This window comes from Myodes glareolus, chromosome 4 (assembly GCF_982192425.1).
Source record: "Myodes glareolus chromosome 4, mMyoGla1.1, whole genome shotgun sequence".
Taxonomy (NCBI): domain Eukaryota; kingdom Metazoa; phylum Chordata; class Mammalia; order Rodentia; family Cricetidae; genus Myodes; species Myodes glareolus.
In genome coordinates this window covers 80536079-80608167 of record NC_142029.1, presented here as the reverse complement: position 1 = coordinate 80608167, position 72089 = coordinate 80536079, and the positions used below count along the sequence as shown (strand labels likewise).

The 72089-nt window shown below is 42.2% G+C and overlaps 1 pseudogene; it reads left to right on the top strand.

Moving 5' to 3' along the window:
- Positions 1-62945: 62945 nt before the first annotated feature.
- LOC125389107 (large ribosomal subunit protein uL18-like) lies at positions 62946-64613 on the top strand (annotated as a pseudogene).
- Positions 64614-72089: the final 7476 nt, after the last annotated feature.

The following is a 72089-nucleotide window of genomic DNA, read 5'->3' as shown; positions in this document are numbered from 1 at the left end:
AAACTACACAAGGAGATATGGGTAAGGATGTCTAAATGAGCCTCTTCCTTGTTAAGTTACCTTTGGAACTTATGCAGTCGCAATGCAGATCAGGATACCCAGGACCCCAGGAAGTCCTTCAGTAAAGTGACAACCTACTTAATTATACAAAGCCAGAAGTTTCCAAACCCAGTTGAAAGCAGTACATTTTTTGTACCAGGCATCCATTAACATGCTGTCTGCTCCTCAGCCACAGCCAGGCTGTCTTCCTCAACACTAGTTCCTCCATACTCTTCACTTAATTTCCAAATGCTTTGTAAAGATTACAAACATAAAACTATCTTATTCCGTTCCTCCACCCTGATGCCAAGCCATTCCGGATCCATTCAAGCCAGTAATTCATTAATCTGCCATTCTAACAGGTTCATCTCTCTCCCTCCTACACATTTGGAGACTAAGTAAGGCAGAGATTAATCAAAGCTCGACCTGTTTATTCAAATTCCCAGAGAGGCAAACATCATATTTTCATATGAAAACTCCTACTTGGTCCAGCATAACCCTGTGCTTGAATAAATAATATTTTCATGAGATCCCACATAGTAACAAAGCCAAATGAATTGGTCACTTCCTCCAGAAAACATTTGACATCACATACATGTACTAGGCTTCTAAAATGTTGTAATCCCTGGGCAGAAGCCCCAAAGGAAAAAGAATTAACCATTCCAGGGATTGTGACTGAGAATATTTCCCTGAAAGGCTATTGTTCAACTGAATACTGAGCACCTAAAAAATGAAAACAATCTTGCTTACACTCTAAGTATTTGACAATTTCTTTTTTTTTTTTCAGAAGGACAGATGTGAGACAACTTCTTTCTTTTTTTTGTGAGACATTTTTTTTTTAAACTCTAACAGAAGCACTCAGTCTTCTTCCAGATGCTTAGGCTGCGGGGCTACAGCCAGGGCACTGCTGGTCAATTCCTTCATTTCAATCCAGTTCATTCCGTTTGACTTATATGAATCTGGGTGTTTTGCATTGCACAACACCTTTCTACAGCCTTTCTTAGTTGGCTCCAGATTAGGTATGTTTTAGTTATATTTGCTACCTTTTGAATGCCAAATGAAATGGCAACCACACACACACACACACACACACACACACAAACACACACACACACATACACACACACACACACACACACATACACATACACACGCACACGCACATGCACACACGCACACGCACACGCACACACACAGAGCTAAACTGCTACAAGAACTTCCTAGTTAAAATTCACTAAACAATGTAAACTTACGTTTCAATCTTTTCCACTGTTCACTACTAAAATTATACATAATTTCTCTTCCAAGGGATCCTAAAACAAGATTTGAAGTGAAAATTGAGGAACTGAGGTTTTACAATTCAGCGCTTAGGAAATTAGTGAAACCTGTAAACTCCTCCTGGCAATTTAAAACCAGGAAGGAAGAAATGAGCTGGCAAAGTAGGATATCAACAACTGGCCCGGAGTCCCAAGAGCAAATGTCAAAAAAACGTGCATCTAAGATCAGACAAAGGAATCAGAGACAAGGCTGTCCTTGTGGACTGGATTTCATCCAAGTCAACACCAAGTCAGTAAGAAAAGTCAGACTCTCAGAGGACCTGACTCTCTGGGTACTGTTTTTGCCAATAGCCCTGGCCCAGCCATCCCTTTGGGGTGTGGCTACTGATGCGACGAACTGAAGCCAAGAATAGCTATATCTGTTGTTTCTGGTCACTCTGACTTTCCCACTTCAGAGTGGGCAAATGTGATTTAATTTTATGTTTTCTTAAGAAGCTCAGTTGGGCCAGAGTGTTTATAAAGAACCAAACGCTCAGAGAGGCCCGAATAGAAGTAATGTTATGAGTTCAAAGTCAGTGTGGGTTACACAGTGAATTCGAGGTTAGCCTGGACTACTGACTCAAAGACACAATGCAATGCAACAAAAACGGTAACGAAAAGGTACCAAATGGTGTAGAACAACGGGAACAAAATTAACTATTGTCTATCAGCTGAACTAGGAAAGAAGTGCTGGAAGCCACACAGTATATGGAAGTTACTACTACATATTATGTAAACACCATGGTCATCTCACCAACAGGGTTGTAATGAGTCCAGAATAATGATAAGGCTGTGTCACGCTGCTGTCTGCTTTTGGCTGAGAAGGCAGACCATCCTTATAATTAAGGGCATTGTAGAGTTTGCTGTCATTGAACAAACCTGTACTTGCTTTCTCTCTGGAGAGAGCAGCATCTGTGAATACATCTATTTTTTTTTATTTTCGTGGGTGTTGTTTGGATGACTTTTTGATGCACAGCTTACTGAAGCCTGCTATCATAGCATCCCAGAGCCAAAAAGATTCCTGAGGGCTAGAGAGGCCGCATGTCCGTGCTGTACACAAACGGGGTCATGACAGTCACATCTGGCCACTGCAGCTCATTTATACAGCTGCGATACAGAAACACCAGCTTCCCCACGCTTGCTGTGTTAGACATTCCACAGAGCCCTGGCTTGAGAGAGATGTGAGAACCCCTGTGCACAACCCTGGGTCCTACACACCCAGGTCATTCACGGGTGACCAGATGACACCAAGCATTGTGATTGTGGAGGAACCACAATTTGACCCTAGAATAATCCCATCGGATGGCACCATGCCTGGGTTTCCAACCAGTGGAGCCACTCTTCTGGGTACAAGGCGTGGTTTCTCAATCTTCTTTTAGCACAAAGACGACTTTTATACATCAAAACATTTTGCAGATCTCCCACATAACAGTTATATTTTTAGTTCCTAATGACTGTAAGAAGAAGCAAAACAAAAAAATCTATCAGAAAGCTTAGTGGTGCTTTTAGATGGATCCATATCTGATAAATTATATTTCCTCTCTATATTGAAGAAAAGTCGCCTGTGTATTTAAAGGCTGTGCCAAGTCTAGTGACAAATATGGATTTAACGATACCTAAATTCATATTCTTATTCCCTATTGTTGTACCTCACACACTTTTTATCAAGATTTATGACCCACTGACTGTGCCCACTATGTTTAGATTTGTCAACATTTTATAATGTTGACAATATAATGGAACGGTATTTCAAAGGTGCAAAATAAGTGTGCAAAGAAAAGAAAGTTTGGGGGAAATTGCCTTAAGGCCAAGACTGTTTTCCTAGTAAACACAGACATAAAAATCTTCAATAAAATTGCAAAGCATATTCAGCACCATGTCATAATGATCATGTATCATGACTGAGTTGGTTTAATGCCAAGAATACAAGACTAATTTTACATATACAAATTAAGAAACATCATATAGCCCTTGGATATAAATGACACAATCATCTCCATAGATAACAGCAAAGACCTTTGACAAAATTTGAATTCTGTTAGAAAGAAAACCTTGATTAATTAGAAACTGAAGGAACGTATCTCAAGCGGATAAAGACTATACTTTTGCTATCATGATAGCAAATGGGGAAAGAATGGAAAACATTTCTTCTAAAATCAGAAAGAGACAATGGTGTTCAATTTCTCAAGGTGCTGGATGTGACTTCAAGAATAGACTTGAGTGGGGTTGTCAGAGGAAAGACAAGCACACACATACACACAGAAAAGTTGGCATAGGGTGAACTTGGCTCTCTGGTGAAGAAACCTCAGCCACTCAGAAGCTTGGCATATTTATTATATAGAAACCCAAAATGCTTATGAATGTACAAAATAACATGAATAGCCAAAGAAACCCTAGAGAGAAAGAACAATGCTAGAGTCATCACAATACCTGATTTCATACTATATTATAAAGTCAAAGGAACCAGAAACAGTATGGGGCTGACACAAAAGAGACCCGTCAGTCAAAGGAATATATAATAGATGACCCAGAACCAAAGCAACACAGCTATACCCACCTGAGTTTTGACACAGATACCAAAAGGCACTGGAGAAAAGGACAATCACTTTAACACACTGTTCTCGGAAAACTGAATTTCCAAATATAAAAGGATGAAATTAAATCCATCTCTTTCTCCCTGCAAAAAAATTCCATTTAAAATGGATCACAGATCTCAAGATAAAACTGCTTAGGTAACCAAGAACCACAGGCTGGATAGCCTCAAGACCCAGCGTAAAATCAAACACTACTGATGTAAACAGAAAGGTATCACTAGAGCGACTCCTAATGATATTCTTCAGTACTCATGAATCAGAGCCTTATCCAGGCATCATCAGAAGGCTTCCTCCAGCAGTAGATGGGAAGAGATGCAAAGACCCTTAGCCAGACACTTGGTGGAAAGAGAGTCTAAATGGGAGATCTCCAACAAATACCCCCTCCCTCAGGGCTCAAGAAATCCCACAGAGGATGAGGGAGGGGGGGATGATTGTAAGAGCCAGAGGGAATGGAGGACACCAGGAGAACAAGACCCTGTGAATCAGCTAAGCAAGGAACATATGAAATTACGGAGACTGGAGCAACAAGCACAGGGCCTTGTTGCTGTGTCAGGTATCTGTATCAGGTACTCTGTGTGTGTATCAGTGCTAGTAGCTTACTATTTTTATATTATAGATATTAGCTTACAGTTATGGGACTTCTGAGTGTGAGAACAAGTGAGTCTCTGATTCTTGTCTACTCTCAGGACTCTCTTCTTCCTGTTGGGTTGCTGTGTCCAACTTCGAGATGATAGTTTTTGCTTCATCTTATTTCACTTTGTCATGTTTAGTTGTTATGTCTTAGAAGCCTGCTATTTCCTAAATGAGAGACAGACAGCGAGTGGATCTGGAGGGGTCCTGAGAGGTGGGGAGGAACTGGAGAAGTAGAGGGAGGGGAGACTATAGGCAGGACATATTGTATAAGAAAAAAAAGAAAAAAGCCAACCAACTAACAAACTAAAAGACCCAAAAACTCTGACCTGCTAGAGAAAAATGTAAGGGTACACCAGAAATTATAGGTATAGGCAAGAACCTTCTGGAAAAGATGCCTAGAGTTCAGAAAATTACAGTGAGCACTGACCAATAGAATTGTATGGAATAAAAATGTTCTGCACGGCAAAAGGAGCCATGAACAGAGTAAAGAGAAACCCAGAGAACAGGGCAAATCATTGACAACCGTACTTATGACAAGATAAAAATCTAGGATCCATAAAGACTTGAAAATATTAAATACCCAAATCTCAAATAAATAATGAATTATATATTAATCTCAAACAAATAAATAAATCTCAAATAAATAATGAATGAGCTAATGAAGTGAACAGACAGTTCGCAAAGACAAAACATAAATGGTCATAAACATAAGAAAAATTATTCAACACGTCTAGTCATCTAGAAAGCGCAATTTAAACTACAGTGAGAGGCCTTTTCATCTCAGTTGAAATGACTGTATCAGGGAAACAAATAACAAACTGAAAAGAGAAATCCCTATGCAATGCTGGGGGCAGTGTAAACCATTTTTAGACGCTATCGAAATCAGTGCGGAGGTGCCTCAACTAAAGATAGGGTTTTCATATGATCCAGCTGTACCACTCCTGGGTACAGACATGAAATATGATAAACCACTCCACCACAAACATACTTGTACAACCTTGTCTACTCGGTACTCTTCACAACACCCAAGATCCGGAACGAGCCTTCTGTCTACCAACGGATGAACAAATGAATGAAACTGGCACACATGCACAGTGAAATTTAAGATTGGTTCCATCTGTATTGGTGTGTCTCTATGTGGGTATGAGTATGTGAGTCCACGCGCCTGCTGAGGATGCCCTGGAACTGGAGTTACACATAGTTGTAGGGTGACTGCCATTGACGTGGGGCTTGCTATGGCCCTCTGAAGAGCCAGCCGCAAGTGCCGAGGCCTCTCTCCAGCCCTATAATAGAGCTTTAGTAAATATCAAAGAAGAATATTGCGTAATTTGCACGAAAATGGGTGGAACTTGGGTTGTCATATCAAGGAAAATAAGCCAGAGACTAAAACCACGAAAAGACGTGTGTGTGTGTGTGTGTGTGTGTGTGTGTGTGTGTGTGTGTATGATATAAAAGCAGATAGAAATGTTTGATTTATGCTCTTTAGATGTTATGTAAGATCTCTGTATACAGAATGTCTGCTGCCTGCTGGATGCAGGGTTGGCCTGGCTATCTGTACCACACTCTCCATACACTACAGGGACAAGGCATGGGTTTGCCTGGTGCTTGCTCCCTCATAGCAAGAGTATCGCGGCAGACCCGTGTTGTTTGAAGACCACCTTTTGATGACCTTACTAAGCCAGAAAGTCCCCAAGCCGGAAATCACTCTTGTAGTCTACATTCTTTGAACCCAGATACTTAACAGGGCTTCATATTCCTTAAACGTGAAAGTTAGATTTCTGGGGGAAATTCTGATATTCTCAGAACAAGGAAAAATCTAACTCTGGTGGATATATGTCAACTTCAATGTGATACCCAAACAAGCTGTTATAGGAATGTGTAGCGAAGCAAAGAGCATTTGAGATTCAGGGACAGTCCACTGGAGACAGAATCCCCAAGAGAGCCTGTTCTGTCCCAGTTAAGAGGCAAGCTTACACAGCCAGATTGGTTCCAATGAATCAAAGGGGGGGCCATCTGTGTTTGCAGACACAACCAAACTAATGTGAGAGAGAAAACAGGAGCAACGAGTTAGACATTTCAAAGCCGCAGGCGATTCTTCTCAGTCAAGTGAAGGGATGGGTTAGTGAGGTTTGGGGATATGAAGTTACTCACAGAATCATTTCAGTTTGTCATTCTTGTTCATGTGTAGACAAGGCTAATAAGCACATCTTCATAGTCACTTGTCTCGGTAGAAGCAGCGTTTGCTTTATTGCTGTTTCATACAGCATTGTGTTGATCAGTTAATAATTCATCAAGAACTTCTAGCCGAATGATCACACAAATGTGTGCCGGAACACATCACTCCATCTTCTCTCCCAACCCTTCAGAGGGCCCTGCAGAAAGTCAAACTGCGAAACATCTGTGCTTCTTTGTGGTCTCATTATAATGTTTGTAAGAATTTTCCCCACGATTAGAATGAAAACCGTCCCAATTAGCAAGGCCTAAACTACTGGCGCACTCCTATCAAGATGCTATAAAACATTCGTTCTGTCAAATATGGGGGTTGGGGAGGACTTCCCCTCTGAGGCTTCCTCCATTAAACTAGTTTCCTAATTACTACATGCTATTTAAATAGCACTGACTGTGCTTTTTATCTCAACTGATATAGTTTAATTAGCCTGTAAAAAAATTGTGGGTCCCTACTGACAAAGAAATCTCACAACAAAACCAATCTCTATGAGAGGACACATTTATTAAAATATTCTTATTACCTCCTTCTTTTCTTTCCATCTCATTGCCCCAGACACAGCTCCATTTATTTTTTGGAGCACTGAAGCAATACAATTAAGGTTGAAAACCAGTGTCATCTATAATTTATTAAAGCATCTGCTAGGTACCAGGCAGATTAAAAACATTCTTTCACTTAATTATTTCAATAGCATTTTAATGTTATGAATATTGTTAGTATTTTACTAGTTAGGAAATTTGGAGGAGGAAGTAGTTAGAAAGCTTTCCCACTGTTGGGCATATGAAGTGAGTTTAGCTCAGGGATCCATCACCTAAATTCATGCTTCTTAGTACAGTCTATGTCTTGACTCTTCAAATACATTTCTTCAATTTTCTACCCCTTAGCTCATTAAACAGCTAAGATAGGGTCATAGTATAACTGTTTTCATTATGTGATCCCCCCCCAAAAATATACATAAAACTATAAAGAATAGTACAATGGATTCCTAAAAGTATCTGCTAAGTCCAGCCATCACACCACGTCATCTATTTCAGTGGGTAGCTCTATCTGGAGACATTTGGTTTTGTTGTTTCATTTTGAGACAGGATCTGTCTTTGTAGAGCAGACTGGACTTGAACCTACTATGTAGCCCAGATTGGTCTCAGGGTCCAAAGTTATCTGGAGATAATTTCAACAGAGCCAGCAAGTCCCTGCCATAGCCAACCATCTTTGAATACTAGTCTGTATAAGCAGGGTCCTGGTAGGAAATGGTTCAGGGATTTAATAGGGGCAGTCAAGGAGATTGTAATAAACCAGCTAATTCTAAAGGGGCAACCTTTTGGTAGAGTATGTGGTAATGGACACCATTGAGGGAGCAATGAGCCGAGTGGGAACATGGAAAGGGCCTTCCTACGTCTCAGAGAGAATCCCTTGACGAGAGGAACGACAGACACTAAATTCCACGCAGACCCTTCTTTCATCTACTGCCGTTATCATACTATTTTGCCTATTTACTTCCTCAGCACTTTCGCATGCTAGGCAAGCACCCTGCCATCGACTATAAGCTTACCCTTAATGAAACTTTTTTTATTTTCAGACTCTGTCTACATTACTACATTCCTAAGGGTAGCCTCAAAGTTGTGATTCTCCTGCCTTGGCTTCCCAGGCAGCTGAGACTACAAGTCTGTGTCCCCAGTCTCTGCCTTCTCTTCCATTCAGGCAAGCACTGCTGATTGGCTAGAGAAACAAGTTCTTTAGTTGACAGGACCTGGTTCGTTGCTTCCCCATGTGATCCTTCACCATGTAACTGACAGATCATGGGGTCTAACTTTAGAGTCTCGCCTTGCAGACATGATAATTGAAAGGCGGCCCTGTGAACTTCCAACTGGACTCACCTAAGGGATCACATGGAGTCACTTCCTGTCTCCATTATTAAATTCCCATTTATTTTATATCCACTGTGTCATAACATCGATTGATAACCGGTTCTAATATCCATTATTTCATGCAGTTTATAAATTAGAAACATTTTAATTTCATGATTCAGCCTGCATTTACTAGTCAAATTTTTAAGTAAGGATTTCTTCCTTTCATTGACTAGTTGGTTATCCAGACTTACAGTTTATACCAGAAGGACAGGACGAATGCTTGATTCTTTTCCCCTCCCACTTTAACATGAATGCTTTAGTGGTCAAAGACAGGATCATTGTTTGTGAACATAATTTATATTAAATATATTTTATATAAAAATCCACAAATAGAAGTATTAAAGTATATGTACATATATTACATCATTAGATCACACTATTAATCTCCACCCCTATTATAATTCCATCACAGTCAAGGGTACCTTTCATTCTGTGTTAGAACACCTCTCTCTCTCTCTCTCTCTCTCTGTGTGTGTGTGTGTGTGTGTGTGTGTATGTGTGTGTGTCTTCAATAGAAATATATTCTCTCACAGTTCCTGGGTCAATACACCAGCACTCACACACTGCCTCTAGGGCCGGGAGAAGATTGCTTGCCTTCTCTAGCTCCAGGTGGCTGGCAGCACACGTGGGCTGACGTGCAAGTCACAGAAGCACTGCCTTCATCTTCACATCGTTTTCTCAGCTTCCTTAGTTCCTCATCCCATGGACACTCGCCATTTGTTTCAGGATCCACAATGCAATGCGGTGTCATACATCTCAAGATGTAAATTTATTACATCTTCAAAGACCCCCTTTTAGAAATAACGTCACATCCATATCAACTGTCCATTAGAGTACAGGCTTGTGTTTTGGGAAACCACTGTTCAAAGAACTGCACACGTGTGCTTGTGATTTGTTTTGTGGCGATGGGTCTGTTGACAGAATATTTGTTTTTGATGATCATTAAAATGGGTCACAAAATAAAGTGATTCAAGTTGGGGTCATTGGCTGGCATTTTCTGTTCCGTCAATGTCATACCCAGCGAGACTATACTGGTCACCTAGAGGTGTCACCCAGGAGGCCATAAATAGAGAAAAGCTAAGGAAAACTGTGTTGTCAGCCCTACCCTTTGATTCTAATGTATATTTGCATATTTGGGATGGAGAAAAGCATTTTTGTCAGAAGATAAAAACATTAAAAAAATGTATTGAGAGGCTATAATTGCACTTGGTTGTAGATACCTGAATTGGCTTGTCACAGCTGCAAGGAAGGACTTGCTTTTACTCTCTGCCGCAGCCGTTCTCCTACAATGCAGCCCATCTCTTTTATCCAATAGTAGGTCAGTGTATCCATTCTGCAGCAGCACAAAGAGTGGGAGAACACAGAGGCACCAGACGCATTTCCCCGTATTTCTTTTTTCTTGGAATTCACACAATTCAGCTTCAAAGAATCATTATGTTTAGGAGGCGACCCCCTGAGTGTGCTACAAGCCTGCAGACAGAGGCACTGTGTGTTGTCTAAAGCTACACAGTAGCCATCACAACCAATACAGTGACAGCAGTTGTGGGCTGTGTGACCTCCTGACAGATCTTTTTATTTTCCTAGCAGGTCTAGATATTATGAGCTCATTTTAGGCATTTCCTGCCCTACATCTGAAATCTGCTATTTCTCACGTCACATTTTGTCTTTGAGTAGGAATATTTAGAAACCCGACTGTAAGCGCTATGGATACTCGTTCTAATTGGTAGTCGTTATTTTGTAAACTTAGTTTCTTTAACAGTGCGATATCAGTTCTTTTTCTTGTAATTGGGTGATCTTATGTCTCAATTGGCCATGAAGAGCCTATGTGGGTTCCACAGCACTATTATTAAAGGTACCTCTTAAAAATATACCAATTTGGATGATAAATCTGATGTGTTTTTATTGGCACTAAAAGTCTTTTTTTTTTTGTCTTTGAGTCTTCTAGCATCGGAAGCATACGTCTTAGGGTCAGAGCCATGGACTAATTTCTCAAATACAAGCTGCATATTTTCAGTATGTAACTTTAAGCCATCTTTCATTTCAGGAAAGCCAATTTTAGGTTACTCCTTGCAGTTCATAGAAATCCTCCTATGCCATTGCTTTAAATATTTATTTAAGAATTCTAATGACATTATATTGAATTTTTCCTGTCCATATTTCACATATTTCCTGCATATTCTCATTTTTTTGCTTAAGTCCTTACTATCTCCATTTTAATTCATCTTATTGTCTGTTCTGTTGTCTATTTGCCCACTTTCCTTCCATTTTCATCTTTGCTCTGCAGGGTCTGAATTTCTGTTTTCCCCCCGAGTTCTGAAAGAACTCACTCGCATCCCATTGGTCTTCACTGATGTCATTCCAGAGCTCTTCTGCTTGAAAGTCATGCTACATTTTAAGAGCCTCAGTGCGGATACTTAGTTTAGCTTTTTTTTTTTTTTTTAAATACTAAGATTCAGCTTCAATCAGCTTCAGGTCTCAACTTTTCTGTCTTCAGGCACTGCCTTCACTTTGCTCTGTCCTTACAGAGTTTGATTGCTCTCTCTCTTCTTCTCTTGACTCTTAGAGACACTCTCAGGCAGGGATACTTTTCCTAGAGAAATCATCCTGAGACTTTGTTTTTGTTACTTTGAAATATTAAATAACTCAGTCTTTCAGTTTGACAGGTTTGTTTTTCTGTATTCTCCCTGGTTCTGGAAACTCCTCTTTCTTTTCAACCACTGTTTCTGCACGGTCCAGTATCCACCTGCCCCATCTCAGGATTTTCAGGTTCACAGTACTCGCACCATTCCAGAGATCTCTGGGCTAGTAGCTGCTGGTCCTGATGCTGCAGACCATCTAAGATCTAGTTTCCGCAGAGTCTTACCATGGCACTCCTCTGTATGGTGGCATTTGCCTTCAGTATTACCGACTGATGGTTTACATGTTTACCTGGTTAGAATTCTACTTGGAATTAGGTCACCTCATTTGGGAAATGAGCCTTTGGTGGGTCTCAGGATCACCAGAAATGTATTGCCATCCCTACCAGTTCTTTACAATGGTTAAAGTCTCATAAGCTCTACTGCTTGGTGGGTTGGCTTTAACTCTTTCTTTTACTCTTTAGGACTCCAGAAGAATTCTTTGTCATGTCATTTTGTGGAAGGTATTCTCTTTTGTTCACTTTTTCAATCTTATACTTGTTTTTGGTGTGCTTTTGTATAATGATCTTTTCATAACATATTCAAATAATATGGTGCCACAATGATTTGGCTCTGGCTGGAGTTTAAGATCACTTTTTAAAAGTTTGCCTGCACGGTGCCTACAAGCATGCCAAACAAGGCAAAACTTCCTAGAATTCAATCCCGAAGAACATGGGACAAAACACGACCTAAAGGGAGAATTGGTTTGCCATACCAGACACATGAGTGCCTGCAGCAGTAACTTCACTACTTCAGCCAGCCTGTCTCTGGCTTCGGCCCCTCCTCCACTCCATCCCATTGCACTTGGGCCAGTGGGCATAGTTTGGGTTTTCTGAGTCTTGCTGCCATTTATCACTATTAGACAAACCTAATAGGATAGAAACCATGTATTCAAAGTCAGGCAGAAATGAGAAGTTTGCCAAAGGCCAAGAAGGATACATCTCCATGCCTAGGGGTTGGTGAAGGCATCCAGGGGCAGGATCAGCAGTGACTTTTGAAAGCCAATTACCCAGAGTCAAAGTAAGACAAGTTGCCGTTCCTGTCACTTATGTCCTTCCTTTTCTCTGCTCTGGCTTCTCTGATACATAACACTTAAAATCCTCACTCTATCTTTCTTGTTCAGAAGAGGTGTGTTCTTAGTCTATACTGAGAAATAAATGGAGTATCTTTTCTATGTGGAGCTCCACGTTTTGTCCCTAAAGATGGACCTGGTTTTTGCTTTGTCTTTTATCTCAATGATGATGACCTTGTGCATAGAACTGTCATGATATAGAAACCCTCAGGCTTAATACCTGAAGGTCCAGTGAAGACCATTCCAGTCGGGCGCCATCAACTTCCTCTTTTACTCAAAGGGCTCGGGCTCTGCTTTCTTTTCCTATTTGATGGCTTAGGGAAAATGGTGAACTTCCTTCTCAGCAAAGCTACCTAGAAAACACATTCAGATATTAAAGGAGAAAAGAGCCCCAAACACCGTGGTTTTCTAAGTGCTTCTGACTCGCCGGGCTCTAGGACATGAATGTCACTCACAGTATCTAATTTCATTTTCACAACAGTTGTACAGTGGGTGTTCAGTTTAGCTTTATTTCCAAGTAACAGAAACGTCTTTAAGTGAGAATAAATTTAATACAGGGAATGAAATGCTTCTGAAGTAATGGGAAGTGTGAACAGAAGCAGGCTCCAGATTAAACCTCCCAGGAAAACACTCCACAACTGACGCTCTGAGCATGGAACTCTTAATACTATAACAATCAGGAAGAAGCTGCTGTGAGTGGTGTGGGCTTCAGATCGTCTCCAAGATGTCCTACAGGAATCAAGAAGCCACTGCTCAAACTGCTGGAGTGTCTGAGAATGCCTCACTCGAACGTGCTCCTGGAACCAGGGCTAGGCACCAGACACACGTCAGCAAACAGCGTCTTAGGTGCCGCCTTCTTCTCCTCACCAAACTCCTCTTCCCATTCTAATCTCATGGGGATACATCCAACTGGCACAGCCTAATTATAATTGGGAGCCTTGCGAAAAGAGAGCGACAAGATGTCATCTCAAGCTTTCTAGCCTGACAGGCACACTAGGAAGACTCACCACTGATCTCAGTGGAAGACTCAGGAGTTAACCTAGATCTAAACCCGTGTTTTCAACCATCACATTCTTCTGCCCGTCCCCAGAAGGATCTATGGTCAAACAGCTGTATTTAGACTTTTATAAGCAGGGTTAGAATTTCTATACCAACAATCTCTCCCCTGACAATCAGCTGTAGGTTCTATTCCAAGTCTATCTTGTACCAATTCTCTCAAATGTGGAAGAAATCTACTCATTATCTAATAAATTATAGAAGGTACTGGCTCAGCTTTCAACCTGTTGCACACACACAAGTTCATACTTATACCAAATTATATTGGTAGTAAATTATATTGCTTTCATCTGTTATTAGAAAGTAATTGTTTCCATTAGAAAAAATAAGTTTGACCTCAGTCAGGGAATGAAAAGGAAGTATGGGTTCCAACAGAAGGGCTTCAGGTCATTCTGATTTAATAAAAGTGTTTTCAGGATAGCCATTGATGTATCTTCTTCTTCTTCTTCTTCTTCTTCTTCTTCTTCTTCTTCTTCTTCTTCTTCTTCTTCTTCTTCTTCTTCTTCTTCTTCTTCTTCTCCTTCTCCTCCTCCTCCTCCTCCTCCTCCTCCTCTTCCTCCTCCTCCTCCTCCTCCTTTTCCTCCTCCTCCTTCTCCTTCTTTTTCTTTTTCGATAGGGTTTCTCTGTAGCTTTTGGAACATATCCTAGAACTTGCTATGTAGATCAGACTGGCCTCAAACTCACAGAAATCTGCCTGGCTCTGCCTCCCTAGTGCTGGAATTAAAGATGTGCCACCACCGTGCAGCTGATGTATCTAATTCTTTATTTGCTTATGCAAGTATTTATTGGGGGTTTACTGTGCAGCTGCACTACACTATCCCTGCCCTCATGATGTTTATAGCCTAAGACTAAGTGAAAATTTATAGAGCAGTAGGGCAGGAGAAGGAAGGATACTGTAGGAATAACGGAAGAGGTGTGAGCAAATTCTTCTCTGTGGATTCTCCATCTAGGATGATTCTTGCATAAAGTACAGATATTACTGGGGTGAGTGCAGAAGACACTGGTATTGAGACAGAAGGGGACTGCAATACATTAGCCCCTACAAAGAAGAGAGAACAGGGTGCATTTGGGATAGCCAACAAGGAGCTGTCTAGTGGGAGGACAGAAGCAGGGAGGAGAGTTAGTCAGCGTGAGCTGTGAGGAGGGCCACAAGAAGGTCTGGTGTAGACAGGTAGGGTGATTAAACAGAATGTGATTCTCTATTTCATTTGGCATCTCCACTTGATAAAGTTATTTGTTACTGATAATGTTAATGTTATAGATTGTAATCAATATTACAGCAGTAAGTTATCGTCAGGGGGCTAGAGACTTATATTAACATAAGGAAGCATCTGGAATTCAACGCTCTTTTCCTTAGTTTGCACCTTGCACCTGTAACAGGAACGGCAAGCTTTTAAGGTAAGATGCCCTCCTTGCAAAACCACATTCCTCATGTCCAATGACTATTCAGAGCAACAACAGGAAGTTTCCAACTCTTAAAATAAACTCTTTTTTTTAGCATTCTAAAACCAGACTTCTGTTTCCAATAGTAAGTGAGATAAATTTACATTTTAAAATAGTTGAATCTTTGCATCTTGTAATTTTTCAGGTTCCCCCATGCTATTTATAGAAGGTGAGTGGCATAGTTACTAGTTCGAGATGAATTTTGCAATCCTAATGACTGATTATTGCTTATCGATGGGATGAGAAAAACTATCAAGTTTAGGATAGAGTGACATTGGAGATGTTCTGGTTGTTGGTAGTGCTGTGGAGGTTGTTCCACTCATAAGCATGAGGAACAGCTGGAGGGAAAATGAGCAAGGAGGTGGCGTAGGGTAAAGACTCCCTTCAGCCTAAACTGAGTGGAACATATCCTGGTGCGCACTGTGTACAACACCCCTAACCTGCCAAATGCATGGATCAGCAACATGGTACTCTATAATGCCTCCTTTCTTAATCCTTTGGAGTTAATTGGGATCTTTGGTTCCTTGGCACTGCTCGGCATCTGAAAATAGTAACACAGGGCTTATCGCCAATGCAGGAAAGGAACGACAGTCAAAATTCAGGGGCTAACATGATGGTGCGTGTACCTCTATTCTGAAGTCTGAGGCAGGCTACAAAGCAATGCTTTGTGAAACAAAAATAAATACATGCAAGGTATGGTTTCCATTGTTACACCATCATAAAGCCAGACCATTGCAAGCCGGGGATCTTCCGTCTGTGTAGATGTAGAATGCCTATGCTCCTGTAGCAATCCCAACGAAATCATTGCTTTTCTAAGATACACCAGGGAGGAATTTTTCTTTCTCTGTCTTTTACCTGTAGCATGAGGGGCCAGCTTGTTGGGGTATCTGTCCCACCTGGTACTCCATAGCCGGTAAGTCCCAAAGAAAATCATGCATAAGACTCCATAAGATTATAAACTGATTGGCCCATTAGGTCAGGCTTCTTATTAACTCTTATAACTTATATTAACCCATTATTCTCATCTATGTTAGCCATAATGGCTCCGTACCTTTCTTAGCTGGGCATGTTACATGCTGCCTCTTCGGTGGTCTGCGCAGGAGTGGCTGAGGGCTTTCTGTGTCCCAGAATACTCCCAGTCTCTTTGCTCCACCCCTACTTCCTGTCTGGCTTTTTCACCTATATTGTCTGTCTGACCAATCAGCGTTTTATTAAAATATGATTGACAGAATACAGGCAATTCTCCCGCACCATTGCCTGGCTTTTCATCTATTTAGTCCCAGAGAAAATAATCACATATAGATCTTTGTAAGTTATAAAAGCTGATTGGTCCGTTAGGTCAGGCTTCTTATTGGCTAACTCTCATATCTTGATTAACCTATTTTTATGATTTATGTTAGCCATGTGGCTCAGTATTTTTTTTTTAGTGGGGCAGCTCACATCCTGCTGTTTTGGTGATCTGGGCAGGAGTGGGAGGAATCAACTTCCTCCTCCCCAGAAGTTTTTTATTCTCCTTGTATCATTTTTATTTTTTGTCTGGTTTTTTTGCCTACATCTCCTGCCTGGCCAATCAGCGTTTATTTAAAACATGATTGACAGAATACAGACAATTCTCCCGCAGCATTTACCGGTGCTCTATCTGGGGTTAACAGACATTTGCTAATGTCTCCAGGAAAACTCACAACACAGGAGTGGCATGGTGGCAGGAACATGATGCTTGGGGTCAGCAATCAAGAAGCAGAAGGCAGACAGGAAATAGAGTCATACTAAGGTCTCAAGGCCCACCTACAAATAATCACTTGTTTCATAAAGGTCCCACAAACTGAAGGATCCATAGCTTTCCAAATCAGGACTGTTGGCAAGGGACCAAGTGTTCAGACACATGAGGCATAGAGACGGTTTATATTCAAAACACAATGGGAAGGATAAAATCATAATCATAGTATATGTTTAAGACTGGAAATCACTAGAGTGAAAATTTTGAATCAGGTCATATAACGATAAGATGGCAGTTAAGGGATCACTTGTGTGCTGAGATCGGAGAGACAAATAAGTAGTCTGGAACGGTGTAGGGAGAGATGGTTTCCCCACAGAAGGACAGATGGTGCAAAGGCTCTATATGAAGAAAAACTGGGACCTGTTTGAGAATGTAAATGTCCCAAAGCCAGAACTTTTTGAAATGAGGGGAGAATAAGAAATGCCCGATGGGCGAAGAGGACATTGGGTGTCCACAGACTAGCATACTTACTTGGCTTTATTCAACATGCATTTGGAAAGGCATTGAGTATTTTTAAAAACAATCTCATCTTGCTAGAATCTACCTTCTTTCTCACATATACACCTATGTATTATCTGTTATGTCATAATTTAAAGCATTGTTTCCCATTGTGTGAATATGAGTCATTATAGGGGCCATGCTGTTCCTTCTGCCTTTACCTAACAACGGGCCCTAGAAACCTTAGCCACTGTGAATTTTTCAGAAAGGAAATGACGTGGTCTGACTTACCCTTTAAAACACTGGACTCTGGTTGCCGCGGGAGCAATGTGTGGTATGAATTTGGATTACTTCTTGGCCTTCCTGACCAACACGTACATGGGAGTTTCCCCTGCTCAGCACTAGGGTTTTGGGTAGTCTATGCTTTTAGGAGGAGCATTGTCAGACTAATTGGTGTAACATACATACATAAAATGTTTATTCATATTTAATATAATATGCATATATGTACATCATATAGATACATGAATATTGGAGTGTACCAAATGTGTCAAGTAGAGCCCAGTCCTCACTCAGCTGACGTTATCTTTGTTCTCAGAAGTTTGCACATACTCATGAGCCAGTAGTCTGTGACATGTCCTCCGCAAAGGGAGATCCCCAGCGTCAGCCCAGCTCTGAATTAGGGCCAGATACCATGCAGGTATTGCATGCACATTTACTAGAGAGATAAAATAGGAAGGGAAGATAATTTTTATTAATAAATAGTCTTACCCTGACAAGCACAATTTCTTTCCTTTACCTACTCAATGTTTTTATAGAGACAGCCACTGTAAGATGCCGAAGAGAGTCACATCTATGTGACAAGACAATGGCAGCCTATATGCAGAGATTTTTACATGGGCCCTCAGGATGAGAGACAGCAGTCTGGGTGGTGAGGAGCTCAGAAATGATCCTAGAAATAAAGGCTAAGAACAGTGGGATGTTGACTTGAGCTAAGATTGCACTCGGCGGAACACACTCACTACCTTCAAGTCCATCATGTAGAAGGGAGTGAGTGTTCATTTTATCTTGCTGCAGGGGAAGAGGCAGGAATTAAAAGTGTCCATGCCCGATACAAAAAGTAACTGTCTACAGCCACCTACTAATATAATAAGTTTTCTTGTGAGATATTGAGCCCATTGACCCCAGAGATAACAGAGAGAAACGAGATAATAACTTGTTAAGGACACTGCAGAGGTGACTCCTGGACTTTGTAATAAGAACAGCTACCACTGACTTAACGTTCGTACGATGCCAGGCTCTCAGCTTAGGGCTTTGGCAATGTCGCCTCTTTTCATTTTCATAACTCTGTGTAAGAAGAATGGTTTATATTTAGATGAGAAACTTCCAGCTTAGGAGTTTTATTAGGACATACAATTAGAAACCAGGGGAAGCAAGGCTGGACTTGCCTATCTCCAACTCTGAATCCTTTGTCCTTTACCGCAGTGAGCTTCAATGGACTTAAGAAATTCTCAGAATGTGGCCTCTTTCACTAGCCTTCCTTAAGGCTCTGAGGAGTATCTTCTTCTAGCCCATTACTAAGGATGAGGGACGGCGCTTAAAAGAAATGATATCTGTGCGCCAACATTTGTGAGTTTTCAAGGCTGGATGCCATGGAGTTTTTCTATTTCTTCTCTCTTAATTGCTATGTGGAGATAGCTCTGAGGAAGATCACCTCTCTCTCTTTAACACTGCCTGCTCCTCTCTACAGTTTACTTGTACCAGTCAGCTCCTCGGGCTGGCATGTTCTAGCTCTGCCTGAGGGGGCCAGAGCTGAGACTGTGTCCTTTAGGAGTCTACAAGGAAATGAGTGGTCAACTGTGGATTTGGATACTCTGGGTCCCTCGTCCAAAGTAACCCTGACCCCCTCAACACAAACACACCTCTCACTCTTCTATTATTCTATTATTGTCTTCCAGTTCTAGGACTTTACATCCTACCTTGCTTTTCAGATAAGTTTACTTCCTTTAAGATTCCAGGATGGGGGCATTTTCTTTACTGCGTTTGCCTTTTTGGAATTGTGAGGGAGGAAATTGGGTTTGTCTTGAGTTTTCTTTTATTTGCTTTATGTACTGACTCCATGAAGGGGGTTGGGCTTATGATCCACACACAACCAAGAAGTCCTCACATTGTGCTTGGGTTTCTAATGAAGTAGCAACCCTGAAAGCCTTCCCAAGCGCACACATGACTGATGGCTTGGTGGAACTGTCTGCAGCCTGTCTCTTCTCATTTCCATGCTGTCCAGAGCCCCCAGTGGACAGAGCTGAAGGAACATGCAGCAAAGGTGTGCTTTAGACAGTGGTACAGGAAGGATAATCACTCCAGCCAACAAAAACTCAGTAATCTGTTTCCATCAATCTAGAGAGAACCTGGGCCAGTCGGTAAGCACAAAATGCTAGTGTTCCATGAATAATTGCGTTCTGCGTTATTTCTTTCACTTACTACACAAGCTCATCAAGACTAGTAGCAATACTTAGTCACCCACTGAGACTAAGACACAGGACTAGGCCACGAAACTAGCAGTATACAGTAGAACTGGTAATCTCTCCTATTTTAAGGGGTTCAACATCGGGACTTAAGATCAAAATTTTATGCTTTCTTACTTGTGCAGCAAGGATGAAGACATCAGAAACTGTCCAAAGTGAGATGTGGGCTCAGCTTCACCTGACACTAAAGCCCACGCTCTCTCATCAGGCGTCTTATGGTGGTAGAAACACTGAATCTATGGGGTTAGAGAGCACACTGCATTGGATTTAGCTCCTATCTGCATCAATAGGCATTGTCTCCAGGACTGACAAAGAGTAGCACACAGTCTGAGGAGGATGGCGGTATGAGGCCTTGAACCCGACCATCACTGTAGCGCATCCTCACCCCCCTTCCCAGCTTCCCTCTTCCTCCACTCCTCCTTCCTTCCTGCAAAAATGCCCTGATTGCCTTATAGTTATCAGAGACAATGATTGTTGTTTCATTCATAAAGCAGATTCAGCACTTCTTTAGATGCTTTGTTTCTTGGTTATCAAGGGCTGGGGAAGCAGGAGATAAAAAGGATTCTCAGTGGCTAGGGATATGGTCAGTATTTATGAGAATTGTAACATTTTCTAGGACGTTCAGAAAACATGATTCTGTTTTCCCCAGCAATGGTCAAGTGTGACTCTCCCTATCTTCTTCCGTTCCTTGAATCCTTAGAAGACACAGTAGGTCAGCAAAAATGAAATGACTTTCCCTTTTATTCTCAGAGAGGCTGTCTCCTGGGAAGGGACAGGATCACGATTTCTGCGACTGGAATTTTGGACTTAGCATATTTCTTAACCGGGTCCTGTCACCGAGGAGCATGGAGCAGCAAAGTATCCTGTGTGAAGCAATGGTTTAAGTTCAGTTTCATTCTACAGCCCTACCCAAGCACACGGATAACTGAAAAGAGTCAACTAGCATGCTAGGCCCACTGGGAAATTACCATGTGAGGTGAAGACAGACACCGCACCTATTCTGTGAACCTACGTTTATGGAGTGAGGCAAGGCATGCCTAGCCCTTCCTTCTATATAAGGAAATAGTTCTGTAGTGGATTGGCAGTCCTGTGGAGGACACGAGTCATGAACACATAATGACGTGGGAGGACCCCAGGAGGATTGGGTGAGCACTCCTTCCCACTCCTTCCTCCAGCACGTTAGGAAGGATCTGGAAGAGCAGAGGGATCCTCGTCACAGACTTCTCTGACAAGTTTAATAAACACAACATACCTTCCGCCCAACAGTGGTTACATATGACTTCCAACACTGGAAGGGTTTACTGCCTTGCTTAGGACAGTGCAGATATGGAAACTATTTCTCTCTCCCGTCTAACCTGGAAGTATGGCTTTCAGCGGTCCCCGTCCTTGTCATTCCTCTTTCTCAGGAAACCTAATACCACCCACAGTATCTGTCTCTTGTCTTGGCCACTTCTTACTATCTTCTTGAAAAATCCTACAAATCGAGGACAAGCCAGTCATAGGTCAGGAGTTTGCGAAACACACTGCACTTTACCACTCCTACTGCGTTTCCTTGTTCAGGGCCCTGAGGTGTACGTACAGCAAAGGATTTATGTTGCCTACAGTGAATCCAGCTGAGTGCATTTTTCCAGTGGCTCTAGGCTGCTGATACCTTCATTGCTGTTCATATTTCCAAACATCATCGCATCTTTCTCGGTTTCCACCATAGTCAAAGCTCTTTTGGCCTGATCCCCCCTTCCTTCATTTAATTACTGCTGTGCCGAACTCAGTCCACAGCTGCAGGGAAAGCCAAGGTCACAGCCGAGGGCCAGGCACAATTTGGTGAGTGACTGTGGAAACTACAGGGAAAGAAGGATAGAAACTATTTAAGACACATGACATGGGGAATCACACTTCTGCTAATAAAGATAACGTCAGATATGGCAGACACATGAAGAATTATTCAATGAACTGGAAGCCTACAATGTATTCAGTTGGGTCCTGTCTGTGAAGTGTGGGCCAGGTGAGCCAGTAGAACGGTAGATCTAAGATTTAGAAAGGGACCCGAAATTCAAGCTGGAGGCTGACGCTGTTACAGAACTGTGGAGGGTCAGACAGGAGACTGCAGGCAGCAAGACAGAATCAAAGGAGGCCTGGGAACGGCACTGCTGCGGAGGAGCAAAGGATTGGAAAGGCAGATATACCCAGGTGATATCAGGTCACTGGAGAAAGGGGAGAGGAGGATTTCAGAACACAAAGACTAGTATCCAACTGTAAATGTGGATAACTAATTAGGTACAATTATTAGAAAATAAGATTAAGGGCGGTATTGCAGGAGGCGCATAGAAGAACAATGGGAGAGAGAAAATATTCTTTGTGTACCCATTATAGTTCACAGGCAGTGAACTTGAAGGGAAAGACGGTGTCACGAGCTCACAGAAATGTCAATAAGGCCTGGTGTGATGGTTCACAGGCCTGGGGCACAGCCACACCTCATGGGCAGGACTGGGGAGGTGGCAACACAAACAAGATTTACCTTGATGTACCCACATAAATCCCAACATAGACGTTTCATAGAACAGTTGAAGGGGATAAACACATCTTAAACCCCCAGGAGTGGCTAATGTGTTTTCTATGTCTGGAAGGCAGACAGAGACAACATTATTTTCTAAATGAAACCATGGGTTTGATACACAGCAAGGAACTTTGAGAAGCAGGCAAGAGCGTTCCATTAGGTGGATCTCTACTTTTTGTTTACTGAAAACTGGGAGCTAAAGATTGCCCCTCTCACAAGTTGCAGCTCCTGTTGATTTGGGTTGAACTCTTACTGACAATCCATTCCCTTGTGTGCAGCTCTCCCCAGCAGTTACCCCTCTTCTCACACCATCGTGGCATTTCTTCATGGAGCTCGCCTGGACTGGTTACATATGATTTGGGATAATTTAAAAATAGTCTATAGAGAGAAGCTCATTTTACTACTGGTCTTTTCCCCTTTTCACACCTGTTTCTTTTCTATGTGATGCTGGGGATCAAGGGACTACACGTTCTACCACTGAGCTATATCTCGTTCCTATTTAGTTTCTTCAATGTATTTTCCCTTTTAATACTACAGGACCTGTCTGATTTCATACATAGTCTACCAATGACTTTCTTCTCTTTGTTAATACTGGATGTACCCTGAAAAATGGTTTAATAGGTTTAATATCCAGCCATGTGTGTATAGTTCCTTTAGTTCTTAAAAATATTTATTAAACTGTAATTTCTATACCATAAATGCACCCTTGTAAAATATGTCCCTCAGAAGTTCCTGGTCAGTCATAGAGTTACTCAATAGTTATAACTTAAATTCAGAACAAATTCAGTTCTTGTTCCCCACTGGACTTAAATATATCTCAGCTTTGTTCTGTATTAGACTTGAATATATCTCCCCTCGTGGTCTGTACATGCTGTGGTGACAGATAAGGATTCTAAGCTCAAAACCTTTTTAAAGTTGGTTCTTCCTTCCCCAGGTACTCTTGTCCCATCCAGAAGCACAATTTGTATTGAGAATTACATGAACCTGTGCAGCATGAATGGGAGCCTTTGTGAATGCCCAAGACATTCCCATGGGTCCACGGAGAGCTCCTTCACTGTGTTTTCCCAGATCCATAAAAGCTGCGTGACTTTTGCAGCAGTCTGTGTGAATGGAACATTGCTACCAAGCCACTCCCCCTTATTCCTTCATTAAGACCCACATCAGCATCTCAACTTAGGAACAAGTATTTCCTGAGCCCTCTAAGCACCAGCCTCTGGGGGCTACAGGGTGGCAAGATGAGAAAAGTTCAGAGGTTATGGCACTCACAGTTAAGGAGCAGGAAGAAATAATGAAGGAATGTAAGTTTAGATAATGGTAAGTACTGGGAGAAAAGTTAAATGGCGTCGTACACAAGAGTGACCAAGTGCTGCATACACTGTTACACAGTCCAAAATCTGCTCATGCCCACGATTTCAGCCAATGTTTGTGGTCTCCCGGGGACATACAAAGGGCAGATGCTACAATAATTCCTCTCTGATGGATGACAAATGGAGGCACAAGCAGACTAGGTGGCTCAAAGAAAGTTACACAGGTGGTAGTTAGGACTTGGTTCTGCTTGTATGCACCTAAATCATGATGTTTTCAGCCATATTTTCAAGAAATAGAAATGGCTGTTCACATTATGGCATGTCTAGCTCATGGGATCATTACAGCTGATACTTACAGAGACCAGAGCTTATAATATACCATCATGTCGACGGAGGCGGCTCATTCATTTCCAGGCTGCCCAGACACGAAATAATCACATAGAAACTATATTTATTGCAATACTGTTTGGACAATAACTTAAATGTATTTCTACCTAGCTCTTACATATTAAATTAACCCATTTCTATTATTTTATATTTTACCACGAGGCTCGTGGGTTACGGGCAAGGTTTCAGGACAGGTGTTTGTCTCCTCCAGTGGCTACATGACATCTACCTGACTCGGCCTACTCTCTCTCTGTTTGGATTTTCCTCCGGCTTTATTCTGTTAAAGCCATTTGGCAGAAAGCAGCTTCTTTATTAGCCAATGGCAATGAGACATACTCACAGCATACATCACCTCCCTCATCACCATCAAAGGACAAATCATGGTACTATGATAAAGCAGGTGAAGATATTCGTTGGAGGCCTTAGAACTTAAACCTGGTTCTGTGTTATATTTGGTCATTGGACTTTGTACAAACTACTTAGCTTCTGTAAACCACCAGCTTCCTATTTGTACAATGGAAGCAACATCACCTACTTCCACAACTGTTGAAATAGCTGGTGGCCTACTTTTTAAATTTTTATTTATTTATCTATTCTTTTCTCATATATTCCATCCCGACTGCAGTTTCCCCTCCCTCCTCTCCTCCCAGTCGCCCCCTAAATTCCCCTCTCTCCCAGATCCACTCCTCCTGTTTCCCTTCAGAAAAGGGTAGGCCTCCCAGGAATATCAATTAAACATAACCTAATAAGTTACAACCAGACTAGATGCAAACCCTCATAACAAAGCTGGACAAGGAAACTTTCAATTGAAGAAAAAGGGCCCCCAAGGAGGGGAAAAGGCAGAGACAGCTTCCAATCTCGCTGTTAGGAGACATACAAGAACACCAAGCTATACAAACATAACATACATGCAGAAGACCTAGCTCAGATCCATACAGGTTACCTGATTGTCACCATGAGCCCCTATGAGCCTTGGTTAGTTGATTTTGTGGGCCATGTTCTCATGGTATCCTCGACTCCTCTGGCTCCTACAATCCTTCTCTACCCCTTTCATGGGCTTCCTCAAGCTTTGCTAGGTCACCTTCATAGAGTCTAGGAAATTTCCACTGTGATAGGTTTCTACCTCACCTCTGAAATGTCTAGCAATTCCAGTCATCTCTCCCAGCACCCTCTCTTCACACACCACATGATCTGTCCTGTTCCCATCCCTACCCACCCTCAGTCCACTCTGGAAATCTGTCTCTTTCCCCGGCCCATTGAGATCCATGTGTCCCCCCTCCTTGAGTCCTCTTTGTTACTTAGCCTCTCTGGGTCTGTGGATTCATAATTATCTGTTGTGAAATATTATTTTAACTATATAAAGGTGTATATAAGCTACATTTGTGTATACTGCATTGTTTAGTGATGCAAAGATGTGTTGTCTTGCCTGCCTAAGGTACCTGATTGATCTAATAAAAAGTCGAATGACCAATAGCTAGGCAGTAGAGGGCGAGAGAGAGAGAGAGAGAGAGAGAGAGAGAGAGAGAGAGAGAGAGAGAATAAATAGAAGGAGGCTTGGTTTGAGCGGAGAGAACGAGGAGAGCAGAACAGGGGAGAAAGACAGGGAGCAGGGAGATGCCTGGGGCTACCCAGGCAGCCACAAGACAGACAGACAGACAGACACTGAGTAGGACATACAGAATGAAAGAAAAGTAAAAGGCCATGATGCAAAAAGTTGATGAAGAGAAACAGGTTAAATGAAGTTATAAGAGCTAGTGGAGCCAGCATAAGGTGAGACTGAGCACCATAACTAATAATAATAAGTCTCCGTGTCATGATTTCGGAGCTAGTTGGTGGCCCCAAAGAAAGCCTGCTCAATTATCCTTTACAGCCAATATCCGCTTGTAAGTGAGCACATTGCATGTCTGTCTTTCTGGGTCTGGGTTGCTAATTTACAAATAGCTATGTTTCCATCATCTTTACCTTCAACCGTTGTTGGTCATTTGCAGTCTTTGGGAAGATTTTGAAGCCTCTGGATATGTCAGTCAAAGCAGACATGTCAGAGGCCAACCACCTCAACAACCTAACAGGTTTCCTCAGGAGTAAACCTAGCAAGAAAAAAATAAAATAAGCTCCGTGGCCTGAGATCCTCTCTGCAAGGTCAGATATCCAAAAGCAATGTGCTTATTCTCCAAGGCAACGGCAGATACTTGGTACCAACAGAAAGAAGAGGGGCAAATGGTTTAAAATAGAAAGCAAGCTCAACTTGGCCAGCGGATGCTGACTTCTTACCAAACATTTCGAACTCCCCGAGTGTAGAATTGGCTCATTTTCCTAACTCTGCTCCAGATGCTGTTTGCCCTCACTGGGTAGCCAGGCTGAGTGCCCCTCAGAAACACAGAGAATGATCAAATTTGTGATCATCATAAAACAAATATTGTATGCGGTTTGAATATTTTTAGTCTGCTGGCCTCTATTTGAATATTTGAGTGGAATCTCACCACATGATATGTTTCATTCCAGCTCCAACTCAGTGGGTTGCTACAGGGAAAGCATTCATGATTAATTCTGTTCATAAACACATTGGGGAAAAAATGTGTGGGGGTGGGGAGGGATCTCCTGTATATTGGCATTTTAAACGCGGTGACTTCAATTCAATTTAATTATTTTTTCCCTATGGCTTTAAATTGAAGGGCTTCAAAAACCAGAGTTTCTTCTCATAAACTTAATTACCTTCTCCTGTTAAAAGGGAATGAATTCGCAAACAAAGGGCTCCAAAGTCAAGGCAATGTGAGGAGAGAGCGTGGCGTGCTGGACTGAGTGTCTGGAGCCCTGGGCTCAGGGCTGTCACCGTAATCATGATCTGCTCAGCTCTGCCTCAGTGCCTTTGTCTCTCTCAATTATTGATAATAGGACAAATAATCTGTAAAAGCCTGTCTAGCCCTGAAAGATTATGATATACAACCGTGGCAACAATGATCAGAGACGGCCACTCTCATCCAGGATCATAAATCCTAGTGACACAGAGTGGTGGGACAATGGCTGATTTCCTGCATTCACAGCCTATTGACCATGACCATGGGGGAATGAAATTAACCTCACCGCGATATGCTTTCCTCACCTTTGTAGTAGCAATAACTGCCGCCCTCTCCAGACGACTCTCAGAGCTGCTGCGAGGATCAAAACTCAGAATAAGGTAAGGTAAAAATAGGTGAAACAGTGGAGTTACGACACACTGTAAAGATGGCAGGATACTGGGCACATCTAGGAAGGTGTATGAAGTTCAGGTTTAGATGGCAGTTAGGAGGGTCAATTGGTGGGTTTCTCAGCATATGTCACAAATAGCAAGTGCTATATTCTCGGCTCTAGGCAACCAGGGTACAAAAGAACCAACTGGAGCTAGCTCTGTGAGACTGATCTGCTGTTTCCAGTATCACCCACTGAGGCCATCTGTGTAGACCTCGAAGAAGAGGATGGCTGTGCCCAGTGAAGATGCTCCAGGGAAGGAGGGAGCAGCTCCAATGATTTTTGCTTGAATTCCCCTATATTCTGTTTGCAGTCTGGGTCTTGTTTGTTCTGATAGCCAACTGCCTCTGTAGCTGTTTTCAGGGGAAATGGTTCCATCTCTATTTCAAGGACAACTTCAGTCTATTGGAAGCCAACCATGACAATCCCATTCTTTATCGTAGTGAACTGGCATGGCAGGTGGCTCCATCCTGACCAAAACATTGCAAGGTGAAGGATCCTCCTGGGATGTTTTCTTTCATCTTAAACAAAAAGATGTGGGAAGCAAGGACTGTTATCTTCTTCTGGGTTTTGAAATGTCTACATGTACTCTAGAGAAGTGCCGCAGCCACCTTGTGATCAGCAAGGGAGCTATCCTGGGGCAAAGTGCTAAGAATGTGCTAAGAATGGCAGAGTTAAAAATGTCCAGGACTGACCTGGTCTCTCTCTGCATTTTCTAGGCAGTTCAGCTGGTCTCTGCTTCTTCTGGGATGTTTAACTGGTCTGTTTCTTCCAGGTGGTTTGGCTGGTCTCTGCTCCTTTCACGTAGATCAACATGTCTGAGATTGTCTTCCAGTAATCCTCACAGTTTATGTATGTTTAGGGAATGAGAGCCTACTGAATATGGTTAGTTTCAGGAACTTCCTGAGGCTATTGAGTTATTTCCTAAGTTTATGCTGCAAGATGGAATGTTTTGCCTCCCTTTAGAACATCCTGTATTTTAACAAGTTTTATTTCAAGAAGGAGGTTTCAATCTTACAGGAAACTGCCATACAAGAAGAGACCACATGTGTGCTATGACATAAATGTAGGAGTTTGGGAAAGTGCTGTTCTATAAGGCAGGGCGATTGTGCTGTTTGTGCCAGACAATTTTAACAAGGTGAACATCAAGTTTATAACTGAGGCACAGAAAAAAAATCAGAGATAATTTAAGTCGTATCTTTATTTTTGTAGTGGAGAGACAAAAGTCAAACACCAAGTACAGGTTGTTGACTAAGTTCATTGGTATCATTCCTTCACTGAATCTCTCTCTCTTTTTTCTAGTGTGATAGACATTTTTTAATAAAAATTTCTGCCTCCTCCCATCCCCTCATTTCCCTCCCACTGCCCCTACTCCCCTCCCCTCCCTCTCCAGTCCTAAGAGAAGTCAGGGTGCCCTGTCCTGTGGGAAGTCCAAGGCCCTTCCCTCTCTATCCAGGTCTAGGAAGGTGAGCATCCAAACAGACTAGGCTCCCAAAAAGCCAGTACATGCAGTAGAATCAAAACCCAGTGTCATTATCATTGGCTTCTCAGTCCGCCCTCATTGTCAGCCACATTCAGAGACTCCGGCTTGATCACATGCTCGTTCAGTCCCAGTCCAGCTGGCCTATACACTTTAGAGTTTTACTCAGTGGCAAAAAACAATGACATTTTCAATTTTGCATGCAAATGGATGGAAATAGAAAACACTTTATTAAGTGAGATAACCCAGACCCAAAAAGAGGAATATGGTATGTACCCACTCATAAGTGGATTCTAACCATAAACAAAGGACATTGAACCTATAGTTCATGATCCTAGAGAAGCTAAATAAGAAGGTGAACCCAAAGAAAAACATATATTTATCCTCTTGGATATTAGAAGTAGACAAGATCGCAGGGCAAAAGTTGGGAGCACAGGTGTGTGGGGAGGTGGGGGGAAGGGGACATAGGGAGAGAGAAGGGAGATGGGAGGATTGGAGAGAGCTTGGGGAAATACAATGGTTGAGATGGAGGAAGGATCAATATGGGAGCAGAGAAGAAGATATCTTAACTAAGGGAGCCATTTTAGGGTTGGCAAGAGACTTGGCTCTAGAGGGGTTCCCAGGTGTCCAAGGGGATTTCCCCAGTTAGGTCCTTGGGAAGCAGAGGAGAGGATGCCTGAATTGACCTTCTCCCATAGCCACACTGATGAATATCTTGCATATCACCATAGAACCTTCATCTGGCGATGGATGGAGATAGAGAAAGAGGCCCTCATTAGAGCACTGGACTGAGCTCCCAGGACTAAGATGAAGAGCAGAAGGAGGGAGAACATGAGCAAGGAAGTCAGGACTGCGAGGGGTGTGTCCACCCACGGAGATGGTGTGACTGAATCTCTTATATGAAAACAAAGACATGTAGGAAGAGGCGGACTTCGGGGAAAAGGGATATGCATGAGCAGAGATGGATGGTGCATTAGTTTTGGGTTCTCCAGCAAGCCACAAGTATGAACAGGTGAAAGATGACAGACAATTACATTAGATAGACATATATCATAAGGGATTGCCCAGCGAGGGTGCAAAGTCTGTAGATTAGTAGTGGGTTGGGTGAAGTCCAAGGAGAGCCAATAGTATGTTTTCCAGTCTGAATTCAAAGGCAGGAGCAGGGAATCAATGTCTCAGTTTGAACATAGATAGAGAAGGTGAATTCTATTACAATTGGTCTTTTGGTTCTATCCAAGCCTTCAGCAGATTGAAAGACATCATCTACGCAGGGAGACAATCTATATCTTCATCTGCCAGTTCATATGTTAATATCACCTTGAAAAAGTTGAATAGACCTATGAGACTAAATGTTGACTTGAACGTCTGGTTACCCCACGCCCAATCAAACTAACATATCAGCTTTGCCATTGAAGGTGGCACTCCCCCGCCATTCCGTCATGCTCTGAAGATCGGCCCCTTTTCTTCACCCGTTGAAGCTGTTTTTCTCCAGAGTAGACCACAGTGAACTAACAGGAGCCAGTTCTTTTTCAGTTGCATCAGAGTCTCACACTCCTGTCAAATTCCATAACTAGAGTCATGTCCCAGGATGAATCACTGGGCAATAGCAACAACAAGCTCAGGTGGGATTTATTTCTATTCAAATAGAATGATAATATTTGCTAATTGTTTGAATAAAAATATAGTAAAGACTAGTGGCAAAGAGTTTTGATCTTGTGAGTTTAAAGGAAGAGAAACATAATTCTAAATAAAATCAATGTTATAAGAATTGAGACTAAACATGCATGGACCAAGTAGAAATATAATTTGATATCTGGGCTTAATAGATTATACCCATTTGATGAACTGCCTAAAATCAAGATGACTTAGTGGATAAATCTAAATGAAAATAAGTTGCTGGAGGTTCTCAGTCATAATGGTGAAGAATACAAACTAGAAGACAGCAAAATTACAAGGGATTAATCCCTGGAAGCTTACAAAATCACGCTTCAGCTGTGTGTCTTCAGAGGTGACATGGAAGCAATAGCTTCCATTATAAAGCATGTTGTCTAGGAGAGTACTTGGTTGTCATTGGATATATTTATGGATGCTTACAAACTACACAGAGAGTATTTCCATCTTTGTGCTAATACACATCAGGGTTCTGATCAGGTCATTGTAAATGGAACTGTCATGTACCAATTCAAGATCTGGCCCTGTAATCACCTTCCATGGGATCCTGCTGTTCTTCAGCTGCCTTAAATGGCACACATTGGAGATGACAGGAAATGGGAATTCCTGACATTGAAATATGGCTCTCTGAGAACATCCCCCTGATGAGGAGTGCCATCATGTATCCTACAATGTGGAGAAATAAATTTATACTTCATTAAAACCCTGAGATATTTTCCTTAACCTTCTGGACAGGTAGTGTTCCCTAATGAACACAGTTGTAACTGAATATCACTGAAAGAGATTAAGAACCTAGGAAGTGATGATGTTCAGTAGCAATATGGTTATGGTGTCATTAAATGTGACAACTGGGCCTAGGTAAGAATAATGTGTTATCAGTTAATGTTTATTGGGTGCCAACCCCAGACTTAGTAGGCATTGCGTCTAGTCTCTGTCATAAACTGGGACACTGAGACTTGGAGGTGATCAATAAATTGTATAGCTTCCAAGTTTATCTTGAACTCAGTCTATTTGACTCCAAGGCCAAGAATCTTAATTTCAACACATCAGTTTCTGGCTCATTTGGTAAAATGCCTGCTGCACAAGGATGAGTAACTGAGTTCTGATCCCCAGAAGCCACATTAAAAAGACTGCCAAGGTGTGGTGTGCCCTGTTAACCAGCCTTGGGATGGGGGTGATGCTGAGAGAGTAAAGTGGGGTGGGAGTCAATACAAGCAGATCCTGTAGCTCACTGGCCAGGCAGCCTAGCCAAATTCACAAGCTTTGGGTTCAGTGAGAGACCATGGCTCAGAAAATAACAGTACAGAGCAGTTGAGAAAGAGATTTAAAAGTTGCTAACTTGGGCCTCTACATTGATGTGTAGTCGCACATACATGCACGCACACACACACACACACACACACACACACACACACACACACTTTTAAAAGAAAATTTACCTTAATAATATATATTTAAGCCAGAAAAAAATCTATGTCATTGACTATGATTTTACAAACTAAAAGGACAAAATCTTTCAGTCAAACAACATGAAGATGTAAGTCAATTTCTCTATATTATGGTTATACTAGGTGCAGATTCCAGAGTCAAGGCTGTGGCAGTCTTTGATAGTTGCGTCTATGTTAGAATGATGTCTCTTTCATATTTTACTAAGGACCATTCATTGAATGTTTATGGTTAACCACATCACCTTGAGGTCTGAGCCTCATAACCCCATGGAGCAAGCTGCCGCCCAAAATGAAGAGATTTCCTCCAAGCTCTTTGCAACACCGTGCCCCTGATCCCAGCTCTCCACTTCTCCCTCTATGGGAGCCAGCCCAGAAGTTTATATGTTTAAAAAACAGCTATGCAAACTTTACTTGAAATAAAAATTTAATTAATAAAAACAATATATACTGGATAAAAGTAATCAGAGATTATCTTCTATACTCAAACGCAAGCCTAGTACTTCATAATACCAGCAAGCCTTGCTCGGATGAGAGAGACAAGGTGAGTGACATGCTCTAACTGCTACCCCCTCTTCAGCACCCCCAGAAGCACCCCATTGCTTTACTTAGCCTCTAAGCTCTTTGGAGATCATAGTTTGGCAACAGATGTGACTTTTAGTGTTTTCAGCAACCAACACAAAGAGAGAGTACTGATTGTTTACAAAAATATCACACCAAAGAAGGAAAGCTTATGCAGTGATCAAGAAAAGAACAAAAAGAGGTGTTCTAAATACTGGTCCTACAGAAATCCATTTTTCATTGAAAATATAGACATTCATTTAGGGAGAAGATTGCTTAGGGAGAAGATTAAGAAGGGAGACAGTGACACACGGCTGCAGTGCCAAACCATATTATTTCATGTGCTGTTCAGTAAATGCTATTCCCAGTTACAGTTTTTGAATGGCAAAGCTGCATGAGAGAAATTATTGGTGGATTTCTTTCCTACAGAAGGCATTGATTTACTCTAATACACAAATAGGCTCCAGAATCAAATTCATGTTAAATACAGAGTGCCCTTTGCTTGAGGATATTCCTTGCAGTGGTTCAGACTTCACAGAACCAGAGAGTCCACGCAGATTCTCTGAGTTGTGAAAGGCACCCTGATGTGGATTTGGAACACCATATTCCAGCAGTTTTCATGGTGGACCTTTTACCAGTTGTCAGCCACAATGAAAGATGAACTCCTTTCTCTGAAAAATGAGGCACAAGAGAATATGAGCATGGATGAAAGGCCATCTCTAGCTAGAACTGAAGAGATAGAGTCAGTACTTCCAACCAGGACCAAGATTTCACTCAGAAGATAATCCTGGGCTGGTTGTATCTCATAGAAAAATAGAAAACCGAGACTCTAATATCCTTAGTCACAAAAGCATGGCCATAGGAATTCCTGTTGAGATAGAAATACCCATAGAAGGTCTACACTTGAAAAATCTGGCTTCCTGGGAAATTATTCAAGACAAAATAGTTGTGAAATATTTATTCAAACATACCAATGCAACTAAGAGCTCTGGGGTCCTCAGCTTTGTGGGGCACCTTTGTAAAACAGTGTCTTTAGTTTTTAAAAGGTTGATCCAGAGATTCTCTTCATGGTGACGAATAAATGTCAGGGGCAGCCATATGGTAACACCATGGGTAATTCATGATGATAAAGTTGTCTTACAACTTTAATATTCTGTTTCCTGTTGCAGGACCTTGTGTGTCAGTGCCTCAAAAATGACATCAAGTTATTAGTAGATACATTCAAAAGAGGAAGAATGAGACCACGTGCATCTCTCTTTTATGTCACCATTATTAGATATTTAAAAATATGATCTTTAAAATGTATATTCATGCCATCCTCCAGATTCAAGGGCATAGAATGATGTAATCTTATAACCAGGACAATGATGAATAGTGGACAATGAATAAAAGCAGCATGGTGCACAACTGGGTCCTCATCATACAGCCAAAGACGGGGAAGTGTTAGCTACACAAAGCACACTTTACGAATGCACACAGCCTTCACACTGATAGCCTGAAGCAAGATCACCTTCCCACTGCTCTAACCCTTTCCCAGTTCCAGTGTATGTGGCATTCAATCCATCAGGAAGGGAACCTCCAATGCCACTGCTGCTTCTACCTCACTGTTTGACCTGATCGAATTCTGCATGTGCCAAACGTGTGGAGAGGCTAGGAAGCCAAGGTTGGGGAAGAATCTCTGTTATAGGGGTCCTACACTCTACATTCCTGCTTCCTGAATTCAGTATCACTCTGGATTTAGAAAACCTTATCTTTAAGAATCCTCCTAAGGAGATTTGTTTGTAACAAATATTTTTTATCTAACTTTTCAGAGTAACAGAAGGCTATCGCCCTTCCCAGCAGGCATTGGTACTGAATGCTTCTGATGGTCAAATAGTACTTCCCTTATAATGTCCTGCACTCCACTCTCTCAGAGCTGAGACTTCCAAAGCCAAGTTTGCACCCACAGCAAACAGTTGGAAACCACTAATGCTAAGGTACAGGGCCACAATTGGACACTTTAAACATTCTAAGTAACTGGTCATTAGTCATCAGCATAGATAATTAGCCTCTTGGGGGCAAAGGTAGAGCAAGCAGGAATATTTAAATCCTCTTAGGCTTGCTTATCTACTTCCTGTTTGCTGTAGCTGGTGTAATAGTCGGCCCAGAGCAGGCAAACTTTTATTTGGTGTGTCTTCTAATATGAAGGGTGCAATCGCTGAGACAGGAAAAGGGAAACAAATTCTCCCTTGGATGTATAAATATATTAGATGTGCGCATCTCTCGAAAGGAAATGCCGCACAACGGGATAATTAGCACGCATCAGCTAGAGCCTATGAATGAGCCATGAGTGCAAAGCCAACTTTAGGAGAAGTGACTTCTAAATCCAGAGTAGGAACACAGGCGGAAAAGGAGCTTCTGATCTACTTTTATTTGTCAGTAGGAACTTGAACAAAATTCTCCGCTCTTCTATAATACATGGGAATCTAACTCCATCTCTGCCTCTCCCACCTTTGTTCTCTCTGATTATAGTGAAGACGCTTTTCCCTTTGGCCACCATCACCAAATTCATTCTCCCATGACTGGGTTCTCATTATTCCCTCAGATCAGAGGGTGGATGTGATTTGGGAGTGATCACTTGTATATTAAAGCTGTCATTTTGTCTTTACTTTCAAATATGGAAAGACAGTTTTCTTTGCAACAAAACAAAGCTTTGCTTCATGATCTCAACTTATTTCCTCTCGTAGGCGTATTTCTGGAGTCCTCCACACTTGGCATGCCTATTTATATTTCGGGTCTCAGCACAATTTCGTGGCTTCTTTTTGAATTACTATCTCGTTTCAGATGGCTCAACAGTTGTGATATTCATCCAAGAAATCCCTTCTGAGTTCCTGACTCGGAGAATTCACTGAAGACTGGACTGGGCTTTTCCACTTTGGTGGCTCATCACATGACCTTCTCTATTGCTCCCTGCCCTCCTGTCACTCCGTCTCCCCATGACTCAGAGTCTCTTCTGTTCTGAAGCCCTTGTGCCTGATTACTCTCAACCTGGACCATTCATCTTCTTCTTCCTCCCCTGGGTACATCTTCCTGAGTTCTTAGAGTCTAGGTATTCTCTACCTTCTTGTAAGTGGGAACTTCCAATTTTGCCTTTGACTTAAATGAGAGAGGACTTTTCTTTTCTTTTTTTTATTCTCTTGTCTTCCTCTTCTTCCCTCCTTCCTTTTTTCATCACTCCCATCCTTCCTCCTTTTTTCCTTTTTTCTTTTTTTACTTTAAGTGATGTATACTGGGTTACAAAAGGACACTTTGTACAAGTACATAATATACTTTGAACATATCCCCCTTCTCCTGTTCCACTTTGCTCCTCTATATAGATCTGTTTCTATTTCCATGCCATATATAAATAAATGCATGATTTAAAATCCAAAAACTACAAATGAAAGAAAGCATACAATTCCAGTGCTGGCAGGAATATAAACTAGTCCATTCACCACTGAATACAGTGTGAAAGAGTCTTCCGAAAACTAAAAATAGATCTTCCAATATGACCCAGCCATACCAACTCCTGGGTATTAGCTGAGGACCTCCAAGTCAGCACATCACAGAGATAACTACACTATAGACAATAGCTAAATTATAGAAATGACCTAGTTGTCCAGGAAAATGGATAAAGTAAACATGGCATCAGAATATGATGAGATTTGTCCAGTCATAAAGGGGGTATCTCTTATATCTGAGTCGTGAAGGGTGGGGCCTCCAAAGAAGCAATTTGAGATAATGACAGTGACATAGGAGCCCAAATCAACAAGATTTTACACCTTTCAGGACCTGGCTTGTCTGCTGGAAGCAGCCCATTCTCACTGTTCTACCTCCCAGACCTCCTCAGAGGGTCCTGAGCTCACCGTCCTGCTTCGGCCAAGCCTCACCTTTCCCAGTTTCCCCACAAAGGCAGCCTCTGCATAACCAGTCTCTGTTCCTCCTTTTAATTTCTGCCTCCCAGTCAACAAGAAATGGGAGGAATGCTAAGACTGTCTCCATTTTAAAATAAATGCCAGCTTGCAGCCAGCAAGCTGCAAACCAAACAGAAGGCTCTCCTTCCACCGGCACCCCCAGGAGAGAAAAGACCATTCTGTCCCTCCAGAGTCTTTCAGAAAAACTAAAAGGTGTGTGAAGAATTGGTGTTGTTCATTTTGAGTGACACCGGGAGGGACTAAGCCAGTGTTGAATGGTGAAGTGTGACAGTTGTAGGTGAAGTCTTCTTCGTGATTTAATTGGTTTGATCGAAGTGAATTACCAGAAGTTCTGGTACCCTTGGACGCATTTATAAATATAAACTTAAGATACTATAGCAAATGTTACTGTTTATTTCTATAATGGCCTATGTTAATTCTTCTTACGCTGAAACAACAAAATGAAATTTTCTAGTGATTTACTGGTGATTTTGTCATGTGGATTAAAACACTCCATGTTACTCACCTTATGTAATAATAATCCCTATCAACGCATTATAGGAAACGATGGTTGCCTTCCATTAATTCTCACTTCTTCCCTCATTCCTCCCTCCAGTCTTTCCTCCTTTCCATTGTTCTTTTTGCCTACCACGTTGACTATTCACATCCATAGGTGATGATTTTCTTTCAAATAAGAGAAGTACATTTTTAAGTAGCCCCACCAGACATTTGAAACACGAAGAAAAAGGCAGAAATCAAAAGGTAGAGAGATCTCAGAGAGCTGATGGGAGGACAGCCTGAGGTAAGAAGGCTCCCTGCGAGCTTACTCCTCAGTCAGCTGTGGGTGATTCTGCATCCTGTCTCTTCTCGCCTCTGTCTTCTTTGAGAGAAAGAAGCTTGGCTGAGTTGTGGTGTCTTGTTTTCAATACACTAATTATTTAATCAGTACCTCATTTTGTGGAAGTATATTTTTTCCCTCAAATACCGTCCTATGAACATAGGTCATTTTATTCTACTTGCAAAATCTCTTAATCCAAGGCCTGTGGTGAAGCTACCATCTGACTCCCTACCCACCTCAGTCTCAAGGGTGGGTGTGGCTACAGAATTGACCCTAATGCGTTGCACCTTGAAGGAGAAAAGTTAGCTTGTGGCTGATTGTCCATCCCCACTGTTGGCCACCAAGGTGACTCCTGATCATAGGCCCCAGGACAAGGCTGGCTGAGCCTTTATCTTGATTTTACAATTTTGTGATACTGAAGCTAACTAGAGAATATTGTGTCATCTGCCGTCCACTGATCAAAGCAGATGGGAGGGAAATTATCCATTGTCAGGCACTTGAAAACATCCCCTAGTAGCAGGTGAAGAGCCATACTACCATGACACTTTACAGATGGGGGAACTGAAGGTCAGAAACTAGCTCACTAGTTCATGAACCCACGCTAGAGGGGAATATCTTTTGACCTCCATGCCAGATGTTAACTATGTTTGCTGAATTGTTCCTCCTTTCTGGAAGATGCAGGGTTGACATTACCTGGCTCTCTGGGTATCATTGCCATCAAAAGGAGTATCAAATCCTTTAATTTTAATGTGAAAACCTTGGATTTTTCTTAGGCTTTACTGAGCGTACAGGGGTCATGCCATTCTTTGGCTTACTGGTGGCTGTAAATGTAACTCTGGGTTATATAATCGAGTAGGCAGCTGTCTCGTTTAACTTCAGAGAGCTGAAAAGACTCCATGAGCACGCCCTCACCCTGCTCCTCCAGGCATGGAGCTCGCATAGCAGCTGCTATTTTTAATAGTTCTCATTAATCGAGGTGCTTATGTGTCAGGGACTGTGCTAAGTGCTTTCCTTTTACAGTCTCGTGTAAGGTGGGAAAGCCTTCGTGCCCCTTTGAACAGATGTGGCTGTAACCCAAAGCACTACAGAGAGTCAGGGATTAACTGCTCTTCTTTCTCATCATCAAACCTCTGCTTTTCGCCCTGTGTTTTCTTGCTTCCCCCAACCATGGGCCGGGCAATGCTTTACCCCGTACAACCGCCTGGAAGAGCTCCATTCAGGTTCACTCCAGGAGAGAACTAGGCCTCTGTAACATAAAACTGAAGTATTCTATGGACAGACTACTTTTAGCAGGTGTGGGGTGGGGTGTTGGGGGAAGGGTATCAACTTAGGCATATTCAGAGGAGACATAGGGTGGAGATGCTATGGGATGGGATTAGAAAAAAGAACATTCTTTGTGCTGACTTCTTAACAAAGCATGGTCACCATGGCACACAGGGTGGCACAATTGTCAGGAATTTATTGTCTCACAGCATGGAGACTAGAACTTGAAGGTCAAAGTGTCAAATGCTGGATGTACCTAAGAGTGAAAAACCTGCTCCAGTGTTTGCCCCACCCTCTGCTTCTGATAGCCCTGAACTTCCAGGGCATGGAAATGATGACCTCACTGTCTCTTAATATTCTCTTCCCTCTGTGGAAGTCTGTGTTTAAATGCCTCTCTTTTATAAGAACCTCAGTGATAATGGATCCAGGATTCGTACTTATATGACCTCATCTTACCTAATCGCATCTACAATCATATCTTTTAAAATATATATTTCTACTAAACACACACACACACACACACACACACGTCTATATATACATATATATGTGTGTGGATATGTGTATGTGAGGTTCCCTGGGAGTCCAGAAAAGAGGCAGATACTTGGAAGCTGGAGCCACAGGCAGTTGAGAAGCACCTGAGGTGGGTGCTGGGACTGGACCTTGGGTCCATAGAGGCATCTCTCCAGCCCATAATCACACTTTTATATCCAAATGAGGAGACCGTCTAGGTATTGGAGGTTCCAACTTCAACACATAGACTTTAGGAAGATCAATTCATCCCTCAACAGACCTCAAGGAAGCATTGCCATACCACTCTATCAGTGGACCTGGGTGCTTCACTGCTTCTCCTGAGGCTCCCTGGAGTGGAGGTGAGCCAGCCCCAACAGAAAGGGGCAGCTGCGGAGAGTTCAGAAAAAGGAGTAGATTCAGACCATAGGAAGGCAGCCCTGGAACTGGAGGTTGGTCTCTGGCTTTCCAGCTTTGGAAACAGAACAGGGCACTGGCAGTCACATAGTCATGACAGCCTGACAACTGTGTCCTTTCAGAACGGAAGAAGCTTCCTAAAAGCCGTTCCATCCTACCCCACAAGGCTCTGGCTCTGTCCCAGTTAGGGCTATTATTGCTGGGATTAAACACCATGACCAAAAACAACTTGGGAAGAAAATGGGTTTATTTGGCTTACACTCCTACAACATTATTCATCATCAAGGGAAGCCAGGACAGGAACTCATACAGGGCAGGAACCTGGTGACAGGATCTGATGCAGAGGCCACGGAGGGGTGCTGCTTACTCTCTTGCCCCCATTGCTTGCTCGGTCTGCTTTCTTATAGAACCCAGGTCCAGCAGGCCAGGGATATCACTACCTACAATAGACTGTCAATCACTAATTAAGAAAATATCCTACAGGCTTGCCTGCAACCCAAACTTATGGAGAATTTTTTTTTAATTGAGGTTCCCTCCTCTCAGATGACTTTAGTTTGGGTCAAATTGACATAAAACTAGCCAGCACAATCTCCCTCTCTCTTTCTCTTTTTTTTGCTTCCGAGTCCACTCTGGAGCACAAAACTTTCACTCATTCACTCAAAAATGATTCCCTGAGGCTGTTTTCTACAGGAACTAAGGTTGCACTGTGTGCAATGCAGAAGAAAACTTAGGATGCATTGTGTGCAATGCAGAAGAGAACTAGGGTTGTATGGTGCGGGAGAATTGTCTGTAATCTGTCAATCATATTTTAAATAAATGCTGATTGGCCAGGCAGAAAGTATAGGTGGGAAAACCAGACAGGAAGTGGAAGTGATGCAATGAGAACAGGAGAATTCTGGGAAGCAGGAAGCTCCCTCCACCTTTCCTGCCCAGACCACAGAGAAGCAAGATGTAACCTGCCCCACTGAAAAAGGTACTGAGCCACATGGCTAACATAGATGAGAATAATGGGTTAATATAAGCTATAAGAGTTAACAAGAAGCCTGAGCTAATGGGTCAATCAGTTTATAATCTTATGGAGTCCTGTGTGTGATTTTCTTTGGGGCTTGCCGGCTGTGGGGTACTGGGTGGGACAAATACCCAAACAAGCCGGCCCCTCCTCACTATAGTTGCACTGTGTGCAATGCAGACAAGAACTCAGGATGCATAGTGTACAATACAGAAGAGAACTAAGGATGCACTGTGTGCAATGCAGAAGAGAACTAAGGATGCACTGTGTGCAGTGCAGACAAGAACTCAGGATGCATAGTGTACAATGCAGAAGAGAACTCAGGATGCATAGTGGGCAAAGCAGACAAGAACTCAGGATGCATAGTGTGCAATGCAGAAGAGAACCCAGGATGCATTGTCTGCAATGCAGAAGAGAACTCAGGATGAAATGTCTGTAATGCAGAAGAGAAGACCCTTCTAATTTAGAACACTTTCTTCTGTATTTTAAAAGCATTTTGTGTCTTTTAGAAGACCCCTTACATACCTTAGGGAGAAGATATCACTCCTCAAATAACTGCTTTGACATTTTATTTTACATCATTCAAGGTCAGAAATTTGGAGATAAAATATTTAGGCAACAGATTAGCATTTATGGAGGAAATTTTTTGTTTCTTATTACTTAATACATTTTTTCTGCTCAAAATCCACCTCACTTATTAATGATGGAGTTATTTTGTAGCTGTAGCTAGCAGCAGACTAAAAAACAACTCTCTATGTTAGTCTATGTGCCTTCATTTCCTTCTTAACATACACTTTCAAAATACATGACTTACTGAAAAATGTCTTAAAAAGAAATGTGCTCTTTCTTCTTGACTCAAAGGATTTTGTAGAGAATTGGTGAGTAGCCAAGCAATTGCAGTTATTTCCTGTAACAGGCTCTTTTCATAGAAGTGCGATGTGTGCCTACCTTCCGTGCCCCTAAACTGAGACTAATCCTCCCTTGTTCTGGTTTATAGGGGTTGAGGTGGTGAGCAGAGGAGATGGCAGACTCAAACACTGACTAGACCTCTGGGCTTATCCTGCAGGGTATGGGGTAGGTAAAGTAGACCTGTAAGGTTAGTCTTACAGGAGCTTTCCACTACAACCATTCTATGACTCTTGATTCTTATGATTCTAAATTTAGTCAAATTGCTGGTCTATTGAACGAGGACAGACAATCATTCCTACTTTATGTGTAATTAGATTTCCCATCACAGTTCTGTGGAGATGGGAATGGATGATGAAGGGCAGCAGGGCAATTCTGGTCATCTAATTTGGTATCAGAAAGACAGCTTAACCAGAAGGAGTCCTTGTCATGGAGATGAAGTGTCTCTGAATACAGATTACAGAACTGACTGCTTGGAATAATGACAAGTGAGAGTCACAAGCCAGATCTCAGAGGAGTTATAACTCGAGAGGGCCAATTCAGCCTGGGAGCTTTGCCAGGAGCATGTAGTAGCTGAAAGAACAGACCTCAAGTTACCACAACACTGGAGGACATGAGGGAACCCCACAGAAGGCAGCCAAGGTGGTTCTCTGACAGACCATAGTCTCTGACAGTAACATCTGCTTATGTTAAGCTCTTACCCTGTGTGCTGTCTGCCCAACTTCCTTTTCTCACCTCCCCGTTTTATCAGTTCTCTTAACAAGGACCCCATCATCTACTGAAGAAATAAAGAAACCAAATTCACCATATGAATCTGATTTGTACTACAAATTTGATGAGCATTAAACACGAGTGATCCTGCCATAGACAGAAAGACAGACCAACAGATGACGGGTGGATGGGTGATAGATGATAGTGATAGTGAAGATAGAGAGATATAGACAAATACAGAGATATGAAGATAGATGCACAGATCGATGACCTATATAAATAGGTGGCCAATAGATGCATAGATGGTAGATATATTATAGATAAATTATAAATATATGATATTGACAGATCATATATAGAAGAGAAATCGATACACAGATAACAGACATAGATGGATAGATGGATATATATATATATGTAGAGAGAGAGATGTAGATATATAGATAGACAGACAGACAGATAGATAGATAGACAATAGATAAAAATATAGAAGGTGCTCTTCAAAAATGGAGGTGAACCCTGTTTCCCATCCCTCTTGTCACCCCTACTCTCTCCAATATCTCAGCACTTCTGAAAGGACAATTTTCAAACACTGGTATTAGGGTTTCACAGCTTCGTGGCTCCTGCTGGTGTCAATCTTAGCTTCCTTTCTTACTGGCTGTGCAGTCACAGGCTTGCCACTCAACTTCTGATGGAATTATTGTGAGGTTTAAATCAGAAAATGAACACAGGTACAGAACAAAGAGAGGCGTGTGCTCACCGAGGTGATCCATAAATGAGGTAGGATGGCAACGTCGTGCTTGGAATCATGGGAAGTGTCACGGTCAGTGCTTCTGTAAATTACATTTCATTACCCCTGGGAACCTTACTACCTCCTAACTGATAGAGCCAAATAGCTCAAACTGTAGGGAAATAACTTCCCCGTCTTCACTAAACATGGTATTCTGTTCTCAAGAAACATTTTTCTTTTAAATCCCCCCTCTTTTTTTAAAAACATCATCACCACCCAAAACAACTTGAGCTCTTCTCCGCTGAATTTGCAGTTGGCAAATGTCCCTATGTAATACAAGGGAATGGCCAGACTGGAAAATGACTTCCCTGTCACATTGCTCCACGCTCCATTGCCTCCCAGCGGTGAATGAAGCGATCATCTTGAATACCACCACTGAAACTTAATTCCCACCTTGGCGGAACTGTTTCCACACCTCCATTCACAAATTTCTCGAGCTACTTAGCCTACCAGCAAACATTTCTTACTGCTCAGGCTCTCTAGCGGACTATGTCCCTCAGGTTTCTCAGCTGCAGTTTAAAGAAGGTCATTAGGACTCAAGGGAGTTGCGTACCATCAGGAAGATAATAGTTTTGACCTGCCTTTCCCACCAATGTATAGCCTAATTTATTCAAAGCAATCACTCATATTGCATAGAATGATTTATAATATCAGTGTCTCAGAACTTTTCAAGTTTTTAATAATAAAGGTCACATTTAAGAAAGGAAGATAATGCAAAATATTGTTAATTGTTATTACTCGGACTGTATTGAAAGTCACAATTCCTTCAAAACATTGCTAGTTAATGTCTGTAAGAAACCTGGGGGTAAACCCATGTATTTCAGGGACTTTCGCAGCCTCTGCAGTTCGGATGTAATTTATTAAGACAGAACCAGTTCCCTTCCTTGACTACTACATACCTTTCTGGATCCACCTACTGGAAGCGCAGCAGTGAGGGCCCTAGGATGCACATGAGACACGAGAAGAGACGTTTATAAGAGTGACAAGACTCTGTCGTGCCCGCCGCTCAGCATCACACTGTGCAGAGAGGCTGGGAACCCATTTTAAGTTATCAGCTGATATCTTCCTTGTTCTTAGTTTGGATACTGAAAGCTATGGCTGGGCAGAGTTAGAGCACAGTCACCCATTACTCTTGGTTACCATAGCTCCCAGCACAGAGGAGGCATTAAAACATGTGCCAAATGAACAGACAGCTTCGTAGTGTAGCAAATGCCCACTAACTAGCACTCAGAAGCGTCATTCCACTTTCTTCCTTTAGTAGACTGTTTCTCTCTTCTTGGCTACTTGTCCACAGCACCCCCGTTATAGACACTTTGACTTTCTTTACTCTGATAATCTCAATTGTCAACTTGTGACCTAGAATGACCTAAGAGATGCAGATGCAGAGTGGTTAGTTGTGGAACTAACCACTGGACAGAGCTCCCTAAGTCCTATTAAAGAGTGGGAGGAGTGATAACCTGAGCAAAGGGGTCATGAACAGGATGGAGAAACCCATAGAAAAAGCTGACCCAAACTAGTGTGAGCTCACTGTCTCTGGACAGACAGCCAGGAAACCTGAAAAAGACCTATCTAAGCCCCAATGAAAGCAGGTGACAGTGGGTAGCTTGGGCAGTTGGTGGGGTCACTGGTGGTGGGACCAGGAACTATCCCTAATGAATGGTCTGGCTTCTTGGAGCCCATTTCCTATGAAGAGGAACCTTGCTTAGCTTAGACAGGGAAGATCCTTGGTCCTGTCTCAACGCTGTGATGTGACAGAATTCGTTGACTTCTCATGGAAGTCTTACCCTCTCTGAGGAGCAGATGGAGGGCTGGGGTAAGGGGACGGTTATGTAGCGGGAAGGGAGGGAGGAGGAACTGGGATTATTATGCAAAAAATAAAATTAAATATGTAAAAAGATGGGTTTCAGGGCATGCCTGGGGATTATCTTGGGTTAACTGAGATAAGACCTCTCACTAAGGATGGTATCATTCCCTGGACTGGGATCATGGATTGTATAAAAAGAACGTGAATGGAGGACAAGCATTCATCTTTCTTTGTCTCATGGCTATAGACACAACATGACCAGATGCTTCTAGCTCCTGTGGTTGGGACTCGCTTCCCATGAAGGGCTGTAACTTGGATTTGTGACCCCCCCCCAAAAAAAAACCTGTCTTTAAACTGCTTTTGTAAGAGTAATTTTTATTTAGATTTTTTTTCATTTTACATACCAACCCCAGTTCCCCCTCCTTCCCTTTCTCCCATCCCCCTCCTCCGTCCCATCTCCCCCCACCCCACCCCACATTCACCCCTCCGTGGGGGTAAGGCCTCCCTTGGGGAGTCAATAAAGTCTGGCATTCCAAGCTGAGGCAGGACCAAGTCCCTTCTCCCTGTATCAAGGCTGAGCAAGTTTCCCACCATAGGGAATGGGCTCCCAAAAACTGAGTTCATGCACCCAGAATAAGTCCTGGTTCCACTGTTAGGACCCACTCCCCAATAGATCAATCCACGTAACTGTCGCCTACATTCAGAGTGCCTAGTTCAGTCCAGTACAGGTTCCCCAGCTGTCAGAGTCCTTGAACTCTCCCTATCTTGGGGTTAGCTGTCTCTGTGGTTTTCTCAATCATGATCTTGACCTCCCACCCATAAGGATATTTTTATTACAGCAATATGAAATGTAACTAAGACATTTTCTAGCCTCCTAAAGAGATCTGCTCTGTTTCATATCTGTATTAAAACACTGTTTTCAGTTCTGTTACCAGCCCATTGATACTCAGTTAAAAACAGTTGCCCACTATTCCCAAATAGCCGTGATGGTCTGAATAGGAATGGTCCCCACAGGCTCATATATTTAAATGCTCAACTCCCAAAGGGGTCATAACCTGCATGTTAAATTCTACTGCTTTATTTATACTTAATACTCAGCACCAAAGTATAGAAATCATAATATTAACTTGGGACTGAGAGATGGTTCAGAGGTTAAGAACACTGACTGCTCTTCCAGAGGACCTGGGTTTGATTCCCTGCACCCACATGGTGACTCACAACCATCTGATGTTCCAGTTCCAGTGGCTCTGACATCCCTTCTGGCCCACTGGGGATCTACACATATGTAGTGTACAGACACGCATGCAGGCAAAACACCCACACACATTAAAATAAATAAAATAAAAAGAATCCTGACTTGGATCATGTAATTATTCTTAAATCATGAAAGAGACTTTAAATGTCTTCATGAAAAGCAGATATTTGGGATGTTGCTGAACGGCCACTGGACAGTCCAAAAGAGAGGAAATGATAGGTCAAGATAAATGTGAAATAGTTCCTAACTACAGATTGTTGGCATGGTTTCCAACTCCCCCTTCTCAGTACTATTTCCCTCTTCCTACAAGTCATTACTTCTTTCTTTAGGACGCTATATTTCAAAGGGTAAGGATCTGGTCTGAAAGTGTGTTAAGAAGATGTCTACTGCCATCACTGCTGTTGAGCACCAAACCAAATTCTTAGCTCTGAGGGATCTGCCTTACCCATGGCTGCAGTTGCAGGGCTGAATGTAGAACAATAGTCAACAAGTATTTACCAACAAACTCACTTATTATAATAGAGTGTCTACTGCATTTTCAACTGGCAATGATGGATAAACTGAACCTGCAGACAGCTCTCAACTCCTGCAGGACATGCCCTCCAGGTCGCAAAGCAGAGAATGCGGCTCATTACTGAAGGGGCAACAGCTGAGATACTGGGGCTCTAATGAGCAGATCAAGGTGAAGCTTGGTCAGGGCGCCCATGATGTCAATCATTTCAAGATCTACTTGAGCTCTGCTGGAGTCTCTTTTCCCATCACTCGTCAAATTTGTTAGCCATGGCCACCAGCTGCTTTTAAATCAATTTCCCATTCCACGCCACTCTCTGTGTTATGCAACCGGGAGTGAGGAAGACACAGTGCAAACAGCCCACTTCTCTCTGCTCTTCAAACAGAAACGACATCCATCACAATAAAATAACAGGTACTGGGTCAGTTTGTGCTGCTCCGTCTGAAATATATAGAGCAGAACAAAAGCAGCAGAGGCAGTGTAGGAGGCCAGGGCCCCACCCGCACCCCTGTGCTTTAGATATGCAGTGTCCCCAAGGGCTGGGAAGAGGGAGTGTTTAGGTACTATTTCAATGACACTTCATTTTGTCCCTGGTACCTGTCCAAACCCTGCTCCAGTTTACGATAAGAAATAACTTATGGCCTGAAGCATGTTCAGACTCCGTCACTATATATCTACTTGCTTTCTTTTATCTGCAATTTGAAAAAAAATCAGATTGAAAAATTACAAAAACTAGAGGAAATTTCAGCACTACTCCTATACTTGGGAATCTAAATTGCTATTTATCTAACCCACAAAGTCTTTTACCATAGGAAAAAGGTTAATTTTCAAGTAGCTAGAAGCATATACCTGACCTGACTCTGGTAAAAAAGTAATAAATGATTTTATTATATATAAAAATGTAATGTTGTCCCAATGTGTTTTTTGGAAATAAATATATTTACACATATATGCATGCATGTATATGTATATGCATGTGTATATAAACATATGTGCACATATAAATATATATGCACATATATATGTATATCTACACATATAAAAGTATATATACATGCATAAAAGTATATATATGTATAAACACACATAATTGTTTACCCAAAAATCTTCCCTGAAGAGACACATGTATTGTCCAGTGAAAATAAAAGAAAATGATAAATATTGAGTTTTCTTTTCCAATGAGTCTAACATTTTCTGCTTCCCAAATAGAAATTCTATACATTACGCCTTCATAACAGCATCAACGTTTCTTTTGCCTTTGAGGGAGGCTTTCAGAAAAGACTTGCTCCCTGGAGTCTGGTGCAATGCTGACCAGGCTTGTTCATAAATTCCCCACAAGTTGCCTACAGGTATACTTGTGGACGAGTATACCTTGTTCATTATTACATTACCAACCCCAAGTGGGATGCTGATCACCAAGTGGGTGTCAGCAATAAAACGAATGATTCCTACCTTTTTCCCATGCTCCTCTACTGCCCAGAAAAACCTCCTCAATCTTCCAAGCTGCCATTTCCTAACTTAATGAAAATGTCTGAAAAGTCATTCAAGACATAATCTTACTTTCACTTGTTAGGTATTTATATTATTAATTCATACAGGACTCATGCTTGCTAATTTAGTTCCATTTCCTGCCAAAAACTGTTCTCTAATTACCTTCCCCCAAGTCTGTTGCAAGTCCTCTGCTGAGAAAGCCTTTGTGCACCCATTGGACCTAACCACATCAAACACTGCAGATCCATCATGACCAGTGACAATTTAGAAGGTAAAAGACACAAAACCTTCAAACAGAACAGATGAACAGTGGGATCCAGAGGTATTTGGGGCTGGAATCTCCTGAACAGGATCCTATCTCTCATCCTCTGTAGGAACAACTTCTTTCCCACCAGATCTTCTAAATCCTGGTGCTTATGTAATTAAAGCTAATCGCTAGCAATACCTTCTGCCGCCGTGCAATATTTAAGGATTAATAAGTATTATGGGTTACAGCTGAAATGTTTTCAGAAGCTCATATGTGGAAACCTTGGCCCTAGGCAGTATTCAGAGGTGACTACATTATGCAGGCTCTACATTCATCAGTGGAGTAACTCACCAGCATATAGCTAAATAGACTTTTAGGAGACAGTACCTAATTGGATGGAGCATGTCCTTGGGGGCATGACGTTGAAAGGATGTGTCTCTAGGCTGGTCCTCTCTCTATCCCTCCCACTTTCTACTTTTTCCTTGCCAGAGGTGAGCGGTTCATCACATCACCTCTGCCTCATGGTCATGCTTGACTTCAGGCCCAAAGAAATAAACCATGGTGTCATGATTGAAACCTCTGAAATCATGAGCCAAAATAAACTTTTTATTGATATTTTTCAAGCATTTTGACACCATGACAAAAAGTGACTAACGTGGTGGGAGAAGCCATCTGTCTAATGTGTCTACCAGGGTGCTGCGGAATGCAGGGGAGGACTGTGTTGAGTTTATTAAACACGAGAATTCAATTTCAAGTGTTTAAGAAAACAGCCAAACTCAGAAAATACACTTCCATCTATGGAAAAGGACTGTTTTCTGTGTATAATTACAAGTGCTTGATTACCTGTAAGAAAATGGAATAACTAATGGTCCTTGAAATCTCTTAGATCCCCACCAAGGAATCAAAGCAAGATGGGTAGGCTTGTTTTAGGGAAGAGTCTAGGGGAGTTGACTCAGCCTGTATTATCCCTAAAGGAGCCTGGAAAAGGCTTGTGTTCAGAGAGATGGCTCAGAAAGTAGTCCCAAGAGGCATGAGTAAAACCAAGGAAGGATAGGAAAGAGAACAATGTTGAACTGGTCACATCATCCTCCATCCTGTGGGACCTTCCAAAAAACCAGCAATCACCTAAGGAATGAGAGAATGATGTCAGTTGCCAACCAACTCCTATCCCATGCCTCCTCTTACTTCCGGAGGGATCCTCTGGGACAAGCAGCAAAGAGGGGAGGGACCAAGTTGCTATCAGGCACAGCCTAAACAAAGCTTGTCCAGAAGTGGCTTCATGTCAGAATGAAAACACAGGAGGGTTGAGACAAGATGAAGCTATGCACCAAGACACCTGTCCTTGGGAACAGTCTCCTCACTCCTAACTCACCCAGGAGCTGGGAAGGTCTAGGATGGTGCAGAAAGACCTGGTTGGTCTTTGACATGCAAGACTCGGCCTAAACTATGGAAGGCTTCTAGTTGGAGAAGATTCACACATAGACCCTGTCCAATACTTTAATGCATTCAGTTTGCTCTACCAAGCCTTTCTCACTTCAGAATCAGCCCAGTTTAGAGAGGAGGTGACTCAGCATTGCTCACAGAACCTGGCTCCCATGAGACACTGACACAGTTTGCTGTAACATCTCCTTGGAAACCATCCCCTGTGTCTGAATACCAGAGCATCTTGACACTCTGGGTACATCAGAGAGAGGTACTAACGAGGATAACAGATGACAGAATTCAAAGTGCTCACTTCAGGTAGCATTACACACAGATGGTTATTAGAAGTTTGCTTTTTATTGATTTTTCTCCCTTATATTCATCCTGCTGCCCACACAAGTGTGTCCTTCATCTATTCAAAATTAATTTTAAAAAAATCCATGTTGTGTTTTAACACTAGGGAATCGCATGATGACTTTATAATCAATAAGGGTAAAAGTGAATTAGATTCATCTTCCAAACTAGTAACTACAGAAAGTTAACATTGTCAAGCAATATTTAGAGTTCTTATATTTTTAAATATTTTTTAAATGAAATAGAATTACAACACTCTCCCCTCCTTCCAGCTCCTTCCAGCTGTCCTCAATTGAACCCATACGCCCTCGATCAAGGTAACTGCTTCTTTTCCTTCAGTGTTGTTACATACATTTTATGTTTACAAGTAAAATGAGTCTGCTTTTGTTGTTGGTCTGATATGCTTTCAGACTGACTATCCATTTGGGAGAACCAGTGAGAGGGCTCGTCCCTGGAAGAGCTAGTTCTTCCTTTCCCAGTAGGCATGAACTGTCTGTAGTTCTTTGTTTAGGAGGCGGGACCCTGTGATTTCTTTACACCCATGCATGCAAAATGTCTGTTGATAGTCACTATTCTGGTCTTACATATGTAGCTATTTCTAGGAGAGACAATTTCCAGCAGGCTTCCTGATTTCCTGGCTCTTAAAAATCTTCTTTAGTGTTCTCTGTTCACGAATATAGGATCTGTGATCTAGATGTGTCCATTAGGGCTGGGTTCCCCACAATCTGTTGATCGCTGCCTTGTGTCCAGTTGTGGTTTTCTGTGATGTTCTCTATCTGCTGTAAAAAGAGGCTTCTTTGATGAGGAGTAGTAGCTACACTTGCCTGTGGTATAAGGATACAATAAAGCTGTAGTAAAGAATTATGCTGGTCTACTAAAGTGATAGTAATAGATTCTTTCCTAAGGTCCTGGGAAGGGGAATAGTCTTCCAGGACCAGATATGGTTTCCCTACTATTGAATGGGTCTAAAGTCCAAATAGACAGTTGAGGGTTGCCACTGAGGTGTGGGTGCCATCTATGGAATGTTAATCATATCTTGCCATGTTAGTAACTGTCATAGTTCATAGGTATTGTATCTGGGTAGGGCTGCTTCATTGCTTCCCTCCCATGACAGCTTGTATAGTATTTTCTGGAACCATGGAAATTAGATCAAAGGAAAGAGATATTCAGGTCCAATCCAGGAATCAACTGAATCCTGTATCTTGAGTGTATCTTCAGCAATAGTGGATAATTCTCTACCCCTTAGAGGCAACCAAGGGCTACACACTTGGACTTCCCTGACCAACTATCCTGCTTGTGTTTGATTCTCAAGTACTGGGAACTTAGTTAATCTGTGATTCCTGTGAGAAACGTGGTCAGCTCAGCTGGCTTAACTTTCATATACATATGGAATGCTTATAGATATTTGTATATAAGAAATATGTAGAGAATATAGACAGATATGAATTATTTATATGAATTGTAAGTATAATTTTAGGTAAATATGAATAAATAATACTATTCCTTGAGATTTTACCAAACAACTTTACTGTTATTTATCCCTCCCCCTTCCTGTTTCTTCTGTATATAAATCTAATATATGACCCAGTTATATCACTCCTTGGCAAATGCCAAAGGACTCAACATCATACTCCACAGAGAACTTTCTCAGCCAAATTCATTGACACCCTATCCATAATAGCCAGGAATTGGAAATGACCTAAATGTCTTTCAGCAGATGAATTAATAATGAAACTGTAGTACATACATTGTATAAAGAAAAAAATGAAATTTTCAGATAAATGGACAGACCTTGAAAAGACTATATTACGTGAAATAACCCAGATCCAGAAAAGCAAACACCACGTGTTCTCGCTCACTTAGGATTCCTTGCTCCAAATCCTCAGAAGGGAGATACACAACATGTAATAAATACATAAGGAGTTCTCACATTCTTAATCACTAAGGAGAAGGCAAGCATGCTCTGAGTACAGAATATTCAAAGGTTATGAACAGCAGCACCATCAGATGCTTACATCATCCAAATTTAAGACAATCATACTTTGATGAAAAATAATGATGGTTGTTACTCAAAGCCATTTCTAGTCAGTAGGAGGATAATTGCTTTCTCAGTATCACTCAGAATACTATCCTGTGCAAACACTCCTCACCAGAATTGTTCTCAAGTTTCCCAGCCACTGAGCCATATACTCTTCCTTAGGGAAGATTTCTTTTGCTGACATCCTCAGGAATAACTATGTCCTATTTACTTCCTAATTCTTCAATAATTCTTTAAGCAAAAAAAAGAAAAAGAAAAAGAAAAGAAAGAAAGAAAAGAAAAAAATGAAACTATTGGGAATGCAACGACTGGAAAACCCATGTGGTCAGCAGCTTGCTGAGAAGTCACCTGTTTCTTAAAACTGTGGTTAATCTGGGAGTCTGGAGGAGGAAACAGTGATTAAGAACAGATACAGCTCTTGCAGAGGACCCAAGCGCAGTAGTTACCCATGCCGGGTGGCGCACAACCACCCGTGTCTCCAGCTTCAGAGGATCTGCTACCTTCTTCTGAACTCTGTGGTCACCTGTTCTCTCTCTCTCTCTCTCTCTCTCTCTCTCTCTCTCTCTCTTTCTCTCTCTCTGTCGCGCGTGCGCCCACACAAACACGCACATACATAATTAAAAATAAATCTTAAAAATACAAATGGCACATAAACATTAAAAATCATTATCTGATTTGAAATCTAGTTTTAGCTTTTTTGTTTGTTGGTTAGTTGGTTTTTTGAGACAGGATTTCCCTGTGTAGCTTTGGAGTCTGTCATGGAACTTTCTCTGTAGATCAGGTTGGCCTCGAACGCACAGAGATCTGCCTGCCTCAGCCTTCCGAGGGCTGAGATTAAAGTCGTGTGCCACCACCTTCTGGCCAGTTTTAGTTTTAAATAATGCATGTGACTGTGTAGGTAGGGGGTGTGGTTTTGTGTGGGTGTGGTTTTGTTGGGGTGTTTTGTGTGTGGTGTGGGTGTAGGGGGCAAGGGTGTGGGGAGTTGCAAAAGATACTTCTTTGCAGAATTGCTGTAGTATATACTGCTGCAGATACTCCAGGCACTGAGTTAAGTATTATGGTAAGCGATTTTAATTATCGTAATAACTACTGATCTTCACAAGGGGAATACCCAGGTTTACATGCTAAGTGACTTGATTAATGGTGTTTTTTTTAAACAATTTCTGCAGATTGTTTGACTCTAGTTCTCTCACATTCCAAAAAAGTGCCAATACTCCTCTTTACTTGTTTATACACACACACACACACACACACACACACACACACACACACACTCACCAAAGAACTTCATATAGGGACAAGTGAAAAAAGCAGCCACTTTCAGAAAAGCAAGTTTTTACATCTCTGTACAGTTTGGTTTAACTAAATGAAAACACATTTTGTCTGGAATCTTTGCCCTTTAATTGTAAGAATCGACATAACGTACGAGGAATGCAGCCCACAGATTTCCAAGCTGTTTACCTTAACATCAAAATATCACATGCCAGAAAATGCTGAGAGTCTGAGATGCCAGTCTTTTTAATCCCCACCCCTCACCCCATCACACACTACTTCCTGCTAACGAGTGAAATTCAAGTGTCAAACATGAGTTGTTGTAAAACTTTCTCGTGATTAGAGAGAAACAGGTTGTAAAATATGGGGTGTAGTCGGTTAGCCTCATATGTATGCATCTGGATATCAGGGCTCCAGTGAGCCACGCTGGGCTTGGCCCCTTCCTTTTCCTTCTCCCCTTATATCTCCCTCCTTTCCATTGGTAATAACATTTACAGGACAGGACCAAATCCATATCCAAAAAGGAATTCAAAAGAGCTTACCATCTTTCAATGTTAAAAGCATAATGATTTGCTTCATAAAAACAAAGTACCTGAAGTTCTGAGGATACCCTGACATTCAATAAAGATATGCTTTGGTTATTCCCAGCTCCTTGTCTGTGAGGTACAGCAAAGACAATGAGGACACATGAGAAGAGTGAGTGCCCACTGCGAGAGTATCCAGATGGGACCGGATCCAGGATTGTGCTTTTGAGGGGCCTAGAGGAAGACTACAATATCTGATTTACTGGTGGGGATAGGCAGGGAAAGTCTTCCTAGGGGAAGTAACACTTCCATGCAAAGAGTTAAAGGGCAAGTGGGGTTGACCTAGATAAAGAAAACAAGGGATGTAGGAGAGTTGGAAGAAAGCAATTCATGAGGAGTGGAGCATGTTAATAAAGACCAAGGGATATGAGACGGTGGAGTGGGTTCTAAGAACAATGCAGACATTTCTCACAGAGGGCAAAAGTCTTCATTCTCCATCATGGATGCAAGGAGTATGAATTCCAGATTACAAAGCATCCAGCATTAGTTCTGTCTGTATGGCCGCAATTCACTAGTGTTTGGCAGAATCACTCAGACCGGTAGAGGGGTCGGGAGGCACTTTCTGCATGTGTTAACGTCTCCACAGTCAGCACGGCCATGATAGCATGATCAGTGTCAGCTACAACTAACTATTCAAGGCTCCTAAGCCTTGCTGATTGGTCATGGTTTTTCTTTTGGTATCATGCTTGACAGGCGTAAACATGTCTTTAGGTGAACAAAATGAACTTAAAATGTACTTTTAGAATGAGTGGGGAGTCTGAATCGGGATTGTGTGAAGAAGCAGAAGAGAAATGTATTGGCTTTCTTGCTTTTCTGGAAGAAATGTGTGTTCAGGGCTAGGAGAGAAGACCTGTCTTTCAAACCCTTGAGGGTGTAGGGTGGGTAAAAGAAATCCTTTCTAAAGGTGGATGTGATGTAAGAGCAAAGCGCTGGCCATAGAAAGGTGTAAGGGGACAGCTACAGGGGTTTTCGTGCCTTCCTCTCCCGTTGTATGACAGGTTGCCTTTCAGAATTAGCCACACTGCTGCCCACCTGCCCACTCACCTCTGTGGCAGCAAACAGTGGCTGGGGCATCTCCTCTGGACAGAGGAACTCACTGTGTCCACTCAAGTTCCATGTTCCACTTAATCACACAGCCAAACCAAACAAACCTACTGCCCCAACAGAAGATGCCTTCAGATTAAAAGGCCAAAGCAAACATTTGCTCTTTTGTATAAAAGAGGATTTTGTATGTTAGCCAAGTAGCCCAGCTTTCCCTTTAATGGAATGGAACTTCACTTTGACACGTTTCCCCCCTAGTGTCACATAACACAGGACAAACAAGCAGGCAGATGACTCCCAAGATGATATCTTTGAGCATCTGATATGCACCAGGCACAAGCACTTCCATCTTCTCTGGCTTATTGGCTTCTCACCCTAACACCATTGGGTTACTCTCTACACATTTTATGGAAGCAGCAACCAAGGAACAGAGGAAATAAACCATTTGGTTTGCTCAGCTTCTGGAGAGAGGCAGAAATGGGCAGTTCCAGCATCGTTGCCTTCTAGAACCTGTGCACATGTAATTATACCACACCACGAACAGAGGGGAAAAAGAGGTTTGGGGAGATCACATGAAACATCATCCTTGAGTGCTGACTTCTGATAAAAAAACAAACACAAAAACTACTGGATACTGAGGAGTATCTTAAAAGAGAAGAAATAAAACTACTACTCTCTAATGAGTAAAATTCAGTTTTCAACAATACACTCCTTAAAACAATTTTTAAAAAATCTAACATATCCTGGAAATAGTCCCGAATGTTGTCTTCATTGTTTCAAGATATTTTTGATACAATAACATTGCATCAAACATTGCATCTGATACATTGACAGTTGTCAGATTTTATGCCACAATGATATACTTTAATGAGACTGGATTCTTTCACAACAGCCATTGGACAGGGCTGCAGGGGCTGTCGGGCAGAGGCCCTCCTCTCAGAAGCAGGCCTGTGTCTACATCCACCCTGACAAAATGTACTGCGCCATGCTCCTGATAGAAGACGTGAAGCATAGGTCAAAACATCTGGGGAATTTGGTCCACTCAAGGACACAAGATAACCTATTATTGAATTACATTGGGCAGCCAACTCATTTAAAGAGCCAGGTAGAGGAGGAACGTATGGGGAGGGATAACAAACATAAAGGCCTTTCAAAAAGCCAAAGGAAAACCTACTGTCCTAGATGCTTCTTAAAATATATACAGGTATATATTTTCAAATACATAGTTCAAATTGAGCTACCCTACACTGGAAAACATAGGCTATCAAATTAAAAGGTACAGTGTTTGTCAGTAGGGTCCCACAGAGCACTCAATATTGCAGGGTATTTTGATTTCTCTTGCTTATCTTCTAGAACTTGATGGTAAGACCCCATTGCTAAAGACACCACATATTGCACCACCATTTTCAATGGCTGCAATACAGGAACAACCAAAGGATCGCCTAGGAATGAGTGGCTAAAGAAATTATGATAAGTAAATAATGGAGTATCATTCAGCCTGAATAAAAAGGAAATCCTACCATTTGTAAAAAGTTAAGTGCCATAAGAGAGCATATGCTAAGTAAAATTAGCCAGGCATACAAAAGATAATACTTCAGAATTCAATGTGTAGAATGTCAGTTCACAGAAGCAGAGAGTGGAAGAACGGCAAATGCCAGGAGTTATGGTTGGAAAAATGGGAATGTCGCTCAATGATTATGAACTTCAAGTTATAATTTTGACTAAGTTCTAGAAGCCTAAGGTATAATATAATAACTATGATTGATATGAATGTGCTATACCAAGCAAATAAATATGAAGACACCATTTGCAGTGGTCCTCCTGGTCCTCTGACTCTTAGACCTTCTCTGCCTCCTCTTCCATGGTGCTTCCTGTGCCTTGGGTGTAGGGACGGGGTTACAGATGTCCCATTTATAGCTGGGCATTCAACGGTCACTTGTTTTCTGCACGTTGATCAGGCTCTATTTCCTTTTTTTTTGTAAGTAATTTTATTAAATTATAAAAGTTTCCATTTCCGCCCCTCTTCCCAACGCCCTCCCACTCCCCCCTCTCCCTCTCCTCCTCCCTCTTCGTCCCTAAGGGCAGTCAGGGTTTCCTGCCCTGTGGGAAGTTCAAGTTCCTCCCCCCTCCCTCCAGGTCCAGGAAGGTGAGTATCCAAACAGACTGGATCCCCAAAATCCAGTATATGCAGAGGAAACAAGTCCCAGTGTCATTGTCAATGGCTTTTCAGAAAGACTCCGGGCCAGCCACATTCAGAGAATCTGGTTGGATCACATCCTCGTTCAGTCCCAGTCCAACTGGCCTTGGTAAACTCTCATTAGATCAGTCCCCTTGTATCAGTGGGTGATCGCACCCCTCGCGGTCCTGATTTCCTTTTTCATGTTCTTCCTCCTTCTGCTCCTCATTTGGACCATGGGGGGCTCAGTCCGGTGCTCCAATGTGGGTCTCCGTCTGTATCGCCATCCATCGTCGGATGAAGGATCTATGGTGATAAGTAAAATCTTCATCAGTATGGTTATAGGCCAAGGCCGGTTCAGGCACCCTCTCCTCTGTCCAGAGAACAATCTGGGGATCTCTCCTTGGACCTGGGATCCCATTTATAATCAAGTTACATATCTATATAATATAATATAATATGTTCTATATAATGTATTTCATATATATGTATACATATATATATATACACACACAGCTGTCATTTCCCTGCAGTGTGCTGTGCCTAAAAGAGTCACCATCATTAGTAAGCATATTCCTGGTATATGGATCTCAGCCCCAAACTGGCTACACTTCCAGTAGTCATTTGTTTGGGGTAATTTTGCTATTGAAGTGTGTTTTGTGATAGGTGCCTCACACCTCTGTAGGTAAATTCTAAACTCCTCTGGAAACTCTTTTGTGAAAGAGAAACAGTGTTGAGGAAGGATTACCAAGGGGAATTTTAGAAGCCAGCTGCTCAGTTAGGTAACCTTCTTCTCCAAAGACCTGTGACTTGTGCTCACAGTTTCAGTATTATATGGACATGGCTCTCATACTCTGGCATTTTTAGAAGAAATTTAGCTCTACCAGAGATCTGGGCTCAGTGACAACCCTATTGGTCCCCTTGGAAAGCTAAATACTCCCAGGAAAAGACCGGGATTCCACCCTTAATCACACTGCCAGTCACTTCTCAGAAGTAAGACTGTTAAATGGGCAAGAAAACACAACCCTTGTTCTCAGTGTAGAAGATGGAGAAGGAGGAAGAGAAGAGAGGGAAAGAGTGATGGGGAAAGAGGCTGAAGAGAAGGGTTCTGACTGAAAATGTAGGCAAGGGTGAAGGAGGTGAAGAGAAATGAGCTAACACTGAGAGGCCAGCGATGGACTCAGTCTGCAGAGCACCTGGCAGCTAACCGGTGGGTAGGGACAAGGAGACAAGAGCTCTCATCTACTTCTCCCTTTGGCCATGAGAGTTAAACTTCTGCCTCCATGGCTTTCCATCCCAGAGGTTCTGGTCATTTCACTTTGTTTTTATGAAGCTTACTTTCACCTGTAAAATCAGTTAATGATCCCTACCTCACAGTGCTGTTATTACGTCCTAGCTGGACTGGTGTACCATCCTAGAGGGCATACATGGTTATCACATCCCAGTCAGAGTGCTGTACCATCTTAGAGGGCATACATGGTTATCACATCCCAGGTGGAGTGGTACACCATCCCAGAGGGCATACGTGGTTATCACATCCCAGCTGGCGTGGTACACCATCCTAGAGGGCATGCATGGTTATCACATCCCAGCTGGAGTGCTGTACCATCCTAGAGGGCATACATGGTTAGCACATCCCAGCCAGAGTGCTGTACCATCCTAGAGGGCATACATGGTTAGCACATTCCAACTGGTTTGGTGCACCATCCTAGAGGGCATAAGTAGTAATCACATCTCAGCTGGAGTGGTGTGCCATCCTACAGGGTACACATGGTCTTAAGATAGATCCCTGGAATGTTTGTGAACTCTGGTTCTCCTATAATTTAGCTCTTTTGATGAAAGCCTGAGGTGAAAGCCACACCCCTGAGAGCCACGGTGGAGCTTCCCAGAGGGAATGAACCTCATGGTTGAGTGGTTGAGACTTACTTGATCTAGTGAAAGTCACTCCTGAGACAGGGCATCAGCACGATGGAGGAAGGTGAGTGGAGAAGGTCTTCTTCTTCTTCTTCTTCTTCTTCTTCTTCTTCTTCTTCTTCTTCTTCTTCTTCTTCTTCTTCTTCTTCTTCTTCTTCTTCTTCTTCTTCTTCTTCTTTCTCCACCTCCTCCTCCTCCTCCTCCTCCTCCTCCTCCTCCTCCTCCTCGTCCTCCTCCTCTTCTTCTTCTTCTTTGTTTCGTTTTGCTTTGTTTTTTGGTTTCGGTTTTGGTTTTCTGAGACATGGTGTTTCTCTGTGGCTTTGGAGCCTGTTCTAGCTCTTGTAGACCAGACTGACCTCGAACTCACAAAGATCCACCTGCCTCTGCTGGGATTAAAGGTGTGCACCAGCAACGCCCAGCAGAGGTCTTCTTAAGGGTCACTTCTTCCTGTGCAGAGGGAGAAGAAGTCTTAAATACACTTTGTTAAAAGGTGTATTATGGGGCACTTTTGCTGGTCAGAAGAAAGAAGATCCCTTTCAGATGCTGTCAGGGGGAGTCTCTTCCCAGGGGAACATTGCAGCAGGCAGCCTTTGTTTTACTTTCCACTGTCGGTTGTGACTTCTCTGAAGCTCTTCAAAAACTGAAGTCACTTATGACCCTTCTTACGGACAAATGACACTAAGGGAAGGATCAAGGGGAGAAAGTGAGATTGGCAGTCAGAGAGAACCAGATATGGGGGTGAAGAAGTAGGGGAGCAATCGGGGCATATAGTTCCTGGCAGGAAGTGAGGGTGGTATCCAGGGCCTGAGTTGCCATGACTACCAGGAAGGACTGCTGGGCACATTTGCTTGCTCCATGATGTCCAAAAGGAGACGAGGCCATTCTGATGAAAACCGGACTTTATTCAGCCATTTAAAAAGACACTTTTCACTGACACATTTTCCAGGTGCCATTTACCCTAGCCTGAATAAAACTGTTAGTGAATTGTCTTCCAGCAAAAGATTGAAATGTTTTCACTTTACCCTGTGTTTGAATGAGAACTGCCCTCCACAGGCTCATACGTGTAAACACCTGTTTTCCAGCAAGGGGTGTGGGGGCAGGCTTTGAGGGGGGGCTTAATTGAGGAAGTAGGTCAGTGGGGATCAGCATTGAGATTTCCTAGCCCAAGCCTACTTCCTGTCTTCTTTCTCCTTCCTCTTCTGCTTCTCACACCCTGCATTTCCCACAGGGCCTCACTACAGATAAACAGAAGAGTTTTTTTCTTAGTGGTGTGAATGGCCACAGAGACAGAGAAGGAAGCATTTAGACAGGAAGGTTGTCTGTCACTGATCCTGGGTGTTGCTAAAGCAAACTTCAGAGCTCAAGATAATTTAGCAAATTAAAATATATTTATTATACGGGCACATTACATCAAACCAAATTAATACACGTTAAACAACTACCGTGTTCAGGGTTCAATATAAAATTGATAAATACTATGCGATGGGAATTCATTCAATTAAAATAGCTCTCATCTTTATTCAAGTTGTATGTGTTTTGTGTGTATGTGACTGGCTTCATGTTTAATTCCTGTGGAGGCCATAGGACAACCTCGAGAGTCATTCCTTACGAGCATCCACTTTGGTTTTTGAGTCAGTGCCTCTCCCTGCCCTGGACTACTCACATCACAGACTAGGATTGTGAGGGCTGCCGAGTGAGCCAGGAGATTTGCCTGTCTGTCTCTGCCGCCCCTGTTCTGGGATCACAAACACATGCTATCACGCATGAATTGCTTGCTGGGTTTTAGGGTCAAACTCAAGCAAGGCTGGCCAGCACTTTGCTATCTCCCAGACTTCCCCTTGGAGTTCTTACCAAGGCATCCCGATTTTAATTTTGAGTCTTCCACAGAATCTAATAAACAGAGAATGCCAGGAGACAACACAGATTCTAGGATCTATGAGAACTTGGCCTGGGGCTTTCTCTTTAGTCACTAGATGTGTTAATTCCATAAACAGTTTAAGTCCATTGTCTCTAAATACAATGAGAACTAGTTTGCCATACTTACTCCTCAAAGGATATCACACACTATTCCTCATTCAACCAAATTGTCCTGAGGCAACAGCAGAGTGTAGGGCAGACGTGAGTTTTTCTTGATACCTAAATCTGTGGCTTTCAGCCTCAACTTTTTTTTTTCCCAAGACTCTCCTGACTCCTTCCTCCAGTCCTCCCTAGTTCTCTGGGGTGTAGTGCACTTTTCATTATAGAAGCCCAGCATAAAGCATGGAACCCCAATCCTCACTGCCTGGGGCTGATAATTGGTCACAAAAGCTCTCTCAGAATAAGTGCCCTAGGCATCTGGCTTCCACTCCACTCCTCTGCCTGTGACCACCCTGTTCTCCTCCAGTCACGCCTTCCAAGAGAGGCAAGTCTTCCTATTTTATCTGGAACACCTTCCTCCTGTAGACTCAACACCAGTGTCTCAGTAAGAGTCACCTGTGGACCTGTGAGGCTCATGCACATATTGGCAAGGGTTTCTGATTTGCCCCATGAATCTCTAGAACTGAGGTAACAGCATTTTTTCTTTGGAGACTTAATCAACCATCTGACATCCTGGCCTCTCTGCAGAATGATACTCCTGGTCCTCCTACCTGGCTGTCGCTCTCTCTGTCTCAATTTATCATGGCCAATGTGCCTCACAACTGACTTGCGCCTTACCCTTCTCTATGAATGGAAGGGAGGATGCCATCCACGGTCTGCTGGATTAGAGTTCACTCAGTAGGAACTCATTCTCTGGCATAAGCAAAGCAACTTGCCCTTCAGTTTTCTTCAAATCCCAACTCTCACTAGCATGTGATTGTAGAAACCAAGCTCCATCCACAGTGGCACCAGTGCCTAAACCCCATGGTCCCATAGCACCCTGGTTGTAGTTCCTGCAGCAGCCCCCAATATGAGCTTCTGCTCACCCTCTGGACCAGTTTGATTCTCTTAGGCATAGAACAACACTTTCCATGCTGTGGATGGTGGTTGGGAAATGCCTTTTGACCTCCATCCCCCAGCTACCTTTTCCAAGGTATTGATGTCCCAAACCCTCTTCTCCCCACACAGTTAGTTCTCCTTCCGGAACACAGCTCCCCATCAGCACCTCCAAGTGGCTCTCTGACAGGAAGGTGAGAAATAACCCACACACCAATGAGGTTCTAAAATTGACAAAGGCCTGCATTTCCTTTGTAAAATCACAATGACTTACTTTGGTGAACTAGGTTTCAGAGCTACTTGTGGAGGGTGAGCTGTTTAATCACCTCTGAAGACAATCTGCTAAACTGTCACACACCCTTAAGACATCCACTTCCTCAGCCAGAGGTTTTACTGAGAGCAAGCTCTTTGTGATTCACAGAAAATGCAAAGTAAGAACCTCAATTTTACACATAATAAAAAAAAATACAAATTAAAACACCATTTGTTTTCTGTTGTCATTCACCAGATGGTCAAAATGCAAAGGGCGTGGGGAGATGCACAATGTAAAATAATTATGTATTTGTGCGCGCGCGCGTGCATGCATGCGTGTGTGTGTGTGTGTGTGTGTGTGTGTGTGTGTGTAGATATGTGCATACAAGTACAGTGCCCATGGAGTTCAGCAGCAGGTAGGGGGGTGCATATGAGTGCTGCACCCCTGGAGTTCAGCAGCAGGTAGGGGGGTGCATATGAGTGAGTGCTGCACCCCTGGAGTTCAGCAGCAGGTAGGGGGGGTGCATATGAGTGCTGCACCCATGGAGTTCAGCAGCAGGTAGGGGGGTGCATATGAGTGCTGCACCCCTGGAGTTCAGCAGCAGCCGGTGTCAGGTTTTCTGAAGCTGGAGTTGCTGGCGGTTGTGAGACATCTGCCGTGGGTGCTGGGAACCAAACTTGGGTTCTCCGGAAGAACAGCAAGTGTCTTAGCTACTGAGCCACCTGTCCAGCCCAGAGATGGGCACTTTTATACACAGCTTGTTTGAAAATGAATTGGCTTGACATTTCAAGAAAATTATTTAATGTTTTATACTAAAAATATACCTTTCCTGATACTGCACTTGCGCACAGCACCCTCCTTTATCCCCTTAGCACCGACCGGTCTTCAGGTCTGTGTGGAGTCTCCACTGTGGGTTTCTGTTCCGCAGGATGCAGTTTGTGAAAGCTATCAAGAAAAAGGCCTATTTTAAGAAATACAAAGTAATATTTAGAAGGCAGTGAGAGCATCAAACTGAGTACTACGCTCAGCAATGACTGGTGATCCAGGACGAAAGTAAGTACAACACACCCAAATACAAGGTTCCGGTTCGTGTAACTTCGAGAAATCATCTGTCAGTGTCTTAGTTAGGGTTTCTATTGCTGCAACCAAACGCCATGACCGAAAGGTAAGTTGGGGAGGAAAGGGTTAACACTTCAGCATTGCTGTTCATCATTGAAGAAAGTCAACAGGAACGCAAACGGGGCAGGCTCCTGGAGGCAGGAGTTGATGCAGAGACTATGGAATGGAAGAGTGCTGCTTACCAACTTGCTCTCCATGGCTTGCTCAACCCACCTTCTTACAGAACCCAGGATCAGCAGCTCAGGGATGAAACCACCCACCATGGGTTGGGCCCTCCCCCTTTGATCGCTAACTGAGAAAATCCTTACAGTTGGATATTTCAAGGAGACACTTCCTCAGCTGAGGCTCCTTTCTCTGATGGATCTAGATCAGAGACTAGATATCTAGTCTCACCCCATATAGCCAGACTGCATATGCCTGTATAGAAGGGGGTATGATTGTCTGAGCAGCATATAACATGAACTGCCAAAATACAGTGTGAAAGTTGATTGGCCTGACAAACTATGCTGCGGCCTATTGTACTGGCCTGTTGCTGGCACGCAGACTTCTCAAGAAGTTCGGTAGGGACCAGATCTATGAAGGTCAAGTGGGGGTGACTGGAGATGAATACAATGGGGGAAAGCCTTGCTGGTCAGCCTGGTTGTTACCATTTCCATCACCCAGCCCTTTGGCAAAATGTCTAGCCACCCCAAGCACTGACACTTCTGGGTTCCAGGGCCGGGCATGTGCCATCAAGCGTTCAGGCAACTTATATAGCCACCCAGGCCCTCAAGCCCTATGTGCAGCATGGTCATGTGATCTACGCGTAAAGGAACTACATAAGCCCCTGTGCGCATGCCCTAGGCAGCCTTGAAAAGCTGGACACGTCCGCTCCACGCCCTCTTTCTTTCCTAGCTTCCCCAGGCCTGAGCTCGTGTCTTTTTCTCTCTCGATAAACTCTTAAAGTGGGTTCCCTTGTGTGTCTCGTGATCTGTTCTCACACCCTGTAATTTCACGGGTGCCTTCACTTGCTATTTGGATGCAAGTCTTGCCAAACTACTAGTGGCGGCAAAATTGGGGGGACCCTGAAAGGAGCTGTGGATGGAGGCTGGTCTATCCCTCCCAGTACCAAACAACTCCCTGAGTAGCAAATGATTCGGAAAACAAGGAGTTCAAGGCAGAGGGACATTGGAAGCACAGTATGGGTCAGAATGTCACAGACTACATACGTTACCTAATAGATGAAGACAAAGATGCTTGTATGAAACAGTTTTCTCAATATGTAAAGAACATCGTTATCTCCAAATACGATGGAGGAGATGCACGCAAAAGCTCATGCTGCCATCCAAGAGAGTGCAGTCTATGAGGGGGAGCCCAAGAGAAAAGTGAAGAGGTGGAATCATGGCCAAATGTCCCTTGACCAGAAGAAAGATTGGGTTGCTCAGAAGAAGGCATGCTTTCTCAAAGCTCAGGAATGGCCTGCTGAGAACTAAAACAATTTTATATGAAGTTTTTTTTTTTCACAAACACAGTAAACTTACTGACTAAGCTAATATATCAATATATATACATACACATGCGTATGTGTATATATGTATACATATATGCATACATGCATATACATATGTATGCATGCATGTATAATGGATGTATGTTTCCTTTGAGCCAGTATGCCAAATTATTAGGTCTATCACAATTAAACAAAACCCTGAGCAAATAAAGATACACATGGATATTTACTATATCATTAGTAACTTCAAAGACTCATAACTTTCTATGTACCTTTATGGGAACTAGCCCATTACACATACTCATAGTGTGGACTAATATATAGTTACTTTAAAAAAAGTAATGCTACATGCTTTGTCCTAGAACATTGCTTGAGATTTATATTAAATGATCATAGTAATTTCAGAGGAATGTGTGCAGCGTTTGTTTTCTGGTGCTATGAAAAATTACTTGAGCCTGGGTAATTTATAACTTTATTTTTTTACTTTAAAAGCGAATAAATCTTCAGCTTTCCATTTTTCCTCAAGTATTTATTAAGGTCTCCCCAGGACTGTACCAAGCCCTAGAGAGTTCATCGTGAGAAACACAGATCCTGCTTCCTGTAGATTATCAAAAATTCTTTAAAAATTACTAAAAATTTATAGAAGGAAATATACCTAAAGAGGTGACAGAAGGGATGGAAAAGAGAATACTCATTTTTTCTTTTCACCCCTACTTGCTTGAGTTGTTTCAATAACCATTTATTACTTTAAAACTTATGATTACAATTTATAAAATGTGCATATTGAATTGATTATTTGCTTGTCTATTTTTTGTCAACTTGACCCAAACTACAGTCATCTGAGAAGAGGGACACCTCGGCTGGGAAAATGGTCTAATCTGATTGGCCACAAGACTCTAGGGAATTTCCTTGGCTGATGATTGACATGGGAGGACCCACTTCACTGTGGGTGGTGTCATCCCTGGTCAGGTGGTCCTGGGGTACATGAGAAAACAGGGGAGCAAGCCAGGGAGAGCATGCCAGTAAGCAGTACTCTTCCATGGCCTTACTTCAGTGACTGCCTCCAGGTTCCTGCTTGGAGTTCCTGGCCTGACTTTCCTATATTAGCAATAACACATTGCAGCAAATACTGTAAACCACACCGCAACTGCTGTATAAATAAACTATATTTGTATAATGGAATATTGTAAAATTACTAAAGTCATATTTTATAGTTTACTGTGAATTGAGAAAACTATAATTTTATAGCAAGTACATATTTATTTATTTCAATTTCTATTTCCATAAAATAAGTATCTGTGCTGATGTGCAGGAAAAAGCACTCAGGAGAAACATTGAGAACAGAACAAATTTTCTGAAGATTTTTTTTAAATTCTTGTGTGTTTTGCAAATGATGTTCAATAAACCATCCTTCTGTAAATGTGACCTCTGTGCTCTGCTCCAAGCCTAGATAATAGGGGTAGTTTGTCGAGCTTCCATCTCCTTCCTGATGATGAGGAAAAGGCCAAGAGGATGCAGGGATGGGACTCTCATACACTGGGAAGGAAGGCAGACTTAATCTCTGGCAGAGGCCAGTCCAGGATAGAAACAGCGAAAGTCAAGCCAATGCACTGGGAGGTGGATCTTCTTCTGACTTGGGAATCTGAACTTTAAAAGTGCAAGGGAGATTCTGAAATTTATCATCAAACTAAATGCTTCTCCAGATGAGATCTGTGGACCAGTCGGGGTCTGTGTGGAGAGTCAGAATCTCCAGTCTCACCCCAGGTCTACTAAGGCTGCTTGAGAAACAAATGAAAACTCTCTGATTTACAAAAGAGATCAGGACTCAAGAATTGTAAGATGTGAAATGATCTGTTCAAGGCCTCACAGCCACCTTCGTGGTAGAGACACAGAACCCCTGGCCTAATGGTTTCTCGTTATATCTTCTAGCCCTTCACATCAGTCAACTGGTCACCCAGCTATACCCTGTGTGGTAGCCCCATTCCGTTCCTTCTCTGATCTAATAATGTTTACATATACATTTTGTCCTCTGGGTTTTTATTGCACCCAGATTATTCTTTCAAGAAACAACTGAATGGCAATGAGCAAGTTCAATATCAGCTTCCACCTTCAACTTCACTGAAGTGACCTTTCCTAACCCCTTGGGAGCTTCTTCCCTGTCCACTGAAATTTCTTGGTTATTTTAGTATAAATTTGCTGTCCATCACCAGATATAACAGAAATCATGGCTCAAAAGAGAAGGAAAAGGTTCAGCATGTCTATCCAGAGGCTCCACAGAAACTTCTTTCCTGCCTGCTCCTCTTCCCTCTGATCTGGGTTCTCCTTGGTTTTAGTCCCATGCTCATTCATTTTCATCAAAGGTTTAATTATGTTCCAGGATTCTGATCACTGGTGTATTAAATGTTGAAGCCCATGAACACAGAATGATGGTTTCTCAGTAATGAGCTTCATTCGGAAGGACAGGAGAGGGTCAAGCCTGGGTGTAATCTCCAAGAGTTTAGCATCAGCAGTTTCATCTCTGGCAGGTTTAATCATGGTTTTGGCTTCTCAAGCGCTTGACCTTCTGCATTGTCTGAGGTCAAAAGGGGACGTCCCAAATTAATTTTATAGACATGTGGCTGCTAGTAGTTTACAGCGTTTGCTTATAATATTAAAAATTGCTCCTTTGATTTTCTCCTCAGATTAAAAACCAAAGTATGTTAGCTTGAAATGATAGGAGTGGCATTCCATTGTCAGAGAAAAATAAACAGGCACTACAGTGTTTATGAAACAAGGAAGAATCTTGCAGAAAACCTGCATTAAAAATAAGCAAAATATTCCAGCTAAAGTTGGGTGGGGAGGGAGTGATCTGGGAGGAGTTGGGAGAAGAGAAAAAATATGAACAAATGTATGTCACTTTTAAATAAATAAAAAGAAAAAAAAAAACATTTCCCATCGAAAGCAAAAACACCCCCACAAATACAAGACTAAATGAGTACAGAATGAATCATATTTCTCAGATTTACTGAGGATCCCCTCTGCCTAAAACATAATTTCAGGTGCTATGAGGAGTGGGAATTGGTTTCCTGATGGAGTTTCCAGTATAACCAAGAGGTAAGAAGAACTGTGAACATCAGGAAAGGTCAGTAGTACTTTATATTAGCTTTAAAATGCAGATTTTACAAAACTTTCTACTCTACTTATTTATTTATTTTACATCCTGACTGCAGTTTTCCCTTACTCCTCTCCTCTCATTCCCTCTGCCCACCTTGCTTCCCTCCTCCTTACCACCCACCCCTCCTCTGTTTCTGTTCAGAAAAGGGCAGGCCTCCTATGGATATAAACAAAACATGGCATGTCAAATTGCAGTGAGACTAAGTACTTCCCCTTGTATTTAGGCTAGGCAAGGCAATCCAGTATGAGGAAGAGGTTCCCAAGAGTCAGTCAAAGCATTAGGGCCATCCCCTGCTCCCATTGTCAGGAGTCCCACAAGTAGACCAAGCTACATAGTCATTACATATATGTAGAGAGCTTAGGTTGGTCCCACGCAGGCTCTCTGGTTGTTGGTTCAGATTCTGTGAGTTTCTATGAACCAGGACAGCTGTTTCTTGGGTTTTCTGTATTGTCCTTGACCCCTCTGGCTTTGACAATCCTTCCTCCCTGTCATCAGCAGGATTCCCAAGCTCAACATAATGTTGGGCTGTGGGTTTCTGCATCTATTTCCCTCAGTTACTGGCTGAAGGCTCTCTGATGACGATTTGGGTACTCACCAATTTGATCATAAGAGATGATAAGTCCAGGCTACATAGTCACTATTGCTAGGAGTCTTAGTTGGGGTCACCCTTGTAGATTCCTGGGAGTTTCCCTTACATCAGGTTTCTATCTGTCCTCAAGAAGTCCCTCCTTCCAGTCATCTCTCTCAGTATTCTCCTCCCCCACCCACCCTGCAACCTGATCCCTCAAGTTCCCATCCCTACTCACCCCCAGTCCACCCAGGAGATCTCTTCTATTTCCCCTTCTCAGGGAGATCCATACAACCCACTTTGGGTCCTACCCTCTTTGTTACCTACCCTCTTTGAGGGTGTGGACTGAAGCATGGTTATCCTTTACCTCACAATTAATATCCAACTATGGGTGAGTATATACCATGTTTGTCTTTTTGGGTTTCTGTTACCTTGCTCAGAATGATTTTTTTCTAATAAATGAATTTTCCTTCTAATTTTTTGATTGCATTGTTACCAGCTGAGTAATATTCCATTGTGTAATTGTACAACACTTTCTTTATCCATTTTTTCAGTTAAGGAGCATCCAGGTTGTTTCCAGATTCTGCTATTACAAATAAAGATGCTATGAACGTAGTTGAGCAAGTCTCCTTGTGGTATGATTGAGCATCTTTGGAGTATGTGCCCAAGAGTGTTATCACTGGGTATTGAGGTAGATTGAGTCTCATTTTTCTGAGACACCATCATATTGATCTCCAAAGTGGCTGTACAAGTTTGCACTCCCAACAGCCATAGAGGAGTTTTCTCCTTGCTCCACATCCTCTCCAGTATGAACTGTCATTTGTATTTTTGATAGCCATTCTGACAGGTATAAGATAGAATATCAGAGTTGTTTTGATTTGCATTTCCCTGATGACTAAGGATGTTGAGCAGTTCTTTAAGTGCCTTTAGACCACTTGAGATTTTTCTGTTGATAATTCTGTTTAGATCTGTATTCCATTTTTCAACTGGATTATTTGGTGTTTTGATGTCTAATTTCTTGAGTTCTTTATGTATTTTGGAGATCAACTGTCAGACATCGGGTTGATGAAGATACTTTCCCATTCTGTAGGCTGCTGTTTTGTCCTATTGACAGTGTTCTTTCCCTTACAGAAGCTTTTCAGTTTCATGAGGTCCCATTTATTAACTGTCGATCTTAGTGTCTATGCTACTGGTGATCTATTCAGGAAGTTGTCTCCTGTGCCCATGCATTCAGGCTATACCCCACTTTCTCTTCTATCAGTTTCAGTGTAACTGGATTTATGTTGAGGCCTTTCATCTAAGACTTTACTTACAAATACAAAATAATACAACAATAATGAATAGGTTTCTAATAAACATTCAGAGATATATTTAAGAAACAACAAACAAACAAACAAAAACATTGAGGACACCAACTGGCTATCTAAAACTGAACACTGAACATACAAATAACACTATATAGATGAGCAGGCTTTATTTATGTATTTAGGAATATATATGTGTGTGTATATTTATACATTCGTGTATATATATGTGTAAATGAGGGGGAAGATTGAGGAGGGGAATGAGGTGGGATTCCCCTCTGTATGCTATAAATATATTTTATTATCATTGGTTAATAAAAAAGCTGTTTCAACCTATAGCAGGGCAGAATATAGCCAGGCTGGAAAAGATAGAGAGACAGAGAGAAGGCAGAATCAAGGAGACGCCATGTAGCTGCCAAAAGAGAATCTTACCAGTAGGCCACAGCCTCATGGTGATGCATAGATTAATAGAAATGGGTTAATTTATGATTAATGAGCTAGCTAGAGATATGCCTGAGTCATTGACCAAACAGTATTACAATTAATATAGTTTCTGTTTGATTATTTAGGTCTGGACAGCCAGGAAATGAACAAGCAGCCTCCGTTTACAGGGAAGGGTTACAGAAGGAAAGAAAAGGTAAGGGGAGGGCAGAGACACCTTTCTTCCCTTCTTGTGCTTTCCAATATCTGGTTCTAATCCCATATGAAGCCTGACTCCTGCTTGACTTCTGTAAGACCTCCTTCATTAATTTCTTTTGTCCAAAAAAATTTTAATACAGGTTTTGTTTGTTCGTTTTATGTCTGGTACCATGCTACCAGGTGATCGTTAACTGAACGCCTGACAGGAGCAAGGCCATCCCACCAAATCTAAGCTGAAAGAGACATAGCAGAACCATTTTAGTAGAAAGTATGGACCCTATTGTACCTTGGGTCAAATGCAGGATATTTGTCACTACTGAATATACCCTCCAAGTGTGAAGATTAAGAATTTTCTGTTTTCAATAATTTATTTCCCTTCCCATGAAACAAGAAAAACAAAAACAAAATAAACAAACGAAAACCATAAAATACCACCTGCAGCTTTATCTCTAGGGTGAAGGAAGTCACCAGGAAAATGAAACAAACTCCTGGTGTGGTACTAAGAAAGAGGACTGGCTTTAGAATCTAAAAGAACCTGTATATATCCTTTCTTGTGTCTGGTGTGTGGCCTTGGAAAATGGAACCTCAGTTTTAACCATATCCCCAAAACCAATTGCATTATTGAGGTGACTAGATGAACTAATGTAATAAAGGCACATGGGAAACACAGCCAAAGGTGTTAGTTCCTCCCCAGACTCCCAGCTCCTTCTCTTGCCTTGGTTCAGGGGTCAGGTATCTTCGACCCCCATGCTTTCTAACATTGGGACTATTCTTCACTTTTCCTGATGCCATAGAGTCCAGGCAAAGTCCGACAAGAGACCATGGGAACCTAGACAGAAAAAGCATCAGGAAAAAGTAACACAGCCCTGGAGTGTGAAGCAGTAGACAAGTTGACTGAATGGATAAAAGAATCCTTAGACTCTAAAAGCTATCAGAGAAAGTAATTTAAGACTAATCATTGAGATCTTTTATGACCATAAATATCCACTCTGCCATATAGCTAAATTGTTTGGATACTTGGCCCTAGCTAATGTCATGCAGTAGATTCCTGAGCTGTTTGCACATAGCTAATGCATTTTCCAAGTATAGTTCGCTGAGCTGACAATACACCACTTACAATGTCATGTTGATTAAACATGACCATATGTATGATTGCATAATTATAAAGACTGACCAATTCTCTCTCTGAAGAATGTATAAACCAGTATGAATTGATTAATAGATATATTCACATATACACTTGAGAGACAAGGAAAGCAATTAAAAAATTCAACTATGAATAAAATTACAGATTTATTACAGAAATGTGATATTAATACTGCCTGGAACAAAAGAAGACTTCAGTTTGTGATGTGCAAATTTATGATTCTGGAAAATTCTTCTGGATTTGAAAATGTTGAGGACAACATCCAGTTAAACTTTCTTTCATTTTATTAGTGGTGTTTATTTTTCCAAGGGCGATATGCTGTTCAGCTTCACCATTAAATCAGTATTGATTTTGTACACACGTTATTGTTTCATTACAGCACAAAAGAGAGCATATTATCACAATGGGAAGAATGTTCTTTCCATGATAAATGGCTCTCCTTAAACTGGAGAAACTAGATCCTGTTCTCTTATAACACGAACGGAAGCCCCAGGTCTCTCTTGCTGTTTGACTGGGAAGTGCCGATCACAGGAGCTGTGTACTAGAAACCATCAACGCAGAGGCTACTATGGAGAAGGCAGAAGAGCCCGGGCTCACCTTGCACTTCCAAATCCTTCTCAGTGACATCCCCAAACATGTTCAGGTTC